Raw genomic sequence first — 69,692 nt, forward strand, 5'->3', positions numbered from 1 at the left:
TGTAGTCTTAGAATAGACTAAGCATTAGGTAGTTAAATGCTCTTTGTTTCAATATACATTATGTCATTAGTAGAAATAAAGATATACCCTTAAATTGCACAACTGAGTGTTTGTTAGTTGAATCCAACACCTTGCTTGATGAAGATGATAGATAGCTTAGTATCTTAGTCATTAGAGCTAGTTTAATAGCTTGGTATGTGCATTCTTAGTTTAAGAGTTGCTATTGCCTGAATGCTAAGTGTTGCATCATCATCACATGCATGTAGAGAACGAGTTGGCGGAGATCGTGACCACCAGCGATCACGAGTTTAAGGAGATCGTCGAGGAGTACGAGGAGGAGATTCTCATGTAGGAGGAGGTCCCAGAGCCACCATTGACTGACTCAGCTGACACCGTGCCTGCCCAAGGCAAGCCTCGGTGCATAACCTCTATTTTATAATTCACCGTATATATATGTGTTGTGCATTACGTTATAGGAATTTTATGGAAATCACATGCATAAATATACCTATACTACGAGTCTTACTAGTGTAGGTTTGAGTAGATGCTATGCTTAGGTCATCGATAGCATGAGTAACCTGTCGTTGCTCATAATAGGGGATTATTATTACTCTCATAATAAAATGATGAAAGGAAAAATAGAGACAGGACAGGGATATGGTATGGGTATTGGTGGGTTTAACAGGTTGTGTCCTATGGCCAACGGGGCTTAGTTTGGTTACACTGTTTTCCCTATTCGTGTCCATTAAGGATCGTCCATTACTGTGGATGGTAGTCAGGTCACAGACTTATTATCCTGAGCACATACTTGCTTATGGGAACGGGAAGGCTCGTTATGCTCTTGTCGTGGGTTTTGGCTCTTTCTGGATGGACTGATTGGAGGCAGGGAAAGGTGGAGGTCTAAGCACCATGTTGAGACCGGGTCTCAAGTGTGGGGGCTTGGAGTCCAAGTTTGGACGGGGATGTAACACCTCTGGTGTTACGAGCTCACTTAGCACCTAGGTTAGACCTAAGAGAAATCAGCCAATAAATTTTGGGTTTTAAAACACACATGGAATGACGAGCGAGTCTTATGTGGTTCACTTTGATGGACTAAACTAAATATCTGAGTTAATTCATGAGTGCGCAAAAGTATTTCAAAATGTTCGATAATGATTCTAGCAAGTAAATGGCGAATGGCTTGTTTTGTTGGATTGAGCATGAAAACAATTTTTATAAACAAAAATAAAATATAACTTGTAATTAGAACTTAAATAAAAATTTGAAGTGCAAGTTAGTAGATGAAAATGCAACTGTTGATTTGGTGAATAGGTGTTGTTTTGTGGTATTTCTGATAGCTCAAAGATCAAATTTCGTTAGGTCGGCAAGTGCTTGAATTTTTGTTTAAAAGTATTATTCATGGTGAGTTATATTGAACTAACTAGTTAAGTAGTTCTTAGATGTTTTGTTTCTACACGTTAGTATGACCTGTGGACTAGTGTATGGAATGCCTAGTGGTTGAACTTAATTAAGTTTAGGCATACTAAAAATGTCGGCAAAAGCGCTAGTAAATGTTAGTTCAAACTAAAACCTTTAATTTTCTAAGTTTAGAAAGGTAGTAGACAATGTTGTTTTGGCAATTAAATTCTAGCTAAAATACTTAAACACTAGCTTCATGTAATTGTACCATTGATTGCGTCAAGGTGAGTACGTGAGTATGGTATAGGTTGTAGTTGCGATGGGAGTCACGTTGCGCTCATGAAAATTTGCCCGAACTCCTTAGAACGCGCTATAACCATGTCGTTAGCACTCCGTTCGTGAATTGGGGTTCTGGGGTGATGAGCTCATCATGGCATACTTGTGTCCTTTCCCCTACTTATTCGCTGATCACTCCAATTGCTTTGCTGGATAGCTGGTGGTGTGGACTGTAGGTTTGTGCAATTGGTTTAGCCTTAGTCGGGCTTTTAAGTGGTTTTTAATTCGCTTTAAATAGCGTGCACATCGTCATTTTTCAAATTTCGGTTTGTGTTCACGGTCACCATGCCATCGAGTGCTGGCCGGCTGTGGCCGCATGCGCCGTGGCATCGGTCGGTCTCGATCGGCTGTGACCCGGCTGACCGCCGCTGCCTGCCTTTGCCACGCGTCGTTGTTGCCTCGCTGCTGCATTGCTGAGTGCGCGTGCGCAGTCACGCTGAGCCATTGTGCCTACGTCGTGTCATGTCTCGTCATGCCATGCTCAGCCAGCACCACGCAAACCTACCGCACTTATGCACATCACGACAATGCGTGTTATGTGCGGCTGCTGCACGCTGTGTCGTTGCGCCTGCGCTGTTGCTATCTCATGATAGCGCTCACCTTAGCCGCACGCGCCGCATTCTGACCAGCGAATAAAGGCAGCTGAAAGCATCTAGGCCCCCTAGTTGGGTTTTAGTGATTAATGACAATACGTGATTACTGTGACTAACGTGTGTTTTGTAGAGGCAATTAAGTTAGGTCACGATAATGGAGATCGATTGGGCTATCATGGTGGTCATGCCCCTACGATGGAAATTGTTTTGGTTTTCAAAGGATGGATGACAAGGTTAAGGATGGATAAGTTCTAAGTGTCGTTTGGTGTTGAGGAGACACTTAGAGTAGTTTAGGACTTTGTTTTTCCTTTGGTCATACTATTAAGGGGGGTATGGATGCATAGCTTGACCTAGGTGAGTCTAGTGAGTTAGGTGTGGTGCACACTTGCTAAATCTAGCTCTAGGTAGCTCCTAAAAAGCCCTTAGATCCATTGGAGCAAACTTCATTCATGTATGATTGAGAGTTGGAAGTGAATGGAGGGTCAAATACTGACCGGATGCTAGTTCCGATGTGACCGGACGCTGGCGCAGAGTCCGGTCAGTTCATTTGATCAAGGTGATTTCATCTGGTGTGACCAGACACTCAAAGGTGAGTGACCGGACGCTGGGTGCCAAGGACCAATTGATTCCAGCAAGGTTCTAGATAGGGAAAATCATGATAGAATGTGTCCGGTCACAACTTTAACACTAGATTTCGGGGAGAACTGACCGGAGCATCCAGTCAACATGACCGGAGCGTCCGGTCACCCCGTAGAGGCACATAACGGTTTGTTTTGAACATGGGTTTATAAATACTTCCTCCATTCCTGTGAGGGGGCACTTTTGCTCATTCCAACAGCTGAGAAACACCCTTGAGAGTGCCAAGAAGAGCAAGGTCCTAGTGAGGTGATTGAGATTTGAGAATCCCAAAGAGAGACATCATTAGTGAAAGCAAGAGTAGCAAAGTGTGCATCCACCCTTCTCATTATGCTTGTTGTGGTCAAGTGAGAGTTCATGCTTGTTACTCTTGGTGATCGCCATCACCTAGACGACTTGGTGGTGATTGGGGGCTTGGTGATCATCTAGCGCTTGTGGATGATCCAAATCAAGTTGTGAGCGGTTGTGGGTGGTTCACCACGACGGAGTGTCGAAGAATCAACCTGTAGAGAGCACTTGATCCTTGCACGGATCAAGGGGGAGCTACACCCTTGCTACACCCTTGCACTTGATACCTTAGCAAAACATCGTCGCGTTCCTCCTTCTCTCTTTACTTTGTGCATTTACTTTGAGCAATTCAATTCTTGTCATTTACATTCATAGAATTGCCATGCTAGAGTAGGATTGGAACATAGGTTGCTAAACTTTTGTGTGATAGATCAATAGAAACACTTTCTAGGCATAAGGGGTTAATTGGGCTAACCGTAGGACTTAATTATTGCAAAGGAATTAGAATTAGCCCAATTCACCCCCCTCTTGGGCATCTTGATCCTTTCAATTGGTATCGGAGCCTCGTGCTCATGCATTTAGGCTTAACCGCCTAGAGAAAGATGTCTCATAGGGATGGACCTCCTATCTTTGAGGGGGATGGTTTCCATATTGGAAAATCCGCATGGAGGAATATCTAGAAACTCTAGAAGTTGGAATACTTAGAGCCGCCTCACAAGGTTTCCCAAAACCTCGGGATGCCACACACCTATAAGGCGATGAGGTGAATTACGAAAAATGGAATGCAAAGGCTCGAAACACCATCTTTAGAGACCTTTCCAAAGATGTGTTCAATCGGGTGAGGAACCACAAAGACATCCATGCACTATGGTCGGATATTTGTGTGCTCCATGAGGGAACAAAGAGCGAGCATGAGGAATGCTATCATCTTGTCATGAAAAAGCTAAATTCATTTGAAATGCTTCCTAAAGAGAGTGCTAATGAAATGTACTCATGCTTGAATGTTCTTGTAGAGGAAGTCAATGGGCTTGGATTCACTCAAATGCAACCATCCGAGATTGTAAGAAAGATCTTAAGTGTGCTCCCCATTGATAAATATGGGCATATTGTGACCGTGCTTCATCAAGGTGATCTTTCCACCCCTACACCAATACAAATCTTGGGAAAGATCAATGCTCATGAGATGTACATGCACATCACACCACAAGATGGCTCATCCTCTACTAAGAAGAAAGACAAGGACTTAGCATTCAAAGCTAGCCAAGAGAAGGGCAAAGCAAGGCTTGAGTATGAGAGCTCAAGTGATGATGAAATTGATGATGCAAGTCTTGCTCTCATGGTGAGAAGAACCGCCAAGATGCTAAAGAAGCTTAACAAGAGTGGCATCAAGTTTGATGGCAAGAAAAAGAAGTTCTTCACTAGCTCTAGAAGGAAGCCAATCTCGGAGATGGATTGCTACAATTGTGTAGAACTTGGTCATCTAGCACATCAATGCACAAAGCCCAAGAAAGACAAGTACAAGAACAAGTACAAGGGCAAAAAAGATGACTCAAGTAATGAAGAAGAAGATGAGAAGAAGAAAAACAAGCCATACAAGAAGAAGGAATTCCACAAGAAGAAGAAAAGTGGGAAGGCATACATCGTCGGTGATTGGCTCACGGACATTGATTCATCAAGTTGCTCATCCGATGATGATAGTGATAATTAGAAGGTGGCCGCCATTGTGATTGACTCTTCTTCATCTTCACCGACACCACCGCTATCATCCTCTACACACCTATGCCTTATGGCCAAGGGTGAACGAAAGGTATCAAATGATGATGATAGTAGTAGTGATGATCATGCTAACAATGATGATTTTGATAGTGATAGTGATGATGATGAATTTGAATCACCTTCATATGATGAACTTGTCAAATTGCTAAACAAATATACTAGGATCATTAGAAAGACTAGAGCTAAGAATGACAAGCTAGAAGCTAAGAATGATTCTCTTTTAGCTAAATGTGATATAGCCAAAAAGGCTAGTGTTGAGCTTAGAGAAGCAAAAGATGCTATATCATCCAAACTCAAGGAGCTCAAATCTTCTAAGAAAGAGCTTAAAGAAAAACATGATAAACTTGAGAGGATACATAATGAGCTCATCACTAGGCATAATATGCTAAAAGATGAATATACAACTCTCAAGATTAATCATGATAATCTTGTCATTGCTCAAGAATATTTATCCAATGAGCCACATGATGCTACTAACGATGTTGTTAAGATTGATATAGCTACATCATGTGACGATTTGATCATTGAGAGCATTGAGCAAAGTTCTAGTAGCAAGGGCAAGCAAGTGGTTGAGACCGATAATTATGATGAGTATGTCAAGCTCAAGAATGACAATGAAAAGCTAAAGAAAGATCTTGAAGAGCTCAAAACCACCAACACTATAGTGCTAGAAACTCTTGATCATGATGGTGACTTGATTCTTGAGAATGAGAAGCTCAAAGAAGAGAACAAGAAACTCAAGAAAGAGAAAAACAATGATGCACTCAAGGAAGAGAACAAGAAGCTCAAGTTGGAGAAAGAGCATCTCAAGATTGGATTGAGCAAGTTCACAAGAGGCAAGCATCTTTAAAGTGAGCTACTAATGAACACCATCATGAAGATGGATAGAAGTGGTATTAGGTACTTGGCAAACCAAGAGAAGAAGGCTCAAGCTCAACAACAACACAAGTCAAAGCCAAAGCTAAAGAGATGTTTTGAGTGTGGACAAGAAAGCCACTTTGCCCATGAGTGCCAAACTACACCACCACAACCCTTGCCCAAGCATGCTAGACCTTTTGCTTTCAATGCTCATTACATGCTTAGAAAGGATTCTAGTGGGAAGATGAAAGTCATGTTCTTAGGACCTCCCAACAAGAATAGGCCTAAGAAAATTTGGGTAGCAAAGTCACTTGTTGAGAAGGTGAAGGGCCCTCAACAAGTTTGGGTTCCTAAAGCTTGATCTCTTGTGTGTAGGTGAACTACAAGACCAGTGGAAGTCATTGGGTAATTGATAGTGGTTGCACACAACATATGATCATTGATCCTTGTATGTTCACCTCACTAGATGAAGAAGTAGATGGACAAGAAAGAATCACATTTAGAGATAATTCAAAGGGCAAGGTTAAAGGATTGGGCAAAGTGGCAATATCAAATGATCATTCAATCTCAAATGTGCTATATGTTGCTTTATTGAGCTTCAACTTGCTATCCGTTGGACAATTGTGTGATCTTGGCTTTCAATGTCTATTTACCGAGAAGGAAGTGGTTGTATCCAAGAAAGATGATGATCAAGTGATATTCAAGGGGCTTAGATACAACAACCTATATCTAGTGGATTTCACCTTCGAAGATGCTAACTTGAAGACATGCATATTCACCAAAACAACACTTGGGTGGATATGGCATAGAAGACTTGCTCATGTTGGGATGAGCTCACTCAAGAAGCTAATGAAGAATGATTTGGTGAGAGGGTTGAAGGATGTAAAGTTTGAAAAGGACAAGCTTTGTAGTGCATGTCAAGCTGGCAAACAAGTTGCAAACACTCATCCTACAAAAGCTTTCATATCAACAACAAGAGTGCTAGAGCTCCTTCACATGGATTTATTAGGACCAACAACATACAAGAGTTTGTGAGATAATCTTTATTGTCTTGTGATTGTTGATGACTACTCTAGATACACATGGGTGTTCTTCCTTCATGAAAAATCCGAAGTTGCATCATGCTTCAAGAAGTTTGCCAAGAGAGCACAAAATGAGTTTGAAGTGAAGCTCAAGAAGATTAGAAGCGACAATAGGAAAGAATTTGACAACGCAAACATTGAAGCCTATTGTGATAAAGTTGGGATCAAGCATGAGGTCTCCGCAACATATACTCCTCAACAAAATGGTGTAGTTGAAAGAAAGAACCAGACATTGATCACACTAGCAAGAACAATGCTTGATGAGTATAACACTCCCGAAGCTCTATGGGCGGAAGCTATCAACACCGCATGCTATGCATCCAACCGCCTATTTCTTCAAAAGTTTATTGGCAAGACACCTTATGAGTTGCTCAATGGGTAGAAGCTAGACGTCTCCTTCTTTAGGGTGTTTGGTTGCAAATGCTACATCTACAAGAAGCGGTAACACCTAGGGAAGTTTTAAAGATGTTGTGATATTGGTTTTCTTGTTGATTACTCATCAAAGTCCAAAGCATATAGAGTATTTAATCATGCCACTGGCTTGGTTGAAGAAACATATAATGTGGAATTTGATGAATCTAACGGCTCCCAAGGAGCACATGAGAATCTTAATGATGTAGGTGATGAACCATTGAGGGAGGCTATGAAGAACATTCCGATTGGAGACATCAAGCCTAATGATGATGAAGATTATGTACAAGTGATCAATCCTCCTTCTTCATCAAGTGTGCCACAAGATGGTGAAAAAGATGGGAGAGTAGATAATGAAGATACTCATGTCTCCCATGAGCAAATGGTGACACAAGCACAAGATGTTGATGCTCCACATCCTCCCCCTCAAGTGGTTGATAGAAGAAACTCACCTCTACTACAAGCTCATCCACAAGATCTCATCATAGAAAGTCCATCAAAGGGAGTAATGACTCGATCTCAAAAGCTTGCTTTATTTATTAAACATCACTCTTTTGTCTCTTGCTTTGAGCCTACTAAGGTAGAAGAAGCTCTTCAAGATCCGGATTGGATAAATACCATGCATGAAGAGTTGAGCAACTTCACCCGCAATGAAGTTTGGAATCTTAAAGAGCGACCAAAAGGTGCAAGAGTCATTGGAACAAAGTGGGTGTTCCGCAACAAGCAAGATGATCAAGGCATTATTGTGAGGAACAAGGCAAGACTAGTTGCAAAGGGGTTCTCTCAAGTTAAAGGTTTGGATTTTGGAGAGACCTTTGCACCGGTTGCAAGACTAGAAGCCATTCGTATCCTCCTTGCATATGCATCACATCATGAAATGAAACTATATCAAATGGATGTGAAAAGTGCATTTTTAAATGGCTTTATTAATGAACTAGTCTATGTTGATAAACCTCCTGGGTTTGAAGACCCTTATCCTAATCATGTTTATAGGTTGTCCAAGGTGCTATATGGGCTTAAGCAAGCCCAAGAGCTTGATATGAGCGCCTTCGTGATTTCCTCATTGAGAAGGCCTTCACCATTGGGAAGGTCGACACCACACTATTCACCAAGAAGCTTGATGGACATATCTTCATTTGTCAAGTGTATGTTGATGATATCATCTTTGGATCATCAAATGAAATTCTTGCAAAGAGTTTGGTGAATTGATATCGAAGGAGTTCGAGATGTCAATGATTGGAGAGCTTACATTCTGTCTTGGTTTTCAAGTCAAGCAAATGAGAGAAGGGATTTTCATCTCTCAAGAGAAATATATAAATGATCTTCTCAAGAGATTCAAGATGGATGAATGTAAGCCAATCAAGACACCAATGCCAACTAATGGACATCTCGACCTAGATGAGGGAGGTAACACGGTTGATCAAACTCTCTATCGCTCTATGATTGGTAGCTTGTTATATTTAACCGCATCTAGGCCCGACATCATATTTAGTGTGTGTATGTGTGCTACATTTCAAGCTAATCCTAAGGAAACTCATTTGATTGTCGTTAAAAGAATCCTTAGGTATCTTAAACACACACCAAGCATTGGCCTTTGGTATCCCAAAGGAGCTATATTTGAATTAGTTGGCTATTCCGATTCAGATTATGCCGGTTGCAAAGTTGATAGAAAAAAACACATCCGGAGGGTGCCATTTGCTTGGTAGATCACTTGTGTCTTGGTCCTCCAAGAAACAAAATAGTGTGGTTATGTCCACCGCAAAAGCGGAATATATTGCCGCGGGTGCTTGTTGTCCACAAATACTTTATATAAAACAAACTTTGCTAGACTATGGTGTAGTTCTAGAAAAAGCACCTCTTTTGTGCGACAATGAAAGTGCGGTAAAGCTTGCAAATAATCCGGTTCAACACTCTCGCACCAAGCACATAGATATCCGCCATCACTTTCTTAGAGATCATGTTGCAAAGAATGATATATCATTAGAAGATGTAAGGACCGAGGATCAATTGGCGGATATCTTTACTAAACCGCTAGATGAGGCGACTTTTTGTTGATTGCGGAATGAGCTCAATGTTCTTGATTTTAGCAACTTCACTAAAAAATGAGCTTGTGTTGTACTTTGCATTGCATTGTAATATACAACATGTTTACTTTATGGTAATGCACTTAGAGCTTGTCTAACATGGTTAAGATAACCACCGAAAAGCAAGTGAAGAAGCTTAACCTTGGATCAAACTTGACAAGCAACTAGATTTACATTCAAGTATTGCATTACATAGGCATGAATGTTGCTTTGTCGTTTATCTTCAATTGCCATCTTAATGCCTATTTTCTTAAAAAGAATTATAGCCTAAGGCAAAATATTTTGAAAATTTTGAGGGTTTGAGAGAGGTCACTCACATTAGTCCCAATTGGTGTTTATTTGGATCTTATTGAAGTTGGGACTTGATTGGGAATAGGCAGCATGAAGGACTTTGAAGATTTGCTGGAAAAGAGTGACCGGATGCTGCACCGGACTCTGAAGTCTAGCGTCCGGTCAGTTCATAGGAGGTGAACCTACTGCGATGGAGTGACCAGACTCTGCTGTTCAGCGTCCGGTCAGATAGTGGTTTAGTGTCTGATCAACCAAAGGCGATCATGGTAGTGAGGACCGGACTCTGGCTGCGTCCGGTCGGGGTTCACCGGACGCGTCCGATCGCGATTCCAGGGGTTTTGGACCTCTCTAGAATTGACCGAACTCTAGGTGGCAGCGTTTGGTCGTTGCCACCGGAGCGTCCGGTTAGTAGAAATCGTGCGGGTTCAGAACTCTTTCTTCTTTCCTAATCCAATCCGTCAGGGGACCCCATATAACGCCATCGCCGGTTGACCTAATCTACATCCACCATGAATCCGCCGCCCCCGCGCCGACTTCGCCGCTCCCAAGCCGAGCCACCATGCCGCATTATGCCTCCCTGCTGCTTCCACACTGTCGCTTGTCTCCAGCACCGCTGTGCCACGCCTTCCCATGCCCGCGCCGTGCTCTAGCGCCGCCGCCGTACCAAGCAGCAGCGCCGCCTATGCCTAAGCCTCTATGCTAGCAAGAAGCACCACACAAAGCCCTAGCCACACAGCAAGCTTGTCGCGCCACCCTGCTCCCGCGCCCATGTCGATAGCGTCATCAGCGCCGCCACCAGAGCCCTTCCTGAACCCTAGCCGTTGATTCACTACGCATTGTGAACCCTAGCTTCACAGTGCCTTCCGGTGGTTCCTCGATTGTCGTTCCTCTTCTTTTCAGATTGCTGGTTCATCAGGTAGCAAGCCCTTGATTCTAATTTTGTACCTATTGCTTGCTTCTTAGGGTTTTGCATCTCTAGATATATTGTAATTATTTATATATCCGATCTATTATAACATGCAATGAGTCGATGTTTTTGAGGTCACTTTGACAGTTGACAGTTAACTCGAGGCCAAGCTCGCGAGTACGGATTGAGGCCAAGCCTCGGAAGTGACAGTTGGTAGTTGATCTTTGTCAATGGCAGTTATTCTTTTCAGATCCATCAGATGGCTTGTGTCAAGAATGTCGGAGGAGGTCTCGGTGATGAGGATCCGAGGCCCCCGCCTTGTCAGCCTACAGATGCAAAAGGTAAGGCAACGAAGAAGCTAGCGATAAAGAAGCGCAAGTACCCTGATGCAGATACAGTGAGAGCAGCCACAGTTATAGAGGCTGCAGAGCACGAAGAGAGAGGAGGTGCTAGGAGTGGTGGTGTTATTGCAGATCAGCTTTCACCAACACAGAGGGCTGCACTTGAGCAGGTTGAGCGCCGTCATGGTGGTCTAGCTGGGACTGTCATGGTTGGAGGATGACATGTCCCTATTGATGAGAGTCAGCCTCAGGGGGAGTCATAGCAGCAGCCATAGCCAGCAGAGCAGACTCAGGAGGGAGAGCAGACCGAGGAGACAGAGCAAGCACCTTAGCCATAGCTTCGCTGCTCTGGTCATACCCGTGCTCCAGTCATACCGAGGCCAGAGACATAGCAGAGGGGTTCTCGTCCACCGCCTAGACCACAGGGCCCGCCTTCAGTGACTCACTTGGATTTGAGGGCCGCCATGGCCAAGCAGGTTCAGTAACTTAGATTTGTGGACTTTGAGCAGTGGTTCCTACCAAGGAGGGATGATCGTGCTTCTGAGGGTTTCTACACACCACTATAGGATGATTTTTATAATGCATATCTTAACAGTGGGGTAGTATTCAGATCTCAGAGGGTATGCAACATTGGGTCCATTGTAGCAGCAGTAGGAGAGCATATTCGCCCTTACTTATCTTACTTGTCAGGGCTGATAGACTTACTCAAACGGATAGGCTTATATGTTCCATCTTGGGTCCGTGAGTTCTATGCTACACTCTAGATTGATCCGTAGCACAGATTTATACACTTTGCATTTAGAGGCAGATATTACAGGCTGATGAGCTCTAGGGTTAGAGAGATACTCAGGCTTCAGGAGAAGCCCATCTAGCTTCATGAGGTTTGCTATGGACAGACAACGCCTCCCAGACACCCTCATGGTGGTCTTGTGCCCCCTATAGATCTAGTCCGCCATTGCTTCACAGAGCCTTTTGGCGAGGGGTTGAGCAGGACACCCAGTGATCTCACTCCTATAGCTAGAATACTTGATGTTATTATGAGGAGGACATTGCTTTTGAGGATAGGGTATCACGAGGGCTTGACTCACATACAGCTATGGCTACTAAACTCTCTGATGCAGCAGACTGTGTTTGACATTTGGGATCTCCATCTATCAGAGATGGAGGATACTATTGCAGAGGGGTTTAGGGGTCACAGGCAGCTGCCATATGCTCAATGGATTACATTCTTGATCCACAGGGCAGTTACTGTGAAGCCACCTGAGATGCTGGTAGAGTATAGTGGTGCTACTATAGAGTTCCATGCATACAACATGACTCAGATGATCCACTATAGTGCAGTGAGGACACCCAGCCAGCCGCACCGTCATCCAGAGGTGCCAGAGATGTAGCTCAGTAGGATGAGACCATCAGGGGCATAGCAGTTACTGAGGAGGAGTAGTTAGATGCTCAACATGAGGGGATGGTTGAGAGCGACCCCAGCGATAGCTCAGATGATGACTATAGGGATATCCCTCAGATGCCTCCACGATGACATGACCATGAGACCGGTAGCTCTAGTTCAGCTCCACCTATACCATAGACAGACCCCGCTCTACTTGCTATCCTTGAGCGGATGAGGCAGGATCAGGCTCACTAGGCATAGGAGACCACTGCTACATTTGCATAGTTTTAGACTCAGTAGGATCAGTTCCAGTGACAGCAGTAGGCGATCTAGCAGCAGCAGCAGGCTATACAGCAGCAGCAGCAGCAGGCCATGCATCAGCAGCAGCTTCTCATGTAGCAGTAGCTACTTGGGTTTATGCAGCATGTTGTGATAGCTATTGGGGCTCCACCGCCATAGCCTTCACCCTAGCTTGGTCAGTCTACCACCACTTCTATGACTCCAGCTTTCCAGCCCAGTGGGCTTTAGAGTCAGGGACCGCCAGCACCACAGTTTCCTTCACCTATAGAGTAGGTGTCCTAGTGGTTTGCTTTGCCAGTGCCAGCCCCGTAGTTCACACCTCTTCATACAGGCTTTACTCCGCCTTAGAGTTCGTTAGTGCTCACCCTAGTTTCCAGGAGCCTTGGTGCTTCATTCAGTGAGTTGACAGGGCAGCCTACTCCACTAGAGTTATATGTCCTAGGTCCTTCCATAGTTGCACCTATTATCGGGACTACAGAGATGCTCCCTTCATCAGTTGCATCATTAGAGCAGGCAACGCCAGTTCTAGATCCGACCCAGACCGCTTTAGCAATGCTTCCAACTACAGAGGGTCAGACTGCTCAGAGCTTAGGATCAGATGATGATGGCACATAGTTCTAGCTCGCTCCTCATACCTTAGCGCCTGACTCGTCCGCTGTAGCCCCGCCGACTGACCCTTAGGTTTTGATGTTTGACGCTAAAGGGGGAGAGGGATCGAGTATGTTAGCCTTAGGGGGAGCGATACATTTAGGGGGAGTCTATCTATTAGCTTATAGCTTATCTATTACATTTGGAGTTTTATGTGTGATACATTATGCATTCATGTTTACTATTATGCATTAAACTACTTAAGTGTGATCGTAATCGTGATATTAATGTGATCGTGATATTTATGTGATATGTGACATGTGTGCTCTCTACTTTGAATTATTTATATGTCATATCACTTGTGTTATGCTCATTTGCTTTGCTTCCGCGTTTCACTTCGATGCAAATGAGTTTTATTACTTGTACTCATGCTTATTTCATATCTATTGAGTACATCATGTTGGCTTGAGTCATATAAGCTTGCCTAACTTTTTTGTTCTTATTGTTAAAAGCTTATATGATCCAAGTAGGTTAAAAACCTCATCTCTTTTACATACTCGAGGTGGTATTGTCATCAATCACCAAAAAGGGGGAGATTAAAAGCATCTAGGCCCCCTAGTTGGGTTTCGGTGATTAATGACAATACGTGATTACTGTGACTAACGTGTGTTTTGCAGAGGCAATTAAGTTAGGTCACGGTAATGGAGATCGATTGAGCTATCATGGTGGTCATGCCCCTACAATAGAAATCAATTTGGTTTTCAAAGGATGTACGACAAGGTTAAGGATGGACTAGTTCTAAGTGTCGTTTGGTGTTGAGGAGACACTTAGAGTAATTTAGGACTTTGTTTTTCCTTTGGCCATACTATTAAGGGGGGTATGGACGGGTAGCTTGACCTAGGTGAGTCTAGTGAGTTAGGTGTGGTGCACACTTGCTAAATCTAGCACTAGGTAGCTCCTAAAAAGCCCTTAGATCCATTAGAGCAAACTTCATTCACGTATGATTGAGAGTTGGAAGTGAATGGAGGGTCAAATACTGACCGGACACTGGTTTCGGTGTGACCGGACGCTAGCGCAGAGTCTGATCAGTTCATTTGATCAAGGTGATTTCGTCTGGTGCGACCGGACACTGAGAGGTGAGTGGCCGGACGCTGGGTGCCAGTGTCCGGTCAATTCTAGTAAGGTTCTAGAGAGGGAAAATCATGACCGAACGCGTCCGGTCAGTGCTGACCGGACGTTGTCCAGTGTCCAGTCACAATTTTAACACTGGATTTTAGGGAGAACTGACCGGAGCATCTGGTCAACATGATTGGAGCGTCTGGTCACCCCGTAGAGGTACATAACGGTTTGTTTTGAACATGGGTGTATAAATACTTTCTCCATTCGTGTGAGGGGGCACTTTTGCTCATTCCAACAGCTAAGAAACACCCTTGAGAGTGCCAAGAAGAGCAAGGTCCTAGTGAGGTGATTGAGATTTGAGAATCCCAAAGAGAGACCTCATTAGTGAAAGCAAGAGTAGCAAAGTGTGCATCCACCCTTCTTATTAGGCTTGTCGTGGTCAAGTGAGAGTTCGTGCTTGTTACTCTTGGTGATCGCCATCACCTAGACGGCTTGGTGGTGATTGGTAGCTTGGTGATCATCCGATGGAGCTTGTGGATGACCCAAATCAAGTTGTGAGCGGTTGTGGGTAATTCACCACGATGGAGTGTCGAAGAATCAACCTGTAGAGAGCACTTGATCCTTGCACAGATCAAGGGGGAGCTACACCCTTGCACAAAACATTGCCACGTTCCTCCTTCTCTCTTTACTTTATGCATTTACTTTGAGCAATTCAATTGTTGTCATTTACATTCATAGAATTGCCATGCTAGAGTAGGATTGGAACATAGGTTGCTAAATTTTTGTATGATAGATCAATAGAAACATTTTCTAGGCACAAGGAGTTAATTGGGCTAACCGTAGGACTTAATTATTGCAAAGAAATTTAGAATTAGCCCAATTCACCTCCCCTCTTGGGCATCTTGATCCTTTCAGCAGCCACTACTGGCCCCGCCTCTGCACGATGGGCTCAGTCACCATCCCTCGTCCCTCTGGACCTTTCCGACTGGCCGCTACCATCAAGTCGTGCCCCATGTGCGTCGTCGTCGATGGAAGCGATGAGCCGACGTGGGACCCAGCCACAACAGTCCCTGTTTCGCCGTGTACTGAGCGTTGTAATTTAATTGCTTGCGCCTACAAGTAGCCAGACTCATCAGCTAGCTCCACACTCTGAATCGGAGCCAATCTTGCGCCAATGACCGCCACTTTGGCGTTTCCCTCGCCGTCGGCCTTGAGCGCCGCCATGGTAAGAGATTTGGGGGTAAGCACCAAACTCGTAGGTAAGGGATCAATTGATGGCGTTTTTGTGCTTGTCTTGACCCCCTAGGGCTGGTGCTCGTCTTCGTTTGGCTAGGGCGCTCATCGACGACGCTATGACATGGCCATGTTTGCCTTGGAGAGCCGCTGCCCTGGTCGCTCACACGTGGCCGGGCCAGCTCGACTGTCCTTCGCTCCAACCATCTCCATAGCGTGGACCGCGGTGAGCCCTTGCTACTTTCCCACTGCCTCTACCTCTCCGTTAGCATCCTAGGACACCGACGTGCTCATGCCACCATGGCGGGTGGCTCGGCGGCATGGATAGAGCGCTAGGACCATTGTTTTTCTCTCAACCGCCGTCTTGGAGTTCGTCTTGGCCCCGCGGCGCTCGTCGGCTTGCTCGGGAAGCCGGTGCCCCGCTCTGTTGATCGGCGAAGGTGTGTTGTGCTGGCCAGAGCTACGCTGTTGTGCCTAGGCATGACAGGGGTTTCGGATTTGTGAAGGTGATATTTTTCAGGGTGCTCGGTGCAAAGTCTGTCTCTGTTGTAATAGTGCGTGGAGTCATCGTGTGATAACCGCGTAGTACGGGACTCATCTACAAAATTGCCGGCGCTCACACAGGCTCCGCATCGCGGCCGCTCGTTGGTCTGGCCTGCTGCGCAAATGGCCGTTCCGCACGGGCCGTGGGAGCTGCTGGGCCGAAAGGGTGTTACCGCCGGCCCTTTCCGTTATCTAAATGCTTTTCTAATATAGGTTTCTAGTTTAACTTGTAAAATCAATATAAAATAGTATAGGAATCCAAAAATTGTGAAACCAATTTTGTTAGTCTTCTAAAATCATGATCTACCTGATAGTGTATTTTGTTCATATAAGTTTTGTATGTTTTTAGGGTTGCTCTAATTATTTTAAATGTTTAATATGGTTAAAATGTGAACTTGTGGGAGTTTTTGTGAGAAACCGATGATAGTGTTGACTCTGAAAATTTTACAGTAAACTCCTAATAATATTAGTTACTCACTATAATTTTTATAGCTCCAGAATAATTAGTTTGCTAGGTTAACTATTGAACCATAGTTTGGATATATATTAAATCAATGAAATAGATAAAGAAATGCCTTGGGGTTTTATGACTAAAACATTGGTTGGGAAGTAATGCCTTATTCGACAACATGGATATGTAGACTAGTGCATTAGAACTATCTCGTTAGCTTGTGAGGCGTGATCGGATTTCTAAGCATTTCGGCTGTCGTCGATTATTTACATTTGTGCATTTGCATCAATACTTATCATAATAGGAACGATGGTGAATCGATGGTATCAACTGGAGTAGCTGAAAAGATGGTGCCAGGAATCATGACACGAAGATGGAATGCTAACTTTTGGTTATATTTTACCTAGACAAGCCCCGGTGCATAACCCCTACTTTTCTGCACTTTAAATTATATTTGTGCATTAAGTTTTAAGGAGTTGAATGAAACCCACTTGCATATATATATCTTTATCCTATGAGTCTTACTAGTATGACAGGATCATGTAGATTGTTATGCTACAGGACTCCGGTAGAAGTCGAGTGATTGCTTGTCACTCGCGACAGATAGGAAATATATTACTTTATTATTATCACTTAGAATATATAAATGGTGAAAGGAAAAATGGAGACCAGGCAGGGATATGGTTTGGGTATTGGTGGGTGTAAGAGGTTGTGTCCTACGGCCAATGGGGCATAGCTTGGTTACACTGTTTTCCCTGTCTGTGTCGGTTAAGGATCGGCCGTTGCATTGGACTCTAGGCAAGTCATAGACTTATTATCCCGAGCACATACTTGGGTATGGGCTCAGAGAAGACTTGTTACTCTTTTGTCATGGGTTTCGGCTCTTTCCAGACCGACTTTCAGGGTGGTTTTTGGGTGGAGGTCCTTGCACCGTGCTGAGTCTAGGACTCAGTGGCGGGGGCTTGGAGTCCAAGTTTAGACAGGGACCTAGACCCCGTGATAGGAGGGTAGTGGGTTGGTCCTGCTTGTGCCTGAGGTACAAGCGGGGCATGTGTTTTGGGGTACCCAGCTGGGCTCATTGATTCGCGAATCGCCGTAGTGTCGGTATGACTTGTCTAAACTCTAGCACCGTAGTAAAAACTAGAAGATGAAAGATGGTAAAAGGGAATCTGATTGCTTACCACCTGCTTGAAAGTAGCACAAGTGCTTACATAGAATGGTTAGTTAATGAACTAATGATGACTGCTAATAAAATTGAATATAAGGACGCACGGTTAGTAATGCTTCCTACAGATGCAATAAACCCATAAGCCAGATAGCCTTGCATATCTTTGGAGTCTTTTCTTTCCTCCTGTTGGATAAGTCTTGCTGAGTACAATTGAGTACTCAGAGTTTTATTTTTCCCTATTGCAGGTGGCAGGTGGATGCTAGAGCTGATTCTTGTATGTGGATTCCTCCTGGTGGGCTCAGAGAGGATTCCTTTACGCTGCGATCATAGTTTTTATTTATAACTCTCACTAAATGTTTTTATAAATGGAAGTTTTATAATCTGTTGCCATAGTTATATATCAATGCTTCATCATTTCATGCATATATATTTATTTCCGCTGTAATTCTGATCATATATTTATATTCCGCTGTTCAATTAAATTGTTCATAACTCTGATAACATGCTTACATTCTGTTGTTATAACAATAAATATTATACTATGATGTTACATGGAAAGTGATGTAAGAAATGGCTAAAATATTGTAAGCTTTATTCTCTCATTTGTGATCCTGATGGAAAAATGTGGATTTTTGGGTTCTCCCTTGGGGTGTGCTCGACAGAACTGCATAATTTGGTGTCCTCCCTTGAGTACTTAGTGTCTAATGGAAAACAAGTACTCCTGGGAGGTATTAGATTAGTCAGTTCTGCCACAGGGGACCTGGACCCTATGACAGGAGTGGAATGGGTTGGTCTTATTTGTACCTAGGGTATAAACATGGCATGTGTTTTGAGGTACCCAGCTGGGATACATTGGTTTGTGAATTGCCATTTTTGTGAGACGGTACGACTTGGCTATGGTATAGCACTATGGGGGTATGGCCCTCGGTACCCTCAAGACAAGACATGGGCCGCACCATCAGAGGTGGCCCAGCCCACAAGATCAAGGCGTGCACGGCGCTGCTCGGCGTGCACCGCAAGACATTGTATAGTATCAAATAGGATACTTTCTTTGTAACCCTACCTCCTCCAGAGTATATAAGGAGAGGTAGGGGTCCCCTAGCGGACAAGATACATAGAAGATCCATCAAGATCTATCTACTACATCTCAATACAATACACCAAAGACACAGGACGTAGGGTATTACGTCGATCAGATGGCCCGAACCTGTCTAAATCGCTGTCTCTGCGCCTTGTGTCACCATCCGGTTCCTGATTACGTGCACCCCACCGACAAATCTACCATCGTGGGATACCCCTCGGTGGACTGCCGAGCATATTCTGTCGATAGTTGGCACGCCAGGTAGGGGTGTGCGCTTGATCCATGGCGAGCCAGATGGACCTCAAATCAACAGCGTGTTCTCATCGTCAATCTCGTGGAGATCCATGCCGGTCCACGACGACGATTCATCGCTGGCTACACCAGCCCCCGCGACAGTAGATCCGATCTCGGAACCACCTCCGAGGTCGTCTTCACTAACAACTCACCGCCCGCCAGGTGCTCGCCATCAACGCCAACCAGATAACACCATACGTCACCGACCAGACGCTCCGTCCAAAGCTAAGTCACGCTTTAATATTTTTCTAAATATTCTTCAATCTCCGTATATCTCCATGATATTTCTCCGAGCTGTTTTCTCCATATTTGCTCTCCAAACGATTTTTTGAACCCTCGAACAGTCACGTTGATGCTAGGACGCCTCCAGAGACGGCCCTATCTCCGGCTCCTCCCTACACGTGCTACGGGCTCCGCGCTCTGCGTTATGGGTGGTCGGCAGCGGCTCCATGGTCACGCCTGTTCCTCCTACATGTGCACGAGCTCCGCGCTCCGCGTTATGGTTAACGGGCTAGCTAGGGCTGGAGACTCAGCTACACACTAACTGTTCGGGCGGTTTATATTAAATATAAATATATTTTCACGCCAACTGATTGCCGAACTGCATACGCTATTTCATCACCATTGCTGATTTTTCTCCTAAGTTCATATATTTTTACATCATGTACTACCCGTTCTACATGTTTGTATTGCAGGATCATCATCCGGGTGATCGGATCACCTTGTGCTCGGACTTCTCCACCGATCAACTGGTCGGACCGCTTGGTTCATGGACTCCATCACCAACCAGTTGATCGAACTGTTCGCCGCTCGTGCTTCATCGCCAGCTACGTCTGTTACTCCTCAGCGCTCGGATTCTTCGTGCTCGAGGACTAAGTGGGCACACTTCACCGCACGGATGTCGCCGCCTACGTCGGGGACTCCTCGGTGCTCGGACATCGTCGCCTACGCCGGGGGCTCCTCGGTGCTCGGACATCGCCGCCTACGCTAGGGACTCCTCGCTCCTCGGTGCTCGGACATCGCAAGCGACGCCGAGGACTCCTCTCTCCTTGGTGGTCGGTCATCGCCAGCGACGCCGGGGACTCCTCGCTCCTCGGTGCTCGGTAATCACCAGCGACGCCGAGGACTCCTTGCTCCTCGGTGCTCGGTCATCGTCAGCGACGTCGGGGACTCCTCGCTCCTCGGTGCTCGGTAATCGCCAGCGACGCCGAGGACTCCTCACTCCTCGGTGCTTGGTCATCGCCAGCAACGCCGGGGACTCCTCGCTCCTCGGTGCACGGTCATCGCCAGCGACGCTAAGGACTCCTCGGTGCTCAGTCATCGCCAGCGACGCCGGGGACTCCTCGCTCCTCGGTACTCGGTCATCGCCAGTGACGCTGGGGACTCCTCGCTCCTCGGTGCTCGGTAATCGCCAGCGACGTCGGGGACTCCTCGCTCTTCGACGCTCGGTCATCGCCAGCGACGCCGGGGACTCCTCGCTCCTCGGTGCTCGGACATCGCCAGCGACGCCGGGGACTCCTCGCTCCTCGGTGCTTGGACATCACCAGCGACGCTGGGGACTCCTCGCTCCTCGGTGCTCGGACATCGGAAGCGACGTCGGGGACTCCTCGCTCCTCGGTGCTCGGTCATCGCCAGCGATGCCGGGGACTCCTCGCTCCTCGGTGCTCGGTAATCGCCAGCGACGTCGAGGACTCCTCGCTCTTCGGCGCTCGATCATCGCCAGCGACGTCGTGTGGGTTACAGCTTGCAGGCCGACAGAGCTAGGGGGCCTCAGGATCAACGACCTCAAGCTTGTCGGCTTCGCGCTGCAGACAAGGTGGCTTTGGCTGCAGAAAACAGACAGCTCACGCGCCTAGAGCGAGCTGCTGATCAACATAGACCCAGAAGTACAGGCCTTCTTCAGAGCATCAACTTACACGGTCATCGGCAACGGGCGGAACACAAAGTTCTGGGATGACCGATGGATCGAGGGCGCCGCGCCGTCAGACATCACTCCAACCTTGGTGCGCCTAGTGCCTAGCAGGGTCAGGAAACGCCTCACCGTGCACCAAGGGCTAACAACGCCAAATCAGCCTACACTAGGCTACACATAGGTTCAATCCCGTTCTGAGGCCACGCTATCATCTGGAAGACTTGGGCGCCACTCCGAGTTAAAATCTTCCTATGGCTCGCATTCCGAAGGCGTCACTGGACTAATGTTCGCTGGGCATGGCATGGACTCGAGGCGAGAAAAGAGTGTTACCTCTGCGACCAGGCGCCGGAGACAATTGATCACATTTTGTGCTGCTGCCCCTTCGCACGAGAGCTTTGGTTCCGCATCTGCCAAGCTCTAGGACACCAGTTACCGCCATTGGAGCAGTCAGTCTATGTTTGGTGGAGACGGCTGCGACCAACTTGGAATCAGCAGCACAAGAAGGGCCTTGACTCCCTATTCGTCCTCGTCTCCTAGGAAATTTGGAAGGAACGGAACGCCACTGCTTCCGAGAGGCCACGTCCACGGTAGATGAGCTACTGATGGTCATTAAAGCTCAGGCCGACCAGTGGATTCAGGCAGGGGCAAAGGACCTGGGGAGTATAGCATCGGGGGTAGCCCGCTGCCCACCAAGGTTTCAAAGTTGTATTCAAACCATGTAGCACCCCTGGGCTATCGGCCGGGTGCCGGTCATTTGTAAAAACTTTCTATTTTCTACTTAACACAAAGATACGCAACGTTCTTGCGTATTCGAGAAAAAAAAAGAATGCAATTGTTATTATAATCTTATTAATAATTGGTTGAGGGACACTGTACCACGATTGTTTTCCTCTGTCCTTGTATATATATCTATAAAAAGGAAAAATTCTAAAAGTAGTCATATTTGAGGATCGAATGGAGTGGGTACAGTGCAAGCACGCACACAATATAATACGTACCGTACGTAACAAAGAGAGAGGAGGAAGATGGGGGAGTGGGCAATGACGCAACAACAAGTCCGGCGGCGGCACGGCAGGGCCGGTGGGGCGTCCGTGGCTCGTCCATGGCTGCTCCATGCGCAGTCAGTCAGTCCAGTCCGGTCCAGTCCACTAGAGATCGAGCAGCGCAACGCCAATAATGTCCAGCAGCCAGCCGAGCAGAGCAGGGACGGAAGCTGGCATTTATATAGGGATTTACGATCGATGGGTGGAGCACCATAAATCAAATCCACCGTCTCCACCAACAAAAGCTCGCTGTCGCTCATCAACATGATGAACCTAGCCGCCCACGCTGCTTCTACCGTTGCAGCAGCAGCACTGGGTGCTTCTACATACATACATACATACATACATACATACATGCACTGGCTGCCGAACCACTATATATGGAGCAGCAGCTCTGCTCTAGCCATATAAGCGGCATTCTTCTTCCCCAATCACATATCGATATCCAGTCGGTCGGTCCACACCTGCAGCAGGCCGCTGCTTCACTTCACTTCACTTCACTTCATTTCCTTCTCCAGTGGTTGCGGTCAGTCTTCATAGACAACCGTCTATCTTATATAGGCCTATATATAGCCGAGTGTGAGTTATTGGGGTCCGTTATACATCGATCGACCGGCCAGCGAGCAACCAATGCAAAGGCAAGAAGAAATGTGGCGCCCCAGCCCCGTCGTGATGATGAAGAAGATGAGCGTCTTGCTGTTGGTGGTGCTGATGATCTTGTTCGGCGGCCCCCTTACCACTACTGCCACTGCAGCAGCAGGTGGCAACGCCACGAGACCATTAGGCAATGGCAAGCACAAGCAGCACCAGAAGCCGCTGGCGCCTGCCCTGATCGTGTTCGGCGACTCCATCGTGGACCCGGGCAACAACAACGACATCCAGACCATCATCAAGGCCAACTTCCCGCCCTACGGCAACGACTTCCAGAACCACCGACCCACGGGGAGGTTCTGCAACGGCAGGATACCCACCGACTTCATCGCCTCCCGCCTCGGCATCAAGGACCTGCTGCCGCCCTACCTCTCCCCACAGCCGCTGGAGAAGCACGACCTCGTGACGGGCGTCAGCTTCGCCTCCGGCGGCACGGGCTTCGACCCGCTCACGCCGCAGCTGGCCTCCGTCATCTCGCTCCCCGACCAGCTCACCATGTTCCACGACTACCTGGACAAGGTGCGCGACTCCGCCGGGGACGCCAGGGCCTCGGAGATCCTGTCCCGGGGCATCTTCGCCATCTGCGCCGGCAGCGACGACGTGGCCAACACCTACTTCACCATGCGCGCGCGGAGCAACTACGACCACGCCTCGTACGCGCAGCTCCTGGTGCAGCACGCCACGGGCTTCGTGGAGGACCTCATCCGCGCCGGCGCGCGCCGCGTCGCCTTCATCGGCATCCCGCCCATCGGCTGCGTCCCGTCGCAGCGCACCATGTCGGGAGGCCTCGACCGCGGGTGCTCGCAGGGCCACAACGAGGTCGCCGTCGCCTACAACACCGGGATGGTGCAGCAGCTGGCGGCGCTGAGGGCAAAGTACCCCGGCACGCTGCTCGTGTTCATGGACATCTACGGCTTCCTGTACGACATGATGATGCACCCGCGCAGCTACGGCTTCACGGAGTCCACCAGGGGATGCTGCGGCACGGGGCTCCTCGAGGTCTCCGTCCTCTGCAATGGGGTCACCTCCGCCGTGTGCCAAGACGTCGGCGACTACCTCTTCTGGGACAGCTACCACCCAACGGAGAAGGCGTACAAGGTCCTCGCCGACTTCGTCTTCGACAACTACATCAAGCTCATCCTCGTCTAGCACTCTAGCTAGCTCATCATCATTTGACTATTGGGCTCATTTGATGATCTATGCTGAACCTTCTTCTTCTGGACGTTGCATGCATGTTTTACTGCTGCTGCTGTATTTAGATTTGCTTGCTACCTAATCCTCCTCTTCTTCTAGATCTCAATCGAATGAATTATAATATATAATGTACCTCCGTGTCATTAATTATCTATCTAGTACTGCCTATATGGAGTATATGTGTTGTATTATGCACGTACAGATTGCAAGGGAGACAGCAGCTAGCTTCAGCGCTCATTTGCACGGCTGATTGGTTGCAACAGAAAAATACTGATAAGCTGGTTTATAATGACAGTTGAATGTAGCCTTAGCTTTCTTCTTCACCTTGTCGAGGATCAAAATGTACTAGCTACTGTACCCTGCTGGTGGCCTGCACAGCAACCTACTATAGCATACAGTACGACGACTGTACGCATATATACGTTGGACCATGCCAAATTAAGGGCTTGTTTGGCACCGCTCAATTTCACTAAAACAGCTTTATAAGTAACTTTTTAGGTGAAGTTGAGCTGTTTGAAAATAATTATTTGGCAAAAGAGCTTCACCAACAGCTTGGATGGGGGAGGGAAATGAGGAAGAGAGTTAGGATAAGCTGTTTTTTTCAGCTCTATCCCAACTCATGTCTTTGTGAGAGGGAGAGAAAAACAACTTCATGAGTAAAACTATTTTGCAAATGAGTGTTTGACAAATAAAACAGCTCACAACAACTTATGAAGCTCATATGAGCTGTTGTAAGCTGTGCCCCTCTAAATACACTATTCATCGCCCGCACACACACATGTGCATATTGATATATAAGGAGGGATCTGATAGATCCTTATATATATAACATAGCATTGATTAACATATATATGCAACGGCGTACGCTAGCTGGTTCCAGATATATATGGATCAAAATTAAGTCGCATATAATATATACAGCCGTATGCATGTGCTTGCATTGTTTTTATTGTTATATACCGGAACCCAAGCTGCATACATACATATATATATATATACACACACACACTAAATAATTCAGTATGAGGCCTGACTGCACAGTACATCCATGCTAGCTCTGTAGTCCGGAGCACCTCAGATCAGCTAGCTGCTCATCCATATGCATGGAGTGCATGTGCTGCTGGACACGACGACACGTCTTCACTTGAAGATACTAGCCAGGCAGCAACATATATATAGCACGTCAACGTTGGCTCCTAAAGCTTTGCCGATGGCAGGCCTGCAACATACGTGGTCAAATAAAGTTGGCAACTATTATTACTGACAAACAAAACAAATGCATGTAATGTAATGTAATATAACGACGAGGAGCTGAGCTCTCAGCAGCCATATACATATGTTTCTAGCTGTCGAGGAAACATGTTGTTATTTGGACAAGACAAGTGCTCTGTTCGCTTGGCTGATAAGCTATGACTAAAAGTATTATTGATTAATTTGTTGTGAAAGAAAAATAATATTTATGGACTGAAAAAATATGACTTATAAAGCCACCGGGGCGAAGATCGTCAAAGATGCATGTAATGGCTAGCTGGATGACAACACACACACGACACATGCATGGCAGTATAGTGGTAGTAGAGATTTCATTGATTTGCCTGCCGGCCGGCCGGTAAAGTAGATGGGAGGGTCACCAACCAAGCTGTTTGGCATTAACGATGCTTGGGCAGGCACGCGGTGGCGTCGAATTCTCCTCCAAGAAGGGCTCCACCTGATTGGGGTTTCCCCACATAGGGTACCCCTTGATCTTACCCTGCGCCCAGTTGCCAATTCTCTCCATGGATCAGTAACGACAATAATAATTCACATCACAGTACTGTATTTATATAGCAGCACGGCTAATGCAGAGTGCATGCAGTAGTGACAGGCTAGCTTACGTACAAGAACGTTGAGAGCAGTCAGTGTTGCCATTCCCTCACGTGTCCACTGAGGAAAAAAACAAACGAGCAAGATTATATTAGTCTCAGGATGTGTTTAGTTCGCGAAATAAAAATTTTTGGATGTCATATCGGATGTTTCGGGAATGTCGGAAGGGGTTTTCGGATACTAATAAAAAAACTAATTACATAGCTCGCCTGGGAACTGCGAGACGAATTTATTAAGCCTAATTAATCCACAATCTCATCAGTCGGGCGCTATTATTTTATAGTAGAGAACCTCTAACCAAATCAAATTTATTAAAAGACTCAATCAGACACCACAATGCAACTTGATTGCCAAAAAAAGTCGCAGTACCTTGGAGGCTGATGCAATGTGCGGTACTACGACGGCGTTCTTCATGTCAGCCAGTCCAGGTTTCATGTAAGGCTCATCCTGTTGAGTAAGTAGAAAGCATTGCATGAGCAGTATTCAATTCAGTTCTGATGTGATGGAGCATACATGGATCAGCTGCTAGCTTAATAATCAAGCTAATGCTGAATTGCTCATCCGCAACATTCTGTTCTATTTTATGGAGTAGGTACCTCAAAGACGTCGAGCCCGACACGGAACATGGGGTTAGCCTTGAGGTGCTCCACCAGGGCGACCTCATCGATCACGGGCCCTCGGCTTGCGTTCACAAGAACAGCATCCTTCTTCATGATGGCCAGCCTCTCAGGGTTTATCAGATGGTAAGTGGTCTTGTCCAGCACCGGATGCAGACTTATCTGCCGCGCAAGCCAAATGAAACAAGCAAAGTCAACAAACGAATTAATATGATTATAGTCAGATTAATTGATTGTACAATTCAGTTGTTCTTTTGTGTGAATTCCAGTGGAGATTATGTCAATATATAATAATAAATACTGTACTGTAGGATGATGAATCTGACCACATCAGCCTCCCTGAGGACATCCTCCATGGTGGCGGCCCTCTTCCAGGTGACAGGCTCCTCACCGTTTGCTTTCAGGAACTGCCCATATGCTGGATCGGAGGAATGCAATGCTCAAAGCAAGCAGATTAGTATACAACTATACGTGCCAGTATGCAGTGACATATGTACTCAATATAGCTATCAGTTAGTAGCTTGCCTGTGACAAACTTCTCAAGGCGTGTGGACTGATATAGGTCGTAGTAGATGAGGTTCATCTTGAAGCCCTCAATCTGTGGTAGCAATGGCAGATAGAGGAGGGAGTGCTTAGCTTTCCTGAATCAGGCAATTCCAATTCCAATTCCAATTCCAATTCCAATTCCAATTCCAATATAGGAGTAGCGTACCATCATGCGTGCATAGGCGGAGCCAATGCGACCAGCTCCAATGACTCCAACAGTCTGCCCCTTGAGCAGGTTGCCAACGAACCTGCAGCAATACATACAGGCGAATGAAGCGTTGATACAGGAGTACATGCATGGCACAGGATCACACGACACATAGGATAAGCTGAGAAAGCAGAGGGAGGAATGGACTGACAGATGTGGGAGCCATCCGTCGTAGAGGCCAGCCCTCATGAACTGGTCGGCCTCGACGATCCTCCTGGCTGCTGACAGCGTGAGGGATGCGGCGAGCTCAGCCGTCGTCTCCGTCAGAACGCCCTGTGCATGGGTTGGGGTTGGGGTTTTGGTTTTGGTTCCAATTTCAATTCAACTACAGCAGCAACAACAACAAACAAAAGTAGCAACAGAGACAGGAGAGACTCACAGGCGTATTGCCGACGGCGATTCCGTTCCTGTTGGCAGCCTCCACATCGACGTTGTTGTAGCCGACGGCCATGTTGCTGAAGACCGTGCCTCCGGCACGCTTGAGCGCAGAGAAGAGAACGTCACCCCAGTCCTCAGTGAGCTGTCCAATCACACCGTCGCAGCGATCGCCGATGAGTGCCAGGATGTCATCCACGGAGAGGATGGTCTTCTGCTCGGTGCATATCTGCCAACGGGGAAGGCAAACAGAGTCAACTCGGTGGATGCAGAATTGCAGCAGAGCAATGGAAATGGACAGACAAGAAGAACAGAACCTCAAGGCGGCAGTCGTTGTCGGTGAGCAGGCGGATCCATCGCGTGCCCGGCATGGACTTGGTGCTCACCACGCGGTACTTACCGCTGGGGTTCCACACCTCAATGGAGATGGGCTTCGCCATGGCTGCCCCTGCTGCCAAAAGGGAGGGAAGGAAACAAAGAGAGGCTTTTCAAACAATATACTAGCGTGCTTCTCCTGTGCTGCTTATGATGACCTCTCTCTCTGCCTTATCTGATACAGGACCTGAGGTGAGGAGCCGGCAATTGTCTGCCAGAGGAAGAGAGGAAAAGAAAGGACCGAAGGAGGGTCTTGGTTGGTGGATAACAGACAAGTGGTCATCCATCAATCCAACTCCTACCTCAACATTTCCCTTATCTTCTTGACAACCACAAGAATTAGGCCGTTGGCACAACAGCAGAAACAAACTAATCCATTCTTAACACTTATACATCGACTGTAAATATACACTAACATCCAATGTAGATAAATATGCAATTAAGCACCGCATACAAACAGCATCACTGAAGCATGACATGAACCAACACATATAACAAGAGAACTCGTCAAGATACCAGCAATGGTGGCAAATCATCATAAGATCCAATTGATTGCTGAGATATGTAGTACTTAATTAATATATCAACTAATAATAACTCCAGACAAACGAACTAGAGCTCAGTTTGACCTCCATCCAATCCAAACCATAACCCGCCTCCAAAAGGCATACAACCATTACGACCATATATATATATTTAGTAAGTAGACTAGCACTAATAGCATTGTAGAGCGTGGTGCAGACATCCATCTTTCTTGTAAGCAGCACCGCACCACCACCACGGAAGACAATCACTCGAAGGCCCACTGGTTCTCCCTGCGGATCTCATCCTCCTCCTCTTGGGTGAAGTCGTTCTTGATGTTGAACGTCTTGCGGATCTCCTCCGGAGTCTTGCCCTTGATCATGTCAGCCACCGTCTGGCAGGTCAGGTCCAGCAATCCCTTGATGTTCAGATAGTTGGCAGCCTGAAAAGGTAGCTCATGCACCCAATGTGTCAGCAGGCACAAAACAAACTATGCAACTTTCATCAATTGTAACTCAAACAGATGTTAGATGTTACCACATCTCAGAGAAACTATGTCAATCAAACAATTTTATGTACAGCTACATTCATATATGACAACAATTATCTCTGCCCAAAGGGTAAGGTACTAAATCTATGTGTGGTGCCGCATCCAAAACCATTGTCCAAATCTATTTTGTGCAGATAGCATTGCTTAAATTGCACAGTTGCATCAGAGTAAAAGATAATCTTGTTGGTGATTTGGATATAAACACACAGCTTGATACCAGTGTAAGCATAAAGAGTTATTACTGCATTGTTAATCAAATAGCAACAGCATGATATCAATAAACTGTTCTACTCACATAAAAAAGATTGATTCCAGAGAAGCATGGCACGTCGATAGTACTCATGGCGATAGTACTCACACTAAAGGGGTTAGTTATTTGGATCACCACATGACATAAAAATCAAATGATTACAGAGAATCAGGGCACGGCTGCATGGCTACAAGGGTATTAGTTATACATCCAGCACCGCACAATCAATCCATCCATCTAATGGATAACCAATCAAACAATCATTCTAATTATTGGATAACCAACCAATCAATCTAAGTAATCTATAATCTAATCTGAACCCTAGACAAGGCTATATAGATCTAGAAACATAAATAAATAAATTAACCGAATCGGAGGGGAGAGAGAAGGGGAAACAGGAGGAAGGGGAAGCGGTTACCGACCAGGATGAGGTCGAAGAGCGTAGCCTGGTCCACCTTGACGAACTCCGCGTCCCAGTTCTTGAGGTCCTCGCCACCCCCGGCGGCGGCGGTGTTGGCGTCCGCGGCGTCAGCGGGCTTGGCGGCGGCGTGGACGTGCTTGTTGCAGTACTCGATGACCTTGGAGAGGATCTTCGAGTTGACGTTGGGGAGGGGGATGCCGTTGTCGGCGCAGTCGTCCTCGATCATGTGGCGGATGGTCTGCGACTCCATCGCCACCGCCTCCTCCACCTCGAACTCCTCGTTGTCGGAGCTCCTCAGGGTGATCATCTTCTTGTTGTCGCCCTCGGACGCCATCGATGATGGATCGACGAGGGCTGCTGAATCGGCTGATGCGACGAAACCCTAGCTAGCTGCGGCGCGAGGCGGATTGATTGTGACGAGGAAAACGAGTCGACGGGACGCCCTGACTTTTTGCCCCTGGCCTCTCCTCTCCTTGCTTATACAGCACATGTGTTTTAGAAAAAAAAAACACATGTATTTTTTTTTATCCCTCTCCCTCTCTCTCTTTCTCACCGGTGACCACCGGCGCCGACGCCGGTGACCGGCGAGCTCACCCCGGTGCCCGCGCCGGCCATGGCAGTGGCGGTGGCGGCGGCGGTGGATCTGTGATTTGTCCTTCGATAGAAAAAAAATTATGATCTGTGATTTTTGGAGGCGGAAGGTAGAAGAAAGGTGGAGACTATCGGATCTTAATCATATGGTGCAAAAAAATTTATATGTTAAAACTACATAAAATACGTGATTATGTAGTAGACAGACTCTGCTTATAAAGCCCAGGAACCGTCCGATGGTAGGGAAGCCCTTCCAACTTCCAATCCAAGAATCCAATCCATTTCCTCTCCTCCAATCCAACTGGGATTAGGACTCTATTTTATTATTAATTATTAATATTATTCTAACCAAACTGCCCTACACTTAATTATATTAAGATACTTATTCTACTATATTCTATCGGTGTAGGATTCCTCCGTAACAACATTTACTTATAGCAAACATATTTCCCGCGCGGTTAATAATAATAATAATAATAATAATAATAATAATAATAATAATAATAATAATAATAATAATAATAATAATAATAATAATAATAATAATAATAATAATAATAATAATAATAATAATAATAATAATAATAATAATAATAATAATAATAAATATTATATCTATTATTATTATTAAGACAAATAATTTTCGTTCTCCTGATTTTTTCACTTTATTTTTCTATTTACAGCTAATGATCCGCAAACACTTTTTTTTGCGAAAAAACTAATATAGCACACACGGTATGCATTTATTTTTTAGTAGTCACTGTATACATTGGTTAATTCATTCAAGTGTGTATGTACATAATAATAACATAAGCAAGTAAAATATGTATTTGCATTTGTCTTTTAGTAGTCAACTGTATTCATTAGTTAATTCATTCTAGTGCGTACATAATAATAACATAATTAGCAAGTAAAATAGGCATTCGCATGGACAAGACAAAGTTTAATACTTACAAGAACTACTACATAAATTAACTCCAGTTGTTTCCTATAATTAACTTGCTAACAAAATAGGTAGCAACCTCAGTTTAATTCACATTCCTATATTTGCTTCCTATATAAACGGTTTGCATTGGGAACCCAACTCTTACTGTTTTCTCACATGAAACTCTTTATTTTCTTAATTTATTACTCACATGTTCAATTTACTCTGACCTACCGAGAAAAACGTTCGATGGTGGGGGAGTGCATACGGAGTTTCTATCGACTGCGGAAACTTACGAGTTGGAGAAAAGATCTAACTTTTAAGGAGTTATTTTACCAAACTATTGGAAAGATATTTTTTTTCTCTTTTTGCAAAAATATCTAAATAGGGAGTTCATTCTGGAAATTCCTAGAGTTGCTTTAAAATATAAAGAATCAAATATCTAGGACCCAATCTCTCTCACTTTATTCATGTTTGTCCATTGTCCCTCTTCCTTTCCCCTCTATCCAAGACTTCAACCCTGCACGAATGCACCTGCTCAATTCCAGCATATCCTTGTATATAAGTTCAATTTGACAAACTCGCCAAATTATTTACCATATATATTTTCACTACACATGTAATTTGGTTTACAGCTGCACCATAGATGGAACATGCTTTCCTTCCTGAGAGAAGGAAGGGGTATCAAACAAAGATAATAACGCGTTCGGACGCTAAGGGGTCTCAGAGATGATGAGCAGCAAGCGTTTTGGGCTGCAAACCAGGCTGATTTTGTTGCTATCGCATCAAAGTTTTCCACATGCTTTTCCCCTTGTTTTGGGGGCCATTCATCACCTCGAATGGCAGTATTTGCCTCCTTTCCTTTTAAAGTATCTTTTCTTTCAATCAACTGAACATAATATCCTCGTTCTCTGGTGAAATGGCATCAGTAGTGGAGGAATTGGGTGGGATCGTGGCATCAGTAATGGCGGTGTGGGCGGGATCGTGGTAACCCCGTCATTCTGTTGTAGCGTTTCTGTATCGGAGAACATGGTACTGCCAGTGCTCAAAGAAAAGAAAAATGGTACACTGGGCCACATTTATTAACAGTCAGTCATCACACATGTACATGTTCTTGTTACAGATAAAAATTCTGGATCAACATGATAAAATCACCAATTCTGGATTCTGGAACCAAAATTCCCTTTTATTTACATGTACTGAAAGAAAGGGCTCCCTTTTGGTTCTTGTTGGCGCATATAGCCTGCCCAATGGAAACAGATCATAGACAAACCAAAACGTGTTAAACTTCCTCAATGACAAAAGCTGTAAATTCGTAATTGTAGGTGACAAGGAGAATATATAGCTGAACAAATGTAAAAGAAAGGAGAAATTGACAGCAGCACCTGCATCCGAGTGAGGACTGGGCTCTCGCCCTTGAAGCTGCGCGGCTATTTGTTATATGGACCAACCAAGAAACTAACTCCAGCATAAAATTGACCCCTGTATGTTAGTTCGGATATTATATATTTCTTATGAAAGATCAAACGATCCTCGGCCTTCCAGGATCGCATAAAGCAACTTCTTGCGCATGATTTCCTGTCCAAACAATAGCAATAGCCCATCAGCAGGAAACATCAGAATGTCAACTGACATTTTAGAGGAAAAAAAAACAGCAAGGACACCATACTTTTGTGGAGTACGGGGGCAGCTTCAGATAATTGGCGCACGTCATCACACTAGGCAAATCATCATCAGCAGACTCTGTTGCCCCAGTTGAATTTGAAGCATTCACAGCACTTGAAGGGTGCTGGCAATAATCAAAAGTAACACCACGTTACCCCAAAAATAACATCAAGCAGAATAGGTAGGCACATGTTATAATAGCAAATGCCATGGTAGATACACCATGAAAAAGTACCTTCCTAACTATAGTAAGCTTGGGATTAAGGGCTGCCAATCCACCGGGTGGAAGCCGAGGAGCACCAGTTACAAACTGGCAGAACGCATGCTGCTGCTCAGGGGTGAATTCTGACAAAATCTCGAGTAGCTACAAACAAGAGCAAGAATCAAGGAACCGCATTTCTCAAAGACCACAATTGGATGTATGTAAGAGATGTAGCATATGAGAATGAATGAGCTTACATTCACGATCGCAGGACTTTTAGCAGTATATCCATGATCAAATTTTATGTTATCCACCAGGGATTCCAACTGCAGATTCCAAGGTTTATTTAGTGCCATACTTTAACATATAATAACTTGGATAAAGAGGACAGAAGATTACCTCCCAAATTTCTTGTCGGCCACATATTAGATAGTCAAGTTCTTGAGGTGAAAATATGTGGAGGGATGACATGTCAAACACCTATGAAATGTTAAAATAAACAAGAATTATTGGAGTAAACTAACTACACAAAATCAGAACAAGTGGAATTATTATAAGATTATATGAAAGCAATACCAATGAGGCTGTACCTGATTAAACCCTGATCTAAATGCCTCAACCTGTCGCTTTATCCCTGACTTAACTGTAGCATCCACTACCAAAGTAATATACTCTTCTAAATTGTAAATATTAACCTGCAAATGATAATTGCATTAACTAACAGGCTAAAAAATATAAAGTGAAATCACCAAGATAAATACACACTAATATGGACTTAATCACTTACAATTGTGCCTCCTTCACCCTCTTTGAGCACATAATCAGGATAACCTGGAAGGGTAAAATCTAAACACAAATCTTCAATAGAAGCGCCATGGAAACGCAAATCTGCAACTTGTAGCTGATTCTTGCCACAAGTGGATTCAAGGAACTGCTTTCGTTCAACAAGAACTCGCAGTTCTTGCAATGTCTTCCCAAACTCAGAATCAAATGAGACTATGTCAAACAAATCAAGCTCCTGGCCAGTGGAAATGCATTAAGTCATGAAAAGAGAATACAACACCGAACCAATTAACCCATAAAACAAAGCAAAACAAAATGAAAGCAAATACACTGCACTTGGGAATAGAGCTTCTCTGTACATACCTGTCCAAGTATAAGCTTATAAAACGCTGTTGATAAAGGCAAATCTAAAAGTCTGCCATCTTGCAGGACTTTTGCCATCACTTGACCTATTAAGCGGAAATGCTCCAAAACTTTGAAGAATCTGCTACCTTCTGAAGCATCAACTTTAGGTGGCCAAGGTCGAGGGAACAATCCAAGAGGAGCTTGTATCAAATGCCTGCCATCACCTGGTAGATCTGTGTTGGGTCCTTTTCCTGACGAGCCATCTTCAGGATCTAAACTAATCACATCCTTCCTATCAATGTGCAATCCTGAATCATATGAAGTAGATCTCCATAATCCCAGTTGAGCGCTTTGTAGTTCATGGCTTAAGAGAGTATAAAACTCCAAAGTAGGCCCCAGCCCAGTTCCAACTTCGCCAAAGTATTCCACCTCAAGAACAGCCCTCTGACTGGAGAACATCTCCATAACTTTAGCAGCAGAATCTAGAATACGGTTACGGGAAACACGAACTTTCTGACGTTGTAACCTGCCAAACCGGACCTCTCTTTCACCACCAGAGCTGTGATTGTCACTCTGCTGTTGCTGAAGTCGATTCAATGCTCGCGACAACCCAAAGGCCGTGGAATAGAAGTACTGCCTCCTTGTCTCAAAAGGAAACAGAAATGGGCAGGCCTTGGTCATTTGATAACACCAAGAAGGTAAACTGCCACTACATAGTGCGAGAACATCCTGCATTTGCCGAGCAAGCTTTGGTGTCAATTTGCTATTGACAAACACTTCGGAAGGTACCTTGGCTCCAGTTCTATATAGCTCATCCAAGGTAGTGATTTTTCCCTCAGCAAAATCATTAGATGCTCCCTGTAGTCTTAAACGAGAGGATAACTGATTAAGCCCCTCCAGTACACGCAATAATGCTAAAATGTTGTATGTTGAGTTTGTTCTCTCAAGATCACAAGGAAGTTCTCCTTGTAAGATGCTATCAAGAAGAGAAACCCCTTGTGCTTCAGAGATAGACCTGTAAGAATCTGATTTTATGTTTAACGAGGTGGAAGTCCCTTGGCATCCCTTCTCAACTTGGTTATCAGCCTTCTGGTACGTTATTGTGAACACATCACCCCAGAAGCGGTTTCCATCGTTCGGTATATCAGATCCATTAAACCTTTCTTCATCATCCTCGTCGAGCATAAGTTGACGTTGGATAGCTTGATATACAGTCAAATGTTTGCTAAGCTGCTTCCCACCAGCAGTGAATATAAGTTTATTGTGATCATTCATGCTACCTCCAAGTGACAGACCACGCCGATCTCGGCCACCTCTAACACTGCGACCACCAACAGAAGCCAGCCCAGCCATCGTTGCAGCAACAAATGACATTGCACCTCGTGAACCGAATGTGCTCATACTTCGAAATTCAGTAGAATCCGGTCCCCTGCTAGAAGTGTTTCTAGCACCGGAACCAGATGATGGCTGCGCCTGGCTAAAACTGGCTGAGCTAATGTTACACTCATCGGCATCACCCAGTTTCACATCATGCACACCATCTTGAGAACAGATTGGAAGAGACCCTTCTTGGAGAACCTAAGAATTTGGAGAGGTTATTAAATTAGTTGAAAAGGACACAAATGATCTTGGACAAACTAAAAGGGTATTTTGTCATAATGTAAATAAATATAAGCTTAAACAACTACCAGTGATTGCAACGAAGAAAAACAGAAAAAAAGGGGGGGGGGGGGGGGGGCGCATTCAATTTGCAAACAGTTACCTCATGATCATCATCGTCGTCGTCGTCATCATCATCTGAAATGTCATCATCATCAATCATCAAAGCATCATCAATTTCAACAGGAGATGTGTCAAGCTCTTCATCCTGCAGATACCAACGTAGAATGTACTACTTATCAGTTACCATGCTTCCATTCCCAGCTAAAAAATGAGCCTGCTTCTGGATTATTATCCTAAGATTTTTTAGATTGGCACAGTTTTGAACTTACAAAATCATGCTTACAGCTTATGAGGGTAATTTATATTAAGAACTAGATCCACAACTAAAATTCTCATGTTCATTTGGTGCCCAAGCCATGAGTTCTATAGGTGGCACCAAATATGAATAGGAAACAGTAACTTTCTTTGCTAGACAAACTAACCAGGAACGAGGCATGTAAACAAACAAACAAAAATACCTCTGAACTACTGTGGCCATGTGCTCGCTTCATTTCCGAATCTTTCTCTGAAGCAGATGTTTGGCGGGCAGCATTCCTTGTATTAGGTCCTTTTGGTTCATCTGAGTTTGGCTTTACAATAGCTTTGCCTTTCCCTTTGGCAGTACTAGTGCTTTCATCATGAGAATCCTTCTTAGATGTACCACCCCCTGCAGATGACTTTGATCTTGTTGTTGGACGCCGACCAGATTGAGCCATTGCAGCTGTTAATGATGCACCAGTTGTGGTGCCAGGAACCCCAGATTCAGAATTATTACCAGATGGAACTGTAGGCTTTGACGCAACCTCACTGCGTTGAACTCTGGGCCAAAGGAATTCTTCAACAGCTGCTAGACTGGCAAATGGATCGATAAGCACAATATTTGATGAATAATCCCGAAGCGATTTTTCGCCTTGAGCTCGGGACAGACGAAGCTTGAAGGGTTGAGCCAGAGCACTAAGACCTGAAGTCAGACGTGGCCCTCCAATACCAATCCTACTAGACTGGCTGAGCACAACAGGGAAACGTTCCAGCGAAGACAATGCACTTTGCAGTTTCTGAACCAACAGTGCCATGGGAGTTTCATCCCGTTCATGATCAATAGAAAGGGCAACAGATATGAAGGACTTGTATCGCCTAAGGGCCAGCTGACGAAGCTGAGGTAGGTTTCCTTCAGATACCTTTTCCTTCCCAAATGTCCCACAAGACAAATAGTCAAGCAATGCTGTGGCAACACCACTTCTAATGAATTCAAATGTGGAAACACCATTAACTTTCCTAAGCTCAGAGAGCATTTCAGATATTATTTTGTCTAACTGTTCTTCGACATCAATTGAGATATCCAAAAAATTAGCGCTTATAGCTTTTGATTTCCCTTTGACTTTTGTTTTGACATTCTCAGATACAGTATTCAACTTTGCACAGAGTGCACTCAGTTTAAGAAGGTCATCAGTAATCCCAATATCACTTGAATCAGTGTCTGCTGGGAAGTATTTATCTTTGAAAGACTTTGCATGGTCGCTAACTGCGAAACGAAGGCTGGTGTTTGGAGCTTCTGAAGCGATCGTTGTTGAGCACGTAACCCCAAGGTTGGAACTATTTGATTCATCGAATGAACTATTTTCTGCTGCCACAGCACCCCCACGCCGGCGTTGACGTCTAGGACGTGATGGCATGGCAGAATCATTATCTTTATCCTGAGGTGGCACCTGAGAAGGCACTGTGTTGGAAGATTCCGAACATATAAGTAACTCCACGGCATGAACGACACCTTCCCTCACAAACAGCTTGGAAAATGTCTCTGGAAGTTTTTCCATCATTATTTCTGCTATCTGAAGAGCAGGAATCAACACTTGAGGATCTTTCCATGCAAGAATGCCTGCAAGGAAGCTGCAGATGGAAATGAAATAACTTAGAAGGGATTGGAAAAGAAGTATGTCCATTGAAACTTGAGAGACTTTCTATTTGTCTTTTAGCATCCGTTGTTCTGAAACATTCCCTAGAAATGACCTAAGAAACTTTTTGTTCTTTTAATGAAAAACGTGCAGCTCTTTTGCGTGTTCCAGGAGGAGGGGAGAGAGAGAGAGAGAGAGAGAGAGACCATTCTCCAGACAAAAGGAATATAACGCTTTGAAGGAACTTGTATTAAAACCTGGATATGTTTGTTGTGCCAAGGAGAGACTGGATTGTCTCAGCAGAGCTGTAGTACATTAACTTCCCAATGATCGATAAACACTTGTGACGTATTGGTGCATTTACACTAGAACCATACACCTGAACAAGCACACAGTCTATTAAAGTGCCCCAAAAGACAAAACACAAACAGTAATTGAAATGGCTGTCAGGAGAAGAATTCCGGCACTAACCTGTGTCATTGTGGGTAACAAATCCATACCAAACTGCTGTAGGAGCTCAGGTTGCTCACGCAATAGCCTCTCACGGCCAGACCTTTCATTTCCTGTTGAACCAGCCCCCTCTTGTTTGATGGAAGCAGATTTCTTTGTTGAAGAGCCTTTATATGCATGGTAGTATGTTGGTAACTTAATGATTCTCGCAGGCATATGCGGAAGTAAATCATCAGCAAGGCTCACAATCTCAAACATCTGCAATATTAGGGGTAAACATATGAAAAACATTTGGACAACAAGAAACATACAGGTGTATGAAAGTATGAAACTGACGGGTCAAACAGTGTGGACTTCAAGAGTTAGTGTTTAAGCAGCAAAGTGAGAGGATACAGAGGCAGCTGCAGATAACCGTATATGTTCAAGCAATCATACTCAACAAATGCCAGACTCTTGTGTGTATGTACCACAAATGATTTCAGCAGCTAAGCAAGACAGCAACAAGCAGCAGCTGAGACAACATCATATATTCATACTCAATTGTATAGCATGGAAAAGGAATTCTTGTATCTGTACCATACCGAATATGATTGACCAAAAGCACAATTTACTTGCACATTAGGAAGGAAAATAAGGCGACAAGAATCACAACAGCTACTTAATCAAGATGAGCTATGACAGATTTTGCTCTATCATGTTACATGTGAGACTTTTGTTCCCCTGTGTGCCATAAACCAACACCTCCTGCTTCATTAAAATTAGAACATTTCAAAAGACTTACTCAGGCAATAAAAAAGCGCAATAAAAGTATGCAAGTCTTTGAACATACTAGTTCACTACTCTTTTGAATGATTGTTTGTATGGCTTAAGAAGGCAAGCACAATTCCCAACATTTTAGCATCTATGTTCAATGCTCAAGAAAATCGCCCAAACAATTGCTCGATGGTACATGAGTTAAATGCATCAGTGGCCCCTGAACTTGTCAAGGGATGCCACTTAGGTCCACGAACTTTGAAAACACATTTCTAGGTCCCTAAACTTGTTAATTGGTGCACCACAGTGGTTGGTATGGTCCAGAAATGGACCTGTAGTGCATCGTTTTACAAGTTTAGGGATGTGTGGTGCACCACTTAATAAGTTTACGGACCTAGAAATATGTTTTCAAAGTTAATGGACCTAAGTGGCACCCCTTGACAAGTTTAGGGGCCACTGATGCATTTACCTCTATAATTATGAACATACGATGTTGCCTTTAGAGTTCAAAAAGGCTGTCTAAGTATGTGTGGTAGATGTAATTTTAGAAAGCATGAGATGTCAAAGCCTAATTTTTCACTGATAAATCAGATTTTTATTGAATCCACCAATAAAGGGGCAGACCCAGTGCCGGAAGCTCCCACATGAGTGGGGACTGGGGAAGGGAAAAACAGAGGCAAGCCTTCCCCCCCGCAAAATCTGCGGAGAGGCTGCTTCGAACCCGCGACCTGGTGACTCAGTGAGACAGCTCTAGCAGAATAGTCAAGTCCTAAGTCAGTGATAGAAATATGCACCTGATCGGCAGGCCTTGTTACAGCAGGGGAGACTGATGCTCCAGAAATCAAAGCAGAGCCAGAAAGGATGTCTTTAAGAGTGCCGCTGATCCCAAGAAGAAGCAGTGTTTTAACTGCCAGCAGGGATCCACTTGCACATATTGAGAGAAGACGGATTAAGCCCTGAAAAAGTGTGCAACCAAATTTTAGCACAAGTGTGAGAGGGGCCACGGCAAACACTAGAAGGGTATCAAGAACAAATTGGTGCATACCGTATATGTGGATGTACTCAGTGATGCCTGGCCAGAGGAGTTGCCAACAGCTATCAAGCTAGCAGCTTGAGCAACTAATCCATGATTGCAGAGTTCATCAAGTTTGTCGGGGTAATGGGCAAAAGCTTCAGCAATGCGTGTCAAACAAACAGAAGCATGCTCTAGTACCTGTAGGGCACATAAACAAAGGGTTGGGAAATACATGATATACCTCGATAAGTCATATCATAATGCAGAGGTCTGACTATCTGAGCTTGAAAAGTACTTTGGAATCGTGGTGATTTAGGAGATTCGTGAGCAATGGGACAGCTTCCATGACAAACTCAGAAGCATCGGACGGCAGCTTCCTGCAAATATTTGCGGCGGTAGACAAGGCTACCCTCTACAACAAACATGTGCCCCCATGGGAAGAGGTGTAAGTAGATGCAAACCGTGCACAAGACAAGAACGGCTGAAAGAAGATCAGAGGACTCAACCTGAACCCCAGTGGAGAAGAAGTCAAGATACGATAGAACAGCCATTAGCGCACCAGCTCGCAAACAGGCGGTTGGGTGCTCCAGAGAGATCTTCTTAAGGGCTTGTAGAGACTGAGAAGGCGAGTAAAGTAAATGTGTTAGCAGCACCTTGATCATTTTTTTTAGATAATGAGGATGACTGATCATATAGAGCGAAAAAAGAAGGAAAGGCACCACCTGCTCGGCGAGGTCCATGTACTCTATGGTGAGCAGTCGAGCACAGAAGCACTGTATGGCCCCGTAGTGCACGACCGCGGAGCAGGAGGAGGGGAGCACATCAACGAGGTTGGCCAGTGCCCGCGCAGCGAGCAGCATGACGTCGGGGCTGGCACCAGCGGTGGCAGGCTCGTCCTCGCGGCCGAGCATCCCGACGAGGATTGGGACGAAGGCGTCGACGGGGAAGGCGGCGAGCGAGTCCTCGGTGCCGATGGAGAGCATCTCGCAGAGCTGCATGAGGGACTGGAGCTGGCGCGACTCGTCGCCGTGCGCCTGCAGGCCGGCGAGGATCCTCTTGAGGTGACCGGACGTGGCGGAGGAGGGCGCTGAGGAGGAGGAGGGGAGGAGGTCGTCGAGGCCGGCACCGAGCCTGCGGAGGAGACCCTGGAGGGCGGTGCTGGCGGAGGTGAAGGACTGGGGGAAGGGGACGTCGGCGTCATCGTCGGGGGCGGGGGGAGAAGGGTGGTCGGAGGAGGAGGGGTCGGGGTCCTTGCCCTTGTCGGCGGCGGCGGCGGCGCGGGAGCGGCGGCGGGAGGAGGGCGAGGGTTCCATCAGTGGCTGCTGGGGCGGCGGCGCTGAGGAGGAGGAGGCGGAGGAGTTGCGGCGGGGGCGCTTGGAGGCGGACGAGGAGGCGGCGGCCGCTGCGCGCTTGCGACTGCTGCTGCGTGTTTCCATACAAGGCAGGGCGCGCGCGCGAGGAGGGCGGCCGGTCGGCCGGCCGGCCGAGACTAGGCGGCGGCCAGCGGCAGCGGCAGCGGGCGGATGCGCATGAATCCAATTCCAAGCGACAGCTCCTGGATTGGATTCGCCGGCGGTGGGTCGATCTGGAAGGAATTGGGGATTTTTGCTTGCTTCCCCTTGTTTCCTTTTGCCTTCCTTGCTGGATGGATTCCACCCTTCGATGAAAGGGAGGAGGAGGAGGTCAGGAGGAGCACGACGAAGACGCCAGAGAAGAGAGCGAGACACAGACACCCAGCCCAGCAACTCCGGGGCGGGCCATTCCCTTCATGGGCTCTCATCCTCTCCAGCAGATTTTTTTTATTTTTTTAATTTAAATTTTTTTTTATTATAGAAAATTGCAATACTACACCGCTACCGCCGATTAAATTCCGCTTATCGAGTATTCCCAAAAAAAATTCCGCTTATTGAGACAGCGAATTTTTCGTAATTAATTAAAACACTTTAAAGACTTACTCATGCAATAAAAAAGCGCAATAAAAGTATGCAAGTCTTTGAACATACTAGTAGACTAGTAGTTCACTGCTCTTTTGAATGATGGGTTGTATGGTTTAAGAAAAGCACAATTCCTGACATTTTAGCATCTACTATGTTCAATGCTCAAGAAGATTGCCTAAACAATTGCTCGAGACGAGCGGATCTCACAAGGACACGCTCTCGGAAGGGAAAAAAAAGAGACAGCACTCATTGCTGACGCACACACATACTTCATTTGCAGGTTTAGAGTCGCTAACAGGTACTAATAGTTCATATGCACCTTTAACTCACCATCAACAATCTATTAGCAGGTGGATCCAAACAGCCGCATGTTAATAGATCCAAACCTACCTTAAATCATGGTCGGTAACTCCTGCGCCGTCCATTCGCTCTGCTCTGATCCTCTCCAGCATCCGCCGAGGCCTAGCTCGGTGTTTTTTTCCCAGGTCCATGACAATAATAATTACTACTTTCATTTCTCAACGAAGCAGCAGCATATGCAACTGCGATCACATCCACAAGAAGACTACCACAGCCCCTGTTCGCTTCTCTTATAATACGTACTTTTAGTGTTTTTCTTTCACAACAAATCAACTGAAATATTGTTTTAGCTTATTTTTTCAGCGAAGCGAACGGAGCCAATATCAAGTGCAAGTGCAGCAAACACCTTTCTACAAACCACCATGCTCACATACTCACATCAAACCCATGCTGCTGGTTACTACGTACTACTAGCAGGCGAGGGAGACACAGATCCTGGACCGGCCTAAACACAACACAACATGGCTTTTTTTTCATCTGTCAACGAACTGCTGCAAAATAATGTGCCGTGTCATGCGGTGCCTCCTCTACAGTTAGCTTTAGCTTCACCACATCATGAAGCTACACTATGCTCTACGGACTGGACCGCCTGGACGGCCTTTCATTAGAAGTTGCACAAGTGCATCTGATCTCCCGGTTGGCACCCTGCATCTGGATGATGACCTGCATCTTTCTTCCTGTAATCACAACCGACCGCGGCCCAAGTCAACAAGCAAACCCGACCTATATGTGCATTCCAAAACTTCTGCTGCCATTTTCAGTATACATGCATACATATGTACCATTTTGTTATCCGCATCAATGTCAGCGCCAGTGAATTCCCTGAGCAACATAGCGGCAGCTGGCTGTAACCTCCTGCTCAACCAAACCCCGAGACCAATTAGTTGTTGCACGATCACCATATATGTTTCTACTTGTACACACAACATAATCGTGCATTCACCTCCTGGTTTTCTTCATACTGCCAGGCCTAGACCCAAAAGCTTCCTTATTTGTATCTGCAGTTTCATCTGCCTCCCTGCACTTGCTTGGAGCCTAGGGGGGCACAATCGCAAGCAACACAGCTGTATAAGAAAATATATTCCCAGCACAACTTCTAAGCTGTGTATAATTCCAATGATACATTCAAGGCAAACAAAGTACTTCAAACCTTTGCAGCTTTCACTGGGGCATGATCACACTTTTGGTCTGGAGCTTGACCACAGTCTATACCATGCTCCAGTTCCACGGTAGCCTTTTCTATAGCGGGTTCACATCTTTCAGATTTCTGGTTCAGTTCCTCAAGCTTCATTTCAGAAGCAACCTAAACAAGTATAACCGGTTTGTCAAGTTTCCTAACAGCGACATTCATGATACAGCTGACTTGGCTACAGAAATAAGATGGAAAACTCAACCTGAGAACAATACAGGAACATTGTTGTAAACTACCCTCAAGCTAATTTGGGCAGGGGCTGAGAATAATGGAATAAATAAATTCATTCCTTACCGTTCCAATCAAGGATGACTCACTGGAGCTGGTACCTTCTGTGTCAAAGATCACTTGCTGTGAAGAGCTCCGAGATTCAGGATGCTTCTCTTCTATTCAAAGATCCAATAAAATCGTCACAAAATTGCATCAGAGAAAGAAATCATTCAATAAAAGATTAAAAAGCTCTTCACCTCTTATATTAATATGTTGAATATCCTTATCCTTGCTCAACTCTTCCGTTTCTTCTTCACTTTGCCCTATGGTAGCTGTCTTGCTACTAGTAGTACACTGTGGAGATGACTCACTGGAGCTGGTGCCTTCTGTGTCAAAGATCACTTGCTGTGAAGAGCTCCGAGATTCAGGATGCTTCTCTTCTATTCAAAGATCCAATAAAATCGTCACAAAATTGCATCAGAGAAAGAAATCATTCAATAAAAGATTAAAAAGCTCTTCACCTCTTATATTAATATGTTGAATATCCTTATCCTTGCTCAACTCTTCCGTTTCTTCTTCACTTTGCCCTATGGTAGCTGTCTTGCTACTAGTAGTGCACTGTGGAGATAGCCTGGTTTTTTCAGTGTTCAGGCACAGAAGTGCATCATCTTCTGCAGAAAATTAAAGTATACCCCTGATGATCTTTTGCCTAGTAAAATTCATGAAAACTCAATCAAACAGGTTTTCCTTATGAAAGATTTAATCATCTTTTAAGAGGGAGTCCAGTCTCTACAGAACAAGAAATGCAACTCCTAACTTCCTGCAGATTACCATGTAAAATTATTTAGAAAAAAAATGAAAGTATAGAAATATGAGATACCTGTCAAGCTTTGATTTGAATAGCTAGATGCAGGCATTGCACCACCAGTGTGTGCAGGTATTGACACAGTAAAACTTTCAGATCTATCCAATTCCTTACGAAACACTTGTAACTCTACCTAAAAGAACAGGAAAAAGGTAAAGATAATATGTTACTATTATTTCCAATGTATATTTGGTCTAGTGAACTCTAATGAAAATTCTTGCCACAACCCACAAGTGCTAATAGCAAAACAATAGCAATAAAGCCTACTATCCAAGCACGCTGGGTAGGCTGTTACTGGTAAAAAACACTAAATATGCAGTTAGAAAGAGGAGCAACCTTGGTACCTCTTTTTTCTATGTCAAACTTTGAACAAAAAACATTAAGATGGCATGACTTCTCTGGCTAAAAAAGGATTGTAATGCATATCAGTACAAACTGAAGCATCATTTTACAATATTAGGTTGCATCACTACAAGTAGATACGTGAAATTGATAACACTTTGCTCAAGTGGGTGCAGAAAACAGTCAGATACACAAGGTAAGCATCAACCTTAAAATCTCTGGAGCACACTTGTTCATCTATCAAAGAAACAGACGAAGCATCACAACTGTCAGATTCCCCTGTCACACAAAGAGAAAATTAATTCAGGACTAGAAACAACCATTTTAAAATGTTGCTTCTGGCACATTTACAGTGAACAGACTTAACCTTTCAGGATACAAGGAGCTGAAGAATTTTGAGGACCACAGCATGTCAATTCTTGTGCTTCGACCTGTAAGGAGGGGGGGGGGGGGGGGGGGGGGGGGGGGGGGGGGTGGGGGGTTAATTATTGGTTTATCTTGTAATTTACAAGATCATATCAAGGAAGCCCTAATGTATCTGAATACTCTTCTGACAATGGTATAGCTTAAAAATGTACAGCTGACTGCATTTTAGAAAACAATGAGATGGCAGCATAGCAAAGGAACTGCTTCTGACTTGGACACAAGCAATAGATGCTAGATAGAGAAAAGAAGATATTACAAAAAAAGGAAAAATAAGAATATGAGCTGATAGTAACATTCCATGTTCCAAAAGAATAATAACTATACTTTTAAAAATAAGTTCCCTTGGCTGCAGCCAAGGGTGTGGCCTTTCGTATGAATTTTTAGCATATCCTGGTACCAACCATCCTTGTTTTCCCGAATAACCAAGGAGATAAATGAAGGCCATTAAAGTTCCAAAATAACAGATGAATCAAGTTTTGTGTATTCAAGTTTCTTTTGCTTACATGCAAATTATCTTCTGAAGCATCATAAGATCCCAGGTCAGGTTGATTTGATACAGAAACCAAACTCTGAGCAGCTTGACCAGATGATGCAGAATCATCATGGTTAACAGAGTCATCTTCAGTTATTGGAGAGCTCTTGCATGAACAATACTTTACAGCCTCCAGCTCCTTTTTCAACTCCATAATTTGAATATCTTTATCTCTAATTTGGATATCTTTATCTCTAATCAATTCTTTCATGCTTTCAGCAGCATTCTCGGACTCCTATTATGACAGCATAAAGTGAAAACAAGTACGATGAAAATATTGTTACCCTTTAATGGTAATAACATTGCAAGAACATTCACCATGAAATATTACAAATATATATATATATATATATAGAGAGAGAGAGAGAGAGAGTTCTGTATTAACCACCCAGAAAAGCTCTTATATTGAACAGATGTTCCACATATCATGCTCAGAAGAAAAAACATGCATCGGAAATTACCAAAAGTTTGTGCTTATACTGTCTTAATACAGTCAATAAAGCCCTGGCAAAGTTTGTCATTATTGCTTCGCTTCTGGATACTCTTGGCGTCTCTGAGTTGAGAGACACATGCTGTGCACCATCTGTACCCATTTCAAATATTATTGCAATACTAAAAGTAAATAAAAGGTTCACCAGTACCACAGATAACTTGTACCAAAAATAAAGCATGCGACATTGAAATACATCATAAGAGCTAGTAAACAGAACCTTTTTCAGAAACTTTAGAAATATCATCTGTATCAACATTTTCCTTTCCTTCAACCTGCAAACGTAAAATATATGACAACACAGTACCACTAAGAAATAATACCTTCCCTAGTCCTATAGTTTTTAAAACAAGAGCAGTGCTTATGATCAGATGGTTATATCTTTGCTTAAGACAGCAAAGACATAACCATTCAGTAAAAATACATATGGTATGTATGTGAATTGAAACTTTGGATCAACATGCTGCAGTGCATGGAAGCTATCTATACAGTCTTAAATCTAAACACACTCAAATATTGAAGGTAAACAGCAATTTGTACCACAAGGACTTCAGGCTTCTGAACCTTCCTTTTTTTCTTGTTCTCTTGGCAAATCAAGGAAACGTTGATTCTCTTTTGGGAAGCCAAGTCAGAAGAGTCCTCAAGGCTAGTGTACCTGACAAGATAACAGGAAGCAAAATGAATGAGAAATTAGAAAGGGTAAATTAGAGATCTTGGCTATAAGATTGCCAAGTAATGAATATCACATGGTAACCAAATGATTTACAAAAAATAAATACCCTAAATGGGACATCTATCCTTTTGTCTTTGAAGACAAAAACAAGTTTCTAGAAAAGCTAGTTGATTTGATTAAGTGATCAATGTTGCCACTTTCCTCACCGCATTTCTTCTAATTGAAGCTACAAACTATGATCTTACAAGATTAGCAAGATTCTATTAATACAGTTACAATTATCAACCTTATAAATACTGATATGATTGGCACCAATAAGCAACCTAATACCACTTTTCCCACTAGTTATGTTTTATTCTTCTCAATTATAGCAAAAGAGAAGAAAATGAATCAGTGTAGTAAGGAGAGTAATAGTACTTTATTTTCATGTAAGGAGATGCTTGTCTAAGCAAAAATGATGTATCCAAATAATCATCATCCCCTGGTTTCACATTCAAGATCTGAAAAATAAGGGCAGATAATTATTAAAGTAAAGATAAAAGCACACAAGAATCAACATGTACACCGAAGGGTTAGCACCAGTGTTATGTAGCACTAAAAACTTCTTGCGCAAAAAATATGTAGCACTAAAAACCTACCACCACCCTTCTTTTTTACTTGAGTTTTGGATATTGCAAGGTCTCCAATTTTTTTCACTTACTTTTTCCAAGCATTTTTTTGTTTATATTTATTGAAAATATAGTCATTGGAAAGTGTTGATCATGACAAATTTACTAATATATACTTTCAATGTTACAAGTGATAATTTCAGGTCCATGTATCTGTTGGCTGCCAGAGGGCAGCTTGGCCAACAGGCCGCTTGGATTGTATTGCAAAAATGACTTAGATACAAGAAGATGCTAACCACTGCATATATAAGCAAGTGGTGTACCTACTCCTTAGCATATTCTAACTGCATAAAGCAGATGCTATGATTCCTACTTGGTTGCCAAGGCACCATGATCAACTTGGTTGCCAAGGAACCTGAAACCTTACATGACAGTGAATAGTAAATAACTATAGTAGGTAAATGAAAAACATCAACACTAGGCTAACTACTGACAATTCTCCCCTTTAGCCTTGTGGTCCTTGGAAGTGATCTGCTTGAGCCCAATTCTTCCCCTCATCTCTTCAAATTTTGATTTTCCAAGAGACTTGGTTAGAATGTCAGCCAGCTGATCAGTGGTGGATATGTGATCAGCCCTGATACTTCCATCTTCCAAGCAGTTTCTGATGAAGTGATACTTGATCCTGATGTGCTTACTGCGCTCATGAAAGACTGGATTCTTGGCTAGAGCAAGTGCAGACCTGCTATCAATTTTCAGTTCAACCACTTCCACATTCCTTCCAAGGAGGTCTGCCAACAGCCTAGATAGCCAAATTGCTTGTTTTGCAGCTGTGGTAGTGGCAATGTACTCAGCTTCACAACTAGATAGAGCCACCACCTTCTGCTTCACTGACTGCCAACACATAAGATTGCTTCCCAGGAAGAACAAGGTGCCACTAGTGCTCTTGCTGGTGTCAATGTCTCCAGCCAAGTCACTGTCACAGTACCCAATAAATCTTGCTCTCCCTGGAGCCTTAGTGTAGTGCAGACCAAGCTCCAGAGTACCAGCCACATATCTCAAGATGCGCTTGATGGCTGCTTGGTGTTCTGCAGTCGGCCTCTCCATGAATCGACTGACAAAGCCTACTGAGAAGGCTAAGTCAGGTCTTGTGTGGACCAAGTAGCGCAAGCTGCCCACCAATCTTCTGTATTGGGTAGGATCAACTTCTGCAGCTGCGCTCTGCCTGCTCAACCTTAGCCGCTCCTCCATTGGCGTATGGGCGGGGTTGCAGGCATCCATACTTCCCAGCTCAAGGATCCTCTTGGCATAATGGGTTTGCCTCAGAGTGATCCCAGCTGAATCTTGGTGTACTTCGACCCCCAGGTAGAAGGACAGGAGGCCGAGGTCGCTCATGTCGAAGACCTTCTTCATCTGAGCCTTGAAACCTTCTATGGCTTGAGCGCTGGCACCGGTGATGATCAAGTCGTCAACATAGACGCCAATCAGCAGCAGCTCCTCCCCTGTTCCTCGCCTGTACATTGCGGCTTCATGGTCGCTTTGCTGGAAACCCATCTCCTTGAGGGTGGCGTCCAGCTTGGCGTTCCAAGCTCGCGGAGCCTGCCGTAGGCCATACAAGGCCTTGCGCAGACGGTACACCATCTTCTCCTTCCCGGCGATGGTGAAGCCAGGCGGCTGCTTTACATACACCTCCTCCTTGAGGTCGCCGTTAAGGAAGGCAGATTTGACGTCCATATGGTGGACGCGCCATCCTTCTTGGGCCGCCAGCGCTAGGAGGACTCGGACGGATTCCATGCGCGCCACGGGAGCAAACGCGTCGTCGAAGTCGATCCCTTCCTGCTGGACGAAGCCCCGCGCCACCAAGCGCGCCTTGTACTTGGTCACCGCGCCCCGCTCGTCCTTCTTGAGCTTGTAGACCCACTTCAGAGTGATGGGCCGATGACCGGGAGGAAGCTCCACAAGCTCCCAAGTGCAGTTCTGCTCAACTGCCTTGATCTCCTGCTCCATGGCGGCCTGCCAGGCAGGATCGCCTTCAGCCTCCGCGAAGTTGGCCGGCTCGCCGGCGTGCGTGAGGTGAAGCTCAGCGAAGAGACGTGAAGCCGGCAGCGGTGTGGGTGCGTCCCCGATGATGTTGGGCATGGTTCGGTACCGCAGCTGCTCGCCATCGTAGGAAGCATCAAGGCGATCGTCGTCGTCCTCGAGTGGTGACGCGAACTCAACTGGGTCCGCCTGCTCGGTCTCTGCTGCTGGTGAAGCAGAGGAGGCTTGTGGATCGTGCTCCCCTGGAGCTGGTGACGGCGCGCGCGGCGGAGCTCCGTCTGTGTCGACTCCCCAGAACTCGATGTCGAAGTCGCTGGAGGCGGAAGCAGACGTCCCGGTGGCCGAATTGGACCAATCCCAGCCGCGCCCTTCATCAAACACCACGTCGCGGCTCACCTTAACGCGTCCCGTCACCGGATCGAGGACCCGGTAGGCCTTGGCGCCCTCGGCGTAGCCGATGAAGACCCCAGCCTTGCCGCGGTCGTCGAGCTTGCGCAGCTGCCCGAGCTCCCTTGTGTAGGCGACGCAGCCGAATGTACGCAGGTAGCTCACCGCCGGCGCTCGTCTGTGCCAGGCTTCATAGGGGGTCTTGCCTTGCAAGCTTCTTGTCGGCGCGCGGTTGAGCAGATGCACCGCCGTCATCACCGCCTCCCCCCAGAATTTTGCCGGCATGGACCTCTGCTTCAGGAGTGCGCGCGCGGTCGCCACGACCGTCTGATTGCGCCGCTCCACAACACCGTTTTGCTGCGGTGAGTGTGGTGCAGAGTAGTGCCGCTTGACTCCTTCGGCGGCGAAGTACTGCGCCAGCTCGCCGACGGTGAACTCTCCTCCATTGTCGGTCCGCAGTACCTTGAGCTCACGGCCGGTCTCCTTCTCTGCTTCGGCCTTCACCCGCTTCACGGCATCCGCAGCAGTATCCTTGGTCGGCAGAAGCACCGCCCACATGAAGCGGGTGGCGTCGTCCACCATCAGCAAGAAGTAGCGGCGCCCTCCTGGTGTCGCCGGTGTCACCGGCCCGCACAAGTCGCCGTGGACGAGGTCCAGGGGCGCCTGCGCGCGGTACTGCGCCTGCTGCGGAAACGGCTTGCGGCGGAGCTTGGTGGTGACGCAGGTGTCGCAAACTTGCTCCGCATGCTTGATCACCGGCATCCCCCTCACCATCTCCTTGCCGAGCTGGTGCAGCGCCTCGAAGCTGAGATGCCCGTAGCGCTCATGCCATCTCCATGACTCGTCCTCCTTCCTGGCGGCAAGACATACCGGCTGCGCGGCCTCCAAGTGCAGGATGTACAGCCGACTAGGCCCGCGATGTACCTTGGCGAGAAGACGACCACGCCGGTCCCAGATGCGGAGCACTCCATGATCAATTTCCACCCTGGAGCCTCCTTCGTCGAGCTGCCCCAAACTCATAATCGAGTTCCGGAGCGCTGGGATGTAGAAGACGCCATGGAGGACGCGCTGCTCTCCGTTCTTGGCCTGGAAGACGATGGAGCCGGTCCCCTTGATTTCCACTCGAGACGAGTCGCCGAAACGCACCGTGCTGCGCGCCGTGGTGTTGAGCTCGGCGAAGAGCTCCCGGCGGCCGGTCATGTGATGCGTGGCCCCGCTGTCGAGGTACCATCCGTCGAGCGCCTCCTCGTTGGCACTGGTGTTGAGGAAGACACGCGCGCGCGGCTCGTTGATGTCAAGGGAGACCGTGGCCTTGGAGCAGACGGCTTCGTTCTTCTCGTCGAGCTCGAGGAAGCCGTGGGCGAAAAACAGAGCACCATCATCGTCCTCTGCTTTTACGACGTGCGCAGCACCGCCACACCCTCCACCGCGCCGTCCACCTCGATCACCTCCAACGCGGTTGCCTCCTCCGCGGTGGTTGCCACCGCCGCCGCCGCGGTCACCACCACCACGGCGCGGCTGGCGGCAGTCGCGCGCCCAATGGCCGCGATCACCACAGTTGAGGCAGGTGTCGTCGTTCACCCCGCGATCGTCGCCACCGCCTCTGTCTCCTCCGCCGCGATTTCCCTTCCCGCGCTGCTTCTTGCCGCCGCGTAGACGACGTCGCGGTTCCTTGCCCGACGCAGAAGCGGCAACCTCCTCCTTCTCCTTGGCACGCCACTGCTCCCTCGTCAGCAGCAGTCCACCGATGGCGGCCGGTTCCGCGTCCAACGCCTCCATGTCGTCCACCGTCTTCAAGCGCCCAGACACCTCCTCGATGGTGAGGTCCTGGAAGTCCAGAAGCGTCTCGATGGCGATCCGGAGCTGAGCGTACTTCGGCGGCACGGCGCGCAGGAGCCTCTCCACCGCGCGCTCTTCATCGATGTCGTTGTCGCCGTGGAGAAGAAGCTGCTGCTTCAGGGCCATCAAGCGAAGGGTAAAGTCCTCGATCTGCTCACCCGGACGGAAGGCGAGCTTCTCCCAGTCGCTGCGGAGTCGCTGGAGCGTGGCGCGGCGCACCCGATCGACTCCGATCCGTGCGGCGGCGATGGAGTCCCAGGCCTCCTTGGCCGATCCCTTCTCGGACAGCGGCATCTGCATCTCCTGTGGCACGGCGGCGATGATCGCCTCCACCGTGCGCCTGTCCTCATGGTATGGCAGGTCTTGGTACTCGATCGCATCCCAGAGTTGCCGCGCCTGGAGCTTCAGCTTCATGATCGAGGCCCACTCATGATAGTTTGTCTTGGTGAGCATTGGCCAGGTGGAACTTGCGCCAGAGTCCTTGTACACGGTCTGGATCACCGGCGAGCGGCCCCTGGCCCATCCGCGGCGGCGATCCTGATCCCGATCGGGCGACCGCGTCTGCCTGCGCTCGCGCTCCGGACTCCTCCGTAGAAACGGGCGGCGATCGCGCGGATCCTCCTCCACCAACTCTCGACGCAGAGCCGCGGCCGTGGCGGCCGCGTTCCGAGCTGCTGCTGCTGCGGCCTCCGCGGCCTGCTGCGCCTGCGCGGCTGCGGCCTCTGCCGTGGCCAGACGCTGCGCCCGCTACTCGGCGGCGGCGGCGGCGGCGGCTGCTGCTGCTCTCTCTGCGGAGGTGGCCATACTTCTCCCTATCTCTCAACCGGCTCTGATACCAATTGTTGGCTACCAGAGGGCAGCTTGGCCAACAGGCCGCTTGGATTGTATTGCAAAAATGACTTAGATACAAGAAGATGCTAACCACTGCATATATAAGCAAGTGGTGTACCTACTCCTTAGCATATTCTAACTGCATAAAGCAGATGCTATGATTCCTACTTGGTTGCCAAGGCACCATGATCAACTTGGTTGCCAAGGAACCTGAAACCTTACATGACAGTGAATAGTAAATAACTATAGTAGGTAAATGAAAAACATCAACACTAGGCTAACTACTGACAGTATCATACCAGAGTCATTTTCTTCCTTCCTTCTAGGTAGTCTCTTAAGTACCTTGTCAACTATCAAAAATGGCAAAAAGATTTAGAAGCTAACATTGAAATTTCAATTATAAAATAGTCTTATATACTACTGCTTTAAGCGAATTAAGAAATATCACCATGGAATTCTTGAAATGCTTTTCCAAGGGCTTCTTCTGGTTTTTCTGATGTTCTAACAGAGACTGCAATTACCAATACAAAAAAAGAAAAGAATTAGTGAACAGGCTAGCACATCTTCATTAATTCAAAGATGCAAATGAGTGAATGATAGTGTTTTGCATGTAGACTGCAGTGAAAAAAAAAGATTCAGGACAAAAGCCATTTGGCAGTACCCTCAAACAGAGACTGAAAACCATGGATGTGTTGTTGATGAAGTTGCTTTCTAACAGTCTTGAACCCTGCAAACAAACGGTTAATCATTTTTTAGAAACAAATCTTTGTTTTATCATATTACAAAGCAACGCTGATGGAGAAACAGACTCGATTTCCGGTTCTCCTTTCCCGCTCTGCACCAGCAAGGACTGCTATGGTCAGAACAGCACTACTAAGTGGATGTTCACTGTCTGCGCGTATCGTGATGATGCACTGAGATCGACTGCAATACAAAATGAAGTTCTCTTTAACATCATATTTATAAACATGATTTAAAAGTTATTTGAAAGACCTAGAATAGAAGCAAGCAAATAGTGATGCTCACTAGTGAAACACTATGTCTGTTATGATTATTAAGAAAAAAATTTCCAAGGTACACAAGTGTATTCTGAACAAAAACATCCATTACGAAAGAACAAGCGAACATATTTGTAAGGAGAGCAAGAGCATGCCTTGAGTTGCTGTTAGCATTTGTTGCAGCCGTGCTGCGCTTTAGCATACCACGTGAAACCAAGCTCTCCGCATCTGCAGGATTTGAAAGGGCAGCCTGCAGAACAAATTAAAGCTAACAACTTATTGTCTGCTACAGATATATCAGGCATATCAGTCTCTTCCACGATGCAATTCAAATGACATGTACTGTTCCAACTTCCAGGACATTCATGTGATCAGAAATCATGATTCCAAATAACAGCAAGAAATGCAAATTCCTCACAAGACTTGCACAGCACCTTCCCACCCATGTTAATTGTAACTATCCGATTGGAATTCTCAGGAGGTGACAACAAGAAATGCAATTCAAACTGTAATCACAGAGTCAAAGGGTATTCAGTCCTATCAAGAGTGTTCAAGGTGTTTGGTTGAGGACTACCTCTTGAAGACCTTTAATCACTGACTGCTGAAGAACACACTCCACAGCATCAGACAGTAAGTCAAGAATGCGTTCCCCTTTTCCCTCAGAAAGTATCTCAAACACTGATAGGAAAAATGACCTGTTATTGTCATAGAAAAAGAAACATCAAGATATGGTTCCGTCCATGCCATAGCTTGCAAATGTAACTAGGGACTGGATGTGAAACAACATGTTTTACCTTGCTGGTTTCCTGGCAACCTTGTTTTCGCCTTGTGCGTCGAAGATTCTCCTCAGCGTGAGGGGCAGTATACCAGGATTCCTTGGGTTACCAAAGATGGTGTGCGTCTTTCCAGAGCCTGTGGGGCCCATTGCAACCAGAAGGCCGCTCTTTCCGCCCAGGAAGTCATCCACCAGAGGGTTCATGACTTGCGCGAAGATATCATGCTGTGAGGAGGAAAGTGGACCTGACCTTTAATCATCAAGCTAAATCGCTAGTAGGTACAGTACATACTACCTATCTTGATTGGAGGAGACTTCGATATAATTAGATATGCCAAAGAAAGGAATAAGAACAACAGGGTACATAGATACTCTGGGTTGTTTAACACCCTTATTCACTTCCACGAGTTAAGGGAGTTGATGATGACTGGGGGTCTATACACATAGTACAATAATCAGGAATGTCCAATATTGGAAAAATTGGATAGAATTTTAGTTTCTAAAGAGTGGGAGGATATCTTCCCATATGCTATTGTTAAAAGGCTTCCTAGAGAGATATCTGACCATAAACCTCTCATAATTTCTGCTGGACCTGTTAAATCTGTAAACAGTTCAGGTTTGAGTTGAGTTGGCTAAATAATCCTGAGTTTCATGACTTAGTGAAGAAACTGTGGTCAAAACCGTGCAGACTGCAGAGCGAAAATCAGTTTTGGACAAGATTCTACAGAAATTAATAAAGCTCTTTAAACAATACTTCAAAGGCTGGGGTTTAATTTGCAAGGTGATATAAGGAAGAGAACCTGGGTGGAGTTGGACGGAAAAACGGCGGAGAAGCCATCGAAGACCTCGGTCCGACCTCGCTTGGCGTCGACGAGCTTCGACCGTGGGACAGTTAGTGCGACAGAGTTGGGTCCGGTGGGCGCGAGGCAGACCTCCCCGGGCCCGGGTCCGGGTCCGGGTCCGCCCTGCTTGGGCTTCCGGCGCGGCTCCTTGGCAGCGGGCACTGGGCGGCTTCGATCGCGGTGGTCCGTGAGTGGGCGGATGCGGAGGAAGACCTTGAGGCGGTCCTCCTGCGGCGGGCGGGGAACGGAGGCGGCGGACGCTGCTTCATCCTCGAGCAGGCGGGAGAGGGAGGAGGGTTTGGGTTTGGCGCCGGTGAGCGGGGTCGGGGGAGGCCTCGCGCGGCGGGGTGGGTTCCGGCGGACGGTGGTGGGAGGATGAGGCGAGGAGGTGGCCTCCATCACAACTCAACTCCACACACGGGCACACGGCCGGGAATCTCCGCGGGTGGATGGATCGATCAAGCGTCGCGGCCTCGCGGGCGGCGGTTCCCCTTCCCTTCCACGGCTGGCCGGCTCCCAAGGGACTTCAAATTTCGAACGCCGCCGCTGCAAATTTCTCACAGCAAGGAAAAGAAATGAAATGAATTCACGTCTCACTTTTCGGAGGGGTGCGGCTGGTGCGCTCAATGGCGGCTAAAATTGGTAAGGGGCTGCGAGTTGGGCTGTGGAGAAGGGTTGTTGGGCTGGGTCTAAAGATCTGTTTCTAAAATTTCTTGGCCCACGAGCGAGTATGCAGGCTGCAGCACCTATGCCCCGCGGTTTGGAAGTTTTTTTTTTCTACACAAGTAACATCACTTTATTTCAGCAGCTAACGGGGAAACAGAGTTCACTGCAGTGCAGTGCGCTCCTTAAGGGGCACTGGTGTACATGAGCATGATTAGTACAAGTAATGAAAATTGGGAAAGGTTGAAACTGGATGGCTGCAAATGCTTGCTTTGCTAACACATGAGTTATATGGTTGAGGTTCCTCCCAATCTTGTAAATCTTGAAGTTGTTCCTCCCAATGATGAATTATGTGGTTGTTGGAGTGGAACAGTTTTTGTGTGTGTGTGTGTTGATACAAGGATCAGTTTTGTGTTGTATTGCGTTTGATGAGAACTAGTCATATATATGCATGTTTATGCCAAACTTCGATGCCATCGCTATTTGTTTTGTACATACATATATTTGGCATCGACACCTTGGCACCTTCCGTAGCCACCAGTTCAGTTCCCTTGGCATGAAGGCCGAAGCTATCGGCTTTACATATATACATGTTTGAACCAATTAATTAAGCAAGATGGATACAATAGTGGTATTAATTAGTTACAAATTAAATAAAAACCTAGAGCTAGTACAACACAAGACAGAGTTAGAGAATGCAGCATGCAAAGCCCATTTCCCTTGTTAAATAACCAAGGGGAAAGAAGTGCAGTAACAACAATAGTGAGAGAGAGAGAGAGAGGGGATTGCCGAATGGGCCGCGTCACACAAAGCGGGCGAGCGAGCAGGAGCAGCTGGTATGTGTTGCGTACTAGCAGCTAGCTGTAATATATATATATACACCTCAGCTTTTGCTGGCTAGCACGCCAAAAAATCACCATTATATCCAGTCCAGTAGCAGGGAGGAGGGAGCGAATATATTGCAGATGACCAACATCGTACCAACACGTACACCAGCATAGGAATAGGAAGGAGGGGTGCTGCAATGCGCTGCTACTAGCGGTCAGCAGCATCGGCGACGAACTCCAGCTTCCATCGTCGATCGATCGGTCGTATCGGATCGGAGTCGGAGGGCCACATCAGATCACCGTCGATCCTCGCTAGCTCTGCCCCAGCGGATCGATCAGATGACGAAGGAGCCGCATCAGAATCAGATGGTGGTCATCAGCACCCGCAGGCTACTCATCCTGCTGGTGCTGTTGGGATTCGCCGCGGTGGCGGAGGCGACGGTGCCGGCGGCCAGCACGGTGGTGGCCGGCATGGTGTTCTGCGACCAGTGCAAGGACGGCGCCAAGGGACTCTTCGACTACCCGCTCTACGGTACGTACGGTGGTTGGGCATCCATCATCGCCTGCTCTGGTCCTGCACTGCACTTCACATGCTCTTGCTCCTGCCCACCTAACCCATCCAATCCCATACATCACGAACCAGACGTGCACTGCATGCTCTTGCTCTTGCCATTGCAGGGGCGCGCGTGGCCATCCAGTGCGGCGGCGGCGACACCCCGCTGACGGTGCGGGAGAGCAACACCAACTGGTTCGGCGGCTTCTCCGTCCGCATGGAGGGATCCCCGGACATGAACCGCTGCACGGCGCGCGTCGTCCAGGGGACGGGACACTGCGGCGGCGCCGCGACGTCCCCCGGCGCGCCGCGCGAGCTCACGCTCGCCTTCCGCATGCTGGGCCTCGCGCTCTACACCGTGCCGCCGCTGCTCTCGCAGCCGGAGGAGGCCATGGACTTCTGCCCGGGACACGACAGGTCAACACGCGGCGGCAGCAGGCCACCCGTCGCCCAGGCGCCGGTGCCGGCTTCCTCTTCTCCGCTCCCGCCCTTCTGGCGCCGCAGGCCAAGGCTCCTGCCGCCCGTCTGGCGAAAACCGCCAACGAATTGGCCGCAGGAACAGCCCCACCAGCCACAGCCACAGGTCCTGCCGCCGCCGCCTCCTCCTCCTCCAACGGCACCATCGCAGGGCTCCGCCTGCACCTACGAGTACGTCGATCGTTTGTTTTCCTTTCCTTTGATTTCTCCTGACCGATCCAATCGTTGCATGCATGGCACTTGGCACAGCATGTGGGCGTCGCCGGACCACCGCTGCCACTGGAAGGTGCTGACCCCGAACACGACGGTGGCCATGGCGTTCGGGCCCCTGGCGGCGCAGCGGTACGGGTCGGAGCTGACTCTCGGGGAGGCGCTGGAGGGCCGCGGCGACATGTACCGGACGCTGCTCCGGGAGGCCACGGCGGCGCTGCTCAACGCCTACTACAACGCCCCCGGGGGTCCCTTCCTGTACCCGACCACGGCCAGCGTCATGGACCACATGAACGGCGCGCTCCTCAGCTCCGGCCAGAGGGTATTACTGGAGGGCGCGCGCTTCCGCAGGGCCAATGCCGGCGGTGGAGGACCAGCCGGACGGACAAGGCTGCCGTGCGACTTCACGCCCTGCGGCAGCTGTGCGCCTCCTCCCGCTGACTGACTTGCGAGTTGCGACTAGGAGGAAGAAGGACTATCCTAGCTCGATCTAGCTGAGCCTGCACTGATGCACGTCTGCACCTGCACCTGCACCTGGTGGAATCAAGGATCATACTGGCCGAGCAGTAGCCTATGTATTACTCAGTAGTACTAATTAATATATACTGGATCATCACCGTAAGGGTAATTAAACAAGATAGATAGTAACCTGAAGAACCAATTCAATGCAAGCAAGTATCCTGGATCAGATGGATTAGTGCAGCTAGGTAGTATGTGCTCGATCACCACACTTTTGTGCTGCAATGTGAGCTAGCCAGGTTAGTGAATGAGTTACTACTATATTATTACGTAATTTATTAATTATTTCATAAGAGAAGAAATTTACAACCAACTCTGGTGCGTGGTGCAGTTCGTTCATTCAAATTCAAATTATATACATTGTTGGGTGGATCGTTTGAATGAAAATTAAAAAGGATCCGAATGAAATTCCAACGTTCATTCAAATTAGTTCCTTGCTTGATCGAAGAGTGCAATAGTGATCATATATCATCATTATATATCGCTCAATCGATTGCACTTCCGTGAAGCACCAAAGGCTGCAAGGCAAGCATGTAAACATAATAGCCTATCCTATTTTGGGATCGCTGTAACAACGATCGTGTATGTATGTGTGTTGCGAACGGATCTATTTGATGCAATCACCATCCTTGATGAATGCTACGTGCGAGCGCGCCTCGGCCCTTTAGTAATTATTACTTGTTGATTGATGATCCTGAGAATAATAGCAGGCAAACAAATGTTTCTAAAAGTTGCATTGCATTGCACTAAGATGGCATAGCAAATTTGAATCCAGGCAGGCAGACTGGCACAGAATCAAATCATTCAATCAATCGTCAATATATAGTTGATGAAAGTTGAAAGAAAAGAGTGACTGCCTCTGCCTGCTGATTGCTGAATCATCAATCCACCAACCAGCATTTTACAACCAGCAAAGATCAAAGGGGATTTGTTGCGCTGCACGGCTGCACGGCCTGCACCTGCATCTGAAGTGGATGGATCCTGCCTGATTCGATTCCTCCCCAATGGGCAATGTGGGCAATGGCAGGATGGTAAGGAGCAGATCGGGCACAGCACGAGGCCGTTCTCATTGCACTCCCCGCATCGCACCACCACCACCGTCCCTGCTTTCTTCCGCCGCCTGCAGGAAGCCATGGTGGCGGCGGAGGCAGCGACCATGGGACGCGTGACAGCCAGCTTGCAGCTCCCCGAGCAGTCGAAGCAGGGCAGGAACTGTTAGTGTTGATCTCATCCGACTCAGCCCAACGGTCAAGTCGAGCCTTGATCCAGTGCCCTGATCGGGGGCATCCAATCAAAACCGAGGTTGGTGGGCCCCCGTCGCGCTGCACTATTTAGAGGGAGGTGAAGGCCAGGGCGTAGACACGAGGTTCACTATGATCCCACTTCCTGCTCTAACCCTACTGATCAAGGGAGTGCTGAAGCGGCGGGAAGCGTCACCACCGGGCCGCAGCACCTCTCGTCGCCGTCGGTCGCCGTCACTGCACCGCGCCACTGCAACTACTACACCGACGCGAGGGGACTCGGACAGGATCCACTCTAGGTAATGATGACCTAGGGCGAGGTACACCACCTAGTTTCCTATCTAAGTTATGCATTTACCCATTGATCTGCACCTAGAGGTTCTAGAATTCCTATCAATGGTACCAGAGCCAGGTTATCTAGTGTGTAGATCGCGTGTTGGGATAGAAAAGAAGAACGATTTTAGAAGGAAGATGAACAGTGGGTTCGGATTTGGCCGGTTAGGGTTTGCCGAACCCTAAGACCTAACCCTAGAGAGAGAAGCAAGGACGGATGGCACAGGGGCATACCTGGGGCTCACCTGCCGAACTCACCACCGTCGGCGTTGCTCAGATGTCGTGTGGGAAGTAGACCGCGTCGCTGCTTCGCCGGCGCACGGGAAGGGAGCCGCATCGCCACTACCTTTCGTCGGGGCGTGGACTCAGGGCACCGCCGCACGACTACTTGACGGCGACGCGCTCAGCCGGCAAGGGGCCCTGCGGTGGCGCCGTCGCCGTTTCCGTCGTCTTTGGACGCCGCCGGCGAGAGGGTCCGCAGTGGGGCCGACTCACTCCGGCCGTCACGAGCGGCCATCGCTCCGGCGCTCGCCTCTGCGCGGCGCTGCGAGAAAGAAGATGTGAGAAGGGAAGGAGAAAGGGTTTCCCGGGGTCGCCAACCGTGGGCTGATGGCCGGACCAAGCCGCGTGCCGCGCGTGAGAGCCGCCAGCGGCGCACGCTCCAGTCGCCCGGGATAGCTAGGATGAAGAAGAGTACAAGCACCTACGCTCACTAATGATGAAGAAGAGTACAAGCACCTACGCCCGGGATAGCCAGCGGCGCAAGACAATTATGATGCTAATGCCAGAGAACAAGCACCTACGCTCACTAATGATGAAGAAGAGTAAGACAAGACTTGAACTAAGCAAAGCTATATTACTGAATAAAGTACTGAACAAAGTAAAGTACTGAATAAAGTAAATGCTAAATGAAAGATTACAAAGGAGCTTTACCAGACCAGAAGACTCTTTCGGACTCTGAGGCGAGCTCTGCTCTAACTCTATGACTACTAGCTAGCTACTACTTCTAGAGCTACTGTTCCTAAGAGCTTGCTGGAAGCTTGGAGAGCTTGGAATGCTTAAGGGATGATCTTCACCGAGCACCACTGGCCCTTTTATAGTGTGTAGAGGGTAGGGGGTACTTGTAGGCAGCAAGTGAGGTAAAAGGATCAAGATGCCCAAGAGGGGGGGTGAATTGGGCTAATTCTAAATTTCTTTGCAATAATTAAACTCTACAGTTAGCCCAATTAACCCCTTGTGTCTAGAAAGTGTTTCTATTGATCTAGCGCACAAAAGTTTAGCACCCTAAGTTCCAATCCTACTCTAGCATGGCAATTCTAGGAATGTAAATGACAAGAATTGAATTGCTCAAAGTAAAGAGAGAAGGAGGAACACGGCGATGTTTGGCCGAGGTATCGGAGAGTCGCCACTCCCCACTAGTCCTCGTTGGAGCACCCGCGCAAGGGTGTAGCTCCCCCTTGATCCGCGCAAGGATCAAGTGCTCTCTACGGGTTCATTCTTCGACACTCCGTCACGGTGAATCACCCACAACCCCTCACAACTTGAGTTGGGTCATCCACAAGCACCGCCGGATGATCACCAATCTCCCAATCACCACCAAGCCGTCTAGGTGATGGCGATCACCAAGAGTAACAAGCACGAACTCTCACTTGACCACGACAAGCCTAATGAGAAGGATGGATGCACACTTTACTACTCTTGATCTCACTAATGAGGGCTCTCTTTGGGATTCTCAAATCTCAATCACCTCACTAGGACCTTGCTCTTCCTGGCACTCCCAAAGGTGTTTCTTAGCTGTTGAAATGAGCAAAAGTACCCCCACACACGAATGGAGGAAGTATTTATAACATGGGCTGAAAAATGAACCGTTATGTGCCTCTGCGGGATGACTAGACGCTCCGATCATGTTGACCGGATGCGCCGGTCAGTTTACCCCAAACTCTAGTGTTTACAGTGTGACCGAACACGTCCGGTCGTAATTTTCCCTCTCTAGAACCTTACTGGAGACGATCGGACGCTGGCCCTCAGCGTCCTGTCACTTCCAGATGACTTCACCTTGATCAAATGAACTGACCGGACTCTGCGCCAGCGTCCGATCACACCGAAGCTAGTGTTCGGTCAGTATTTGACCCTCCATTCACTTCCAACTTTCGATCATACGTGAATGAAGTTTGCTCCAATGGATCTAAGGGCTTTTTAGGAGCTACCTAGTGCTAGGTTTAGCAAGTGTGCGCCACACCTAACTCACTAGACTCACCTAGGTCAAGCTACCCGTCCATACCCCCCTTAATAGTACGGCCAAAGGAAAAAACAAAGTCCTAAACTACTATAAGTGTCTCTTTAACTCCAAACGACACTTAGAACTAGTCCATCCTTAACCTTGTCGTCCATCCTTTGAAAACCGAAACGATTTCCATCGAGGGGCATGACCACCATGATAGCCCAATCGATCTCCATTACCATGACATAACTTAATTGCCTCTGCAAAACACATGTTAGTCATAGTAATCATGTATTGTCATTAATCACCGAAACCCAACTAGGGGCCTAGATGCTTTCAATCTCCCTCTTTTTGGTGATTGATGACAATACTACCTCGAGTATATGAAAGAGTTGAGGTTTTTGACATGCTTGGTTCATATAAGCTTTTGGCAATAAGAACAAAAGTGTTAGGCAAGCTTATATGACCTAAGCCAACATGATGTACTCAAAAGATATGAAAATAAGCATGAGTACAAGTAATAAAGCTCATTTGCATCGGAGTAAAATGTGGAAGCAAAGCAAATGAACATAGCACAAGTGATATGACATATAAATAATTCAAAGTAGAAAGCACACATGTCATATATCACGATCACGTAGATATCACTATCACATAAATATAGTTTGATGCATAAAAGTAAACACACACATGCATAATAGTGTATCACACATAAAACTTCAAATGTAATAGATAGTCTAAGTAAACTAAGCTCCCCCTAGATCGCTCCCCCCAAGACTAACATACTCGATCCCTCTCCCCCTTTGGCGTCAAACACCAAAACCTAAGGGTCGGTCGGGGGGCTGCAGCGGACGAGTCGGGAGCTAAAGTACGAGGAGCAAGCTGGAACTGAGTGCCATCATCATCTGACCCTGATCTCTGAGCTGTCTGACCCTCTGTAGCTAGAAGCGATGCTGAAGCGGTCTGGGTCAGATCAACAACTGGGGCTGTTGTAGACTGTGCAGGTATGACTGGAGCAGCTGGCTCTGATGATGCCACTGAGGAAGGGAGCGTCTCTGTAGTCCCGGTAATAGGTGCAACTATAGAGGGACCTAGGACATGCAAATATGGCGAAGTAGGCTGCCCTGTCAACTCACTGAAAGTTGCTCCAAGACTCCTGGAGACTGAAGTATCTAGCACTAGTAGCGAGGAAGTCTGAGCCGGTGTGAAGCCCGTCTGGAGAGGTGTGAACTGCGAGGCTAACACAGGTGAAGCAAACCACTAGGACACCTACTCTGTAGGTGAAGCAAACTGTGCTGGTGGCTGTCCCTGACTCTGAAGCCCACTAGGCTGTAACGCTAGAGTCATAGAAGTGGTGGCTGGCTGACTAAGCTAGGGTGAAGGCTGTGGCGGTGGAACCCCAATAGCTGTCACTACATGCTGCATAAATCCAAGGAGCTACTGCTGCATGAGGAGCTGCTACTGATGCATGGCCTGCTGCTACTGCTGTATGGCCTACTGTTGCCACTGAAACTCATCCTGTCGAGCCTGGAATTGTGTAAAAGTAGCGGCGGTCTCCTGGGCCTGGTGAGCCTGATCCTGCCTCATCCGCTCAAGTATGGCAAGTAGAGCGGGGCCAGTCTGCGGTGCAGATGGAGCTAAACTGGAGCTACCGGCCTCATGATCATGTCGTCAAGGAGGCATCTGAGGGATATCACGGTAGTCCTCATCTGAGCTATCGCTGGGGTCGCTCTCGACCATCCCCTCCTGCTGAGCGTCAAGCTGCTCCTCCTCTATAGCTGCTATGCCCCTGATAGTATCATCCTGTTGGACTACAATCTCTGGCACATCTGGACGACGACGTGACTGGCTAGGTGCACTCGGTGTACTATGGCGAATCATCTGAGTCAGGTTATATGCAAGAAACTCTGTAGTAGCACCACTGTACTCAGCTAGCATCTTAGGCGGCCTCACTGTAACTGCCTTGTGAATAAGAAACATGATCCAGTGGGCATAGGGCAACTATCGGTGACCTCTGAACCCCTCAGCAATAGTATCCTCCATGTCTAGATCAACTCACAAGTGATATCCTATAAGTGGTACTCATGAAGATAGCAAATGTTCAAGAAATGGTCTTTATTGATAAATCAAACAAGTGGTTTCATACTAGAAGATTCTTTCAAATGGTATTCACTTCCTACATGTGGTATCTCAAGAAGGCCTACACAAGATACAAGTGGTATAAGTTACAAGTGGTGTCATTCCAACAAACAAGTGATGTCCATAAAAAATACAAGATTCAAGCATCAACCATCTACCCCAAAATGCATACCTTTGCATCAATGAGAAGCACATCTTTTATGGAAATTGATGACAAAGGGGGGAGAGATTGTACAAAGATATGAAAGCCTTTATAAGGAGGAGAGATAAATTGTGTAAAGGGAGAGATAAGATATGAAAGCTTAAGAGGTTGGACATAAACATGGACAAAGAGGGAGCAACATTGGAGAAAAGAGATGGATCAAAATTCTTGGACAAGAGAAGCACACAAGTAGGGGGAGCAAGCTCATGAACTTTGATTGATTGCATTTGATATGTGCATATTCATGTGCTTGCTTGCATTGCATAAACTTTCAAATTCAATATGCATGCTTGTGTGGTGTATGCTAGTTGTAGAACTTGAATGATGATTTGATAACTAGCATGCATAGGATGATAGCTAGACACTTGGTATGCTTTTCAAGTAATGCTAGTACCTTGCTTTTAATGTTGATCTCATAAGGTATCTAGTGCTTTTTATTTCTAAGTGATATCTAGCTAACCATGGTGCTAAGGATAAACTTAAAGGTGCAACTCCGATTGGTACACGCTTCAAAGGTTTATTCTATACACCTTAGCATCATTTTATAGTAATTACTCTCCCACAATTTTAATCTATGCATATGTGCGGCCTTCAAATCAAACACTCTAGCACATATGTAGGGGGAGCTAATACTACCATTTTGGGTTCATGAAACTTGTCTAAAATCATTTTCACATGGTAAAATTGCTTGGGCAAGCAACATGAATCCAAAAGAGCTTAATTTCCATATCTTTGTAGAGTTGTCATCAATTACCAAAAAGGGGGAGATTGAAAGGTCCTTGTTTGGTTTTGGTAATTGAGTGACAACCTAGGTGGACTAATTGTGTTTATGTGAGATACACAGGTGATTAGTCCACATGTACATGTGTGTGAGCAACATATGCCATGAAGGTGAAAATGGCTTGGAAATGTTGTAAAGCTCACACATGTGATGATGAAGGAACTTAAATGCACATGAGACATGACATTGAGTCATGTGATCAAGGTGGAGAAGATCAAGACAAGACTTGGCTTGATGGATCGGTTGCAAGCGTGAAGGGCAAGATGGAGGCTTTGGAGCAATGGACCGCGTGGCGGTGAAGCTTGAGCAAGACTTGGCGCCGATGGACGATGGCAACGGTGAAGAGCAAGTAAAGTCAAGATCAATGAACCAATATGATCACGTGATGATATGAAGTGGATCATATCATTGTTGATCGTGTTGGTGCATGTGTTGCATCGATGTTGGAGGAGATGGAATGGAATGCGCAAGGCAAAGGTATAACCTAGGGCATTTCATTTCATCGGTCATAGGTGTGTAGAGAAGTTTATGACCGGGTTTAGGATAGATGGCCGTACTATCAAGAGGAGCAAACTTGTTTACATATCGATCATCTAGTGCCACTCGAGTGATCTAACTTTGCATCGTCTCTAGGATCGAGTGGCGTGGCAAGTTGAGTGTCTAACATCTTTTGGGAAATGATTGTAAAAAGCTAACACACATACACATGGTGGTGTACACTTGGTGGTGTTGGCACATTTACAAAGGAGATGGAGTTGGAGTTGATGTGGATCAACTTGGTGAAGAAACTCCATCGGCGGAGTGTCCGTCCGTAGAGTGCGGACAGTCCGACGATGCCACCGGCGCCCTACACAGAAAAGATAGGGTCTCACTAAGTGCATCGGACGCTGACACAGGAAGTGATCGGACGCTGGTAGGGCGCGTCTGGTCAAGCTGACGCTTGGTGACGCAGGAGCTAGAGTATGACCGGACGCTGGGCTGTGTCTGATCATGTGCGACCGGACGCGTCCGGTCAAGGTCGGTACCTTACTGTAAACGACCGGACGCTGAGGTCCAGCGTCCGATCAGTTGAAGCTGCTGCGTCCGGTCAGAAGATGACCGTTGAGATCAGAAGAATGCCGTTGAACGCAGGTGACACGTGGCTGTCATCGGGCGACCGGACGCTGAGGACCAGCGTCCGGTCAACACGACCGGAGCGTTCGGTCGACCCGACAGTTGCCCAATAAAAGGGGTAATGGCTAGTTTAGCCCTTGAGGCTATAAATAGAAGTGGCCTTCGGCCATGGCTGGTGTTGAGCACCTCGGGGGACTTTGTATCCATGCTTGAGAGTGCTTAGGAGCCCTCCATCTCATACATACTTGATAGTGATCATCCGATTGTGTGAGTGAGCGATTCTAGTGCGATTGCATCATGAGGTTGCATCGAGTGGCACTAGGTGATCGAGTTGCAAGCCGGTGGTGCTTGTTACTCTTGGAGGTTGCCACCTCCTAGATGGCTTGGTGGTGGTGTTGACACCGTTTTTTGCACATGTCAAAATAATCGGAGTGGACTAATCGGTAAGGGGAAAGTTATTGAATACTTTGATAGCCGATGAAAGCTAGCTTGTATAGATGGTTGCCGATGGCTGGTGGTGGTCGATGGAAAGGTTGACTTGGACTCGGACGTTGCCGATGAGGTTGGAGGTGTTTTTGTCGATGCCGATAAAGGGAGGCTTGAAGACTACTGCCGATGGAACATGGAATATGCCGATGAAGGGAGGCTTGAAGACTACTGCCGATGAAACAAGGAGTATGCCGATGGGAAGGAGGACGGTGAGTTTTCCATCGTAATTAAGGCGGACAGGGAAATAGATAGGAGTTGATTTCCTTTTCTATATTAGTTAGAGTATGATTCGTGTAAGAGTCACGTGTTTCCTTAGATATGGGATTGGTGTCCTAGTTGTGTTCGGTTGTGTCTCTTTAGATCAGGGTATAAATATGGAGTGAGGAGCAATGTAAAAATATATATCAATCAATATCAAAACCAACTTTTACTCCTATTTGCATCTACTTTTCGGCGACTTCGTCAATTTGCATACTTTTTCTTTTTACGAGTTCTCATTGATTCGGCGAGCTGCATCGCTTCAGTGCGATCTTCGGCGATTCTCGAGTTCCGCGTGAGCACCTCTTGGCCGTGACTTCCGGGCGTATCGCTGTTGTCAGGACCAAAGTGTTCGTTTCTTCATCCTTGTCGATTAGCAGGTCAAATCGACTGGCACGCTTTGGATATCGATTCGGGTATTAGCCCTTTGTGTTTGCAGATCCACTTTTGCATCAACACATCTTTTGGCACGCTCGGTGGGACCAATCAATCAATATGTTCAATTCCGAGATCGATCCAGGGAACATCATCGCAGTATCAGAAGAAGATCTCAAGGAAGAACAGAGGCAAGCTATGGAAAAGGCTGTAGAAGAATACAAGCAGCTTTGTCTGAGATCGTTTAGCTTGAACAAGAGTGGACAAGTCATCCAGAAGCAAGATTTGCCGTTACCTCGGCAGGTTACCTTTGACTCCAATCCTGGTAAACTTCAAGAGATGGTTAATTCTGCAGTAAATCATGCTTTGATTAATCATTCCAATGTGCTGTCCAATACTGTTCATAATGCTGTGGTTCGAACTCTCAAAGAGGGACAAGTGGCATCACATTACGTCGGGCCTGCCTATCATCAACCAGAGCCGACATCTGTCAAAACTCTATCGGCTCCTTCGGCTGTTGTGGGTACAGAAGTGTCTTCCCCTCCAGTATCGGCAGGTTCACCTAATATTCAATCTACACCGATACGATCAGATCAGGTACTACCAGGAGGGCGAATTCAGCTTAATACAGATCTATCGGCATCAGCTATGTCAGGCCCTGTGTCTCAGAATAGCCAGATTCCTACTAATTGGTGGGGATATGGTATGCCTCCGGAGTCATCTGTTTTCAATCCTAGATCACCTCAAGTGTTTGATGCAGTAGGGAGAGCTCCTATACCATCGGCCGTTTCGCCGATGGCTCAAGTGCCTCAATATGCCGCAACTACTTCTGTGCAACCAACTCCAGGAGGTTTCCAGATGCCTATGGTTCAAACATTCAATTCAAGTCCATCGGCGAGCTTACTGCCGATGCAGCAGAAAGCCCCTGCTACAAGTCAAACTGGGGTTCAGTTCATGCCTCAAACTGGTTATAATTATCCAACAATATCAGCAAATTACCAGCCATCGGTAAGTTTTGTACCGATGAGTTCTAATAATGATTGGTCAGGACAATTACCTGTTCAGCATACAGTTCAGCGAAATCAGCAGGTCGCAGGGATTCAACAAGGTCATATGCAAGCTGGTTTCCAGAATCAAGCATCGGCAGCTCAGCCGATGAATCCTTTCCAACAGGTTAATGGACCACAAGTAACGGCAAATATGCCGATTGCTGGAGATCGTGGGCTACAAAGATATGTGGAGGGATGTCAGCAGGCACCTCCGGTAGAAGTTCAACCAGTTCGTCAGCAGGAGGCTGATGCTTTTTGGGCCGATAAGATAGCAGAAATTATGAAGGATCAGTTTGGGATAAAGCCCAAGGTCAATACGTATTCTTATCGGACTCCGTACCCTCCTGCATACGATTTAATTCCTCTCCCAAATCGGTACAAGGTACCGGATTTCACTAAATTCTCTGGGCAAGATGATACATCAACAATGGAACATGTTAATCGCTTCATTATTCAATGTGGAGAGGCAGCTAACAGAGATGAGTTAAGAGTTCGATTATTTTCATCATCTCTGTCTGGATCAGCATTTACATGGTTCATTTCATTGCCACCAAATTCTATTATTACCTGGGTTGATCTAGAAAAACAATTCCACAAGTATTTCTTTGCTGGAATCCATGAAAAGAAGCTTACCGATTTAGTAAAATTGAGACAACGTAATGATGAATCGGTAGAGAGCTTTGTACAAAGGTTACGAGATGTAAAAAATAAGTGCTACAGCCTGGTGCTGGATGATCGGCAGCTTGCCGATTTGGCTTTCCAGGGGTTATTGCCACATCTTAAGGACAGATATGCTTCTCAGGAGTTTGAAAGCCTCAGTCATCTTGTGCAAAGGATCTCTGATCAGGACACTAGGGTTTTTGAACCTAAAAAGAACTGGAGTAAAA

At 46.6% G+C, this 69,692-nt stretch overlaps 6 protein-coding genes across 9 annotated transcripts; 2 read left to right on the forward strand and 4 right to left on the reverse strand.

The window, feature by feature from the left end:
• The first annotated feature begins 22,007 nt into the window (after positions 1-22,007).
• Positions 22,008-24,269, forward strand: LOC136466455 (GDSL esterase/lipase EXL3-like). Its single transcript, XM_066464866.1, has one exon. It carries the CDS (start codon positions 22,748-22,750, stop codon positions 23,915-23,917), a length of 1,170 nt encoding a protein of 389 aa, XP_066320963.1. The 5' UTR covers positions 22,008-22,747; the 3' UTR covers positions 23,918-24,269.
• Positions 24,270-24,749: 480 nt separating this feature from the next.
• Positions 24,750-28,131, reverse strand: LOC136466456 (glycerate dehydrogenase). 2 transcript variants are annotated; one of them, XM_066464868.1, is made up of 11 exons: positions 27,889-28,131; positions 27,576-27,785; positions 27,348-27,469; positions 27,155-27,236; positions 26,968-27,040; positions 26,769-26,860; positions 26,422-26,604; positions 26,195-26,272; positions 25,841-25,885; positions 25,598-25,712; positions 24,750-25,181 (listed from the first exon to the last, which is right to left on the reverse strand). In XM_066464868.1, exons 1-11 carry the CDS (start codon positions 28,009-28,011, stop codon positions 25,159-25,161), a joined length of 1,146 nt encoding a protein of 381 aa, XP_066320965.1. In that variant the 5' UTR covers positions 28,012-28,131; the 3' UTR covers positions 24,750-25,158. The 2 variants fall into 2 exon arrangements, with proteins under 2 accessions (XP_066320965.1, XP_066320964.1); XM_066464867.1 differs by having other exon boundaries at positions 27,576-27,800; positions 27,889-28,130.
• Positions 28,132-28,459: 328 nt separating this feature from the next.
• Positions 28,460-30,148, reverse strand: LOC136466460 (SKP1-like protein 1). Its single transcript, XM_066464873.1, has 2 exons — positions 29,691-30,148; positions 28,460-28,910 (listed from the first exon to the last, which is right to left on the reverse strand). The coding sequence occupies exons 1-2, from the start codon at positions 30,021-30,023 to the stop codon at positions 28,737-28,739; spliced, it is 507 nt and encodes a 168-aa protein (XP_066320970.1). The 5' UTR covers positions 30,024-30,148; the 3' UTR covers positions 28,460-28,736.
• A 2,105-nt stretch (positions 30,149-32,253) lies between these two features.
• LOC136466457 (E3 ubiquitin-protein ligase UPL3-like) lies at positions 32,254-41,737 on the reverse strand. Of its 2 annotated transcripts, none has more exons than XM_066464870.1 (18): positions 40,734-41,737; positions 40,518-40,628; positions 40,307-40,423; positions 40,042-40,209; positions 39,791-39,952; positions 38,265-38,501; positions 38,051-38,172; positions 36,381-37,788; positions 35,963-36,067; positions 34,219-35,778; positions 33,860-34,090; positions 33,663-33,767; positions 33,472-33,552; positions 33,330-33,398; positions 33,106-33,234; positions 32,875-32,994; positions 32,595-32,783; positions 32,254-32,448 (listed from the first exon to the last, which is right to left on the reverse strand). In XM_066464870.1, the coding sequence occupies exons 1-17, from the start codon at positions 41,445-41,447 to the stop codon at positions 32,718-32,720; spliced, it is 5,505 nt and encodes a 1,834-aa protein (XP_066320967.1). In that variant the 5' UTR covers positions 41,448-41,737; the 3' UTR covers positions 32,254-32,448; positions 32,595-32,717. The 2 variants fall into 2 exon arrangements, with proteins under 2 accessions (XP_066320967.1, XP_066320966.1); XM_066464869.1 differs by having other exon boundaries at positions 32,591-32,783.
• Positions 41,738-42,362: 625 nt separating this feature from the next.
• Positions 42,363-55,926, reverse strand: LOC136466458 (kinesin-like protein KIN-6). Of its 2 annotated transcripts, none has more exons than XM_066464872.1 (23): positions 55,314-55,926; positions 54,533-54,738; positions 54,313-54,433; positions 53,894-53,988; positions 53,550-53,664; positions 53,402-53,467; positions 53,189-53,251; positions 53,040-53,090; positions 47,456-47,538; positions 46,906-47,020; positions 46,586-46,640; positions 46,337-46,458; positions 45,847-46,110; positions 45,285-45,348; positions 45,126-45,196; positions 44,591-44,708; positions 44,232-44,381; positions 43,968-44,150; positions 43,795-43,883; positions 43,459-43,611; positions 43,252-43,343; positions 43,091-43,163; positions 42,363-42,985 (listed from the first exon to the last, which is right to left on the reverse strand). In XM_066464872.1, exons 1-23 carry the CDS (start codon positions 55,752-55,754, stop codon positions 42,875-42,877), a joined length of 2,901 nt encoding a protein of 966 aa, XP_066320969.1. In that variant the 5' UTR covers positions 55,755-55,926; the 3' UTR covers positions 42,363-42,874. The 2 variants fall into 2 exon arrangements, with proteins under 2 accessions (XP_066320969.1, XP_066320968.1); XM_066464871.1 differs by having other exon boundaries at positions 43,795-43,886.
• A 1,061-nt stretch (positions 55,927-56,987) lies between these two features.
• LOC136464972 (uncharacterized) lies at positions 56,988-58,530 on the forward strand. The gene is made up of 3 exons (XM_066463892.1): positions 56,988-57,377; positions 57,524-58,046; positions 58,125-58,530. Exons 1-3 carry the CDS (start codon positions 57,185-57,187, stop codon positions 58,528-58,530), a joined length of 1,122 nt encoding a protein of 373 aa, XP_066319989.1. The 5' UTR covers positions 56,988-57,184.
• The last annotated feature ends 11,162 nt before the right edge of the window (positions 58,531-69,692 follow it).

The sequence above is a fragment of the Miscanthus floridulus genome, chromosome 7 (genome assembly GCF_019320115.1).
Source record: "Miscanthus floridulus cultivar M001 chromosome 7, ASM1932011v1, whole genome shotgun sequence".
Classification (NCBI taxonomy): Eukaryota; Viridiplantae; Streptophyta; class Magnoliopsida; order Poales; family Poaceae; genus Miscanthus; species Miscanthus floridulus.

Bases quoted from the DNA above. Each gene is read 5' to 3' on its own strand.
- LOC136466455 (XM_066464866.1), top strand. From the start codon at position 22,748: ATGCAAAGGCAAGAAGAAATGTGGCGCCCCAGCCCCGTCGTGATGATG.
- LOC136466456 (XM_066464867.1), bottom strand. From the start codon at position 28,011: ATGGCGAAGCCCATCTCCATTGAGGTGTGGAACCCCAGCGGTAAGTAC. The intron at 27,470-27,575 runs GTGAGTCTCTCC...ACCCATGCACAG, and splicing joins TCGCCGTCGGCAATACGCCT to GGCGTTCTGACGGAGACGAC. The intron at 26,861-26,967 runs GCAAGCTACTAA...CCTCCGATCCAG, and splicing joins CCTTGAGAAGTTTGTCACAG to CATATGGGCAGTTCCTGAAA.
- LOC136466460 (XM_066464873.1), bottom strand. From the start codon at position 30,023: ATGGCGTCCGAGGGCGACAACAAGAAGATGATCACCCTGAGGAGCTCC. The intron at 28,911-29,690 runs GTCGGTAACCGC...CTACCTTTTCAG, and splicing joins CGCTCTTCGACCTCATCCTG to GCTGCCAACTATCTGAACAT.
- LOC136466457 (XM_066464870.1), bottom strand. From the start codon at position 41,447: ATGGAAACACGCAGCAGCAGTCGCAAGCGCGCAGCGGCCGCCGCCTCC. The intron at 40,424-40,517 runs GTTGAGTCCTCT...TGTTTGTTGTAG, and splicing joins TCTTCTCCACTGGGGTTCAG to AGGGTAGCCTTGTCTACCGC. The intron at 37,789-38,050 runs GTTTTAATACAA...TTCCATCTGCAG, and splicing joins GGCACAACAAACATATCCAG to CTTCCTTGCAGGCATTCTTG.
- LOC136466458 (XM_066464871.1), bottom strand. From the start codon at position 55,754: ATGGAGGCCACCTCCTCGCCTCATCCTCCCACCACCGTCCGCCGGAAC. The intron at 45,349-45,846 runs GTAAGCAAAAGA...CCCTCCTTACAG, and splicing joins CTTCAGAAGATAATTTGCAT to GTCGAAGCACAAGAATTGAC. The intron at 42,986-43,090 runs GTACATATGTAT...TTGTGATTACAG, and splicing joins TTGATGCGGATAACAAAATG to GAAGAAAGATGCAGGTCATC.
- LOC136464972 (XM_066463892.1), top strand. From the start codon at position 57,185: ATGACGAAGGAGCCGCATCAGAATCAGATGGTGGTCATCAGCACCCGC. The intron at 57,378-57,523 runs GTACGTACGGTG...TTGCCATTGCAG, and splicing joins CTTCGACTACCCGCTCTACG to GGGCGCGCGTGGCCATCCAG. The intron at 58,047-58,124 runs GTACGTCGATCG...CACTTGGCACAG, and splicing joins GGCTCCGCCTGCACCTACGA to CATGTGGGCGTCGCCGGACC.